We start from the raw sequence: 58,967 nt of genomic DNA on the forward strand, positions 1-58,967 counted from the left end.
TCCCCTCCAGCGGGGATACCGCATCTCCGGGGACGTGTCCCTGGGGGAACACGTGTCCCCGAAGACCAGTTCCCGAGGACATGTCCCTCGGGATATGGCATCCCCTCCAGCGGGGATACCGCATCCCCGAAGACATGTCCTCGAGGACTGGGTCCCCTGGGACCCGGGGGCGGTGGGAGGCCGCGCTGTCCCAGGGGACGGGTCAGTGGACTCCCCCTGATGAACAGGGGGAGTCCGGGCAATGACGTTGGAGGAACTGCAACCTGTAACATAAATAACAAATAAATAATTACTAAACGCAATACATGACGTAATGTATGACCTATCATGTAACCTATTGTATAACATATTTTATGCCTCAGTATATATAAGTATATAAGACGTTTGAATTATAATAAATTGTACCAAGTTATGTGATAATAAATTATTGTCTTGCCCTATTGGCGTGTCTGATGAATTATATTATCGGGGTGCTTGAATATAATAAGTACATTGGGTAATTCTGGGTGATTTGATTTTATGAAAAGGATTTTGAAAATCTTTTCTAAGGGGGTGCAATTCATATACTAAGACTCTAAATGTTGGATCATACTAGGGACCCTCGAAAGAGATGAATTAAATGAAACATACCTCTGCAGAAAAGGAGTTGTATGTCTCATGTGTTGCAGATCCATCTCGACTGGGTGAAGACGAAGGGATGTATCTCATCGAGAAGACTCGGTGATGCCCTGATTTGGTTCCATCGCGCAATGGTCATCTACCAGGAAAAAAAACATATAACATGTAAAATTGAAATCACGATGTAACAACCACTTATATTTATGTTATATGTGTATCCACGAATAAGATCAATAAATCTTTCCGTATCTCATTGAGAACACAAATCGAGTGAATCATTGTAACATCATCCCGCAAATCCCAAAAAATTTCGTATAGATAGTTGTTTGAGAATAATAGCTACATCAAATTTGTATGAGTTAGATAGATCAATTAATTATTTCATAATTCAAAAACAGAATGAAACGCGTAATCCAATTAAAAGTCATCTATCAAAATTATAAAGGATTGTTGAGAACCCGGGCGACTACATTTATGACTGTTTTTAGTATGAATAGTCGGAAGCACGTAATCTAAATACATATGAAAACGTTCGCACAACCAATTCAAGCAACATTCAACTAACAATAAGTTTTGTAAAAAAGCTAGCTCACCGTTTTCTCTCTCCATCGTCGCTGAAAGAACCCTGCATTGATACTGATGTCGCTCCTGATGTTGCCGCTCCTGCCGCTGAGGCTGTACTGAAGCTGAACTACCGTAGCATCCAAGACGGAAGACCTGCAACATATATGTACTCTGTTAGCCGTATACAAAGTGTATGAATTCCCAGTTCGATGAATCAATGAACAGATGAATAACTAAATGAATAAATGAATGAACACGTAATTCAGGAGGATCAAAATTATTTCGATTGATCAATTCTATTTTCATTTGACGCGACGATTGCTTAGCATTCAGAGTAGAAGTCTGGGCATCATGTACGAATTCCTGTTTCATTGCGTCAATGAATGGATCAATAACTGAATAAATAAATGAATGAACACGTAAATTCAGAACGACAAAATTATCCCGATTGATTAATATTATTATCAATAAACGCGAAGATTGCTTAGCATTCGCAGAAGAAGCATAGGCGTCATGGATGAATTCCCAATTCAATGAATCATTGGATGGATGATTAACTGAATGAATAAATGAATGAACACGTAGATTCAGGAAGATAAAATTATTTCAATTAATCAATATTATTATTAATAGACGCGACGATTACTCAACAGTCAGAGTAGGGGTATAGGCATCATGTATGAATTCTCGATTCAATGATTCATTAACTGGATGAATAACTGAATGAACAAACGAATGAACACGTCAATCTAGAAGGATCGAAATTATACCGATAAATCAATATTATTGGACGCGAAGATTGCTCAACATTCGGAATAGATGTAAAGGTATCATGTATGAATTCTTATCCCAATGAATCAATAACTCACTAAATAAATGAATGAACAAATGAACAGATGAATTGCGGAGCATTGGAACCAAACCAATCAATTATTAATAATCACTAAGTCTCCGGTGTTTTCTGGTTCTAAAACCCTCGAAATCGCTCGTTAAATCATTAAAGGCTATAGTCTTTCATGTTTTCTGACCCTGAAATTCTGAAGAATCGCCCGGAAAATTATTTAAGACCACAGTCTACGGTGGTTTTTCACCCCAAAATGCTCCGAAACAATTCGTTGGATTTTAGAGACAGAATTATTCGGCTCGGTGATCCGGATATCCGACATCCGAATTCGCAATAATAGCGTGGAAAACTCTCCAAAAAAAACTTAATGCTGATATAAGATTCCGAGAAATATCTAAGGACTGTCGGCTTGGCGTTTTTTTTAGGCAAAAGGTCAAGTCTTATAGAATGTCAATTCAAGTACGCTCATCGAATGCATCCCGACTTTAGGAATGCAAATCAGACAGACTGCTTCTAATCCCATTATAATTCAACGAATACACAATAACGGTAATTTCTTACCTGTTTACGATTTTTTGCAGCACGGCGTAGTCGTAGTAGTTAAAAGTTGAACCGTATCGCGAAGAACTAGGCAACTCCGTCGTCTGTCAGGTATAAATCCGAAATGCGAAAATATTAAGTCAGAAATCGAGTGAAATTGTAAAATCGTACTCTAAATATATCAATAAATCCGTCCTTGAAATGGCAACGAAGTATAATTTTAAACCAAAATCTAGATTACACCTCTCACTCCGCGGGCAGATCGGGAGCATCAAAACATGATGGTCACGGTAAAAACATTGTTCACCACTGCTTATGGAAAAATTTCCGAGTTACAGAATTCACGAAATTTTCAATGATATAGGTCTTTCAGTAGCTACTGATTGTTAAGCACTGTTTCAAAATTTTTAGATCAAACTGAGCACTACTTCCCGAGTTCTTGCTCAATCAAAACTGGAAACCGGACTAAACATGCGAGAGATTCGTACGATTCTTCTATTTGGTAAGTTTCAAACGCGACCGGAGAAACTTCAGCAGCGCGGAGAACTATGGCGCAGCTGTAACTGCGTACTAATCCTTATTTACCTCAATGTACCTCTATCTTTTTCTTTTTCCTCTTTCTTACTTTCAAAAAATTATATAAGTATTGTTACAATAACTCTAGCAAAAATTCTAAAAAAAATCATAATTTATTAGAATCGAAAGAATTAACCAGTTCCTTTTTTTGATAAATTTTCAAATGATTCCTCTGCAATCATCAGAGTCTTGAACAAAAACGAAAAAAATTGGGTAATAATTTCTGAAAGAATTCTAGCCATCCCCCCCCGAACCCGTGCAACTTTGCACCCATGTGATATTTTCTCCTAAACCCCGTAGTTCTTGGATTACGCCATACTTTCGAAAACTTCTTTTCGCAAAAAGTGCATCAAACGGCGCGAAAAAAAATCGCAGGAACCTTTTCAAAAATTGAAAATGACGCTCTTGACAACCTCTTTCAGTTTTTCATGAAAATAGTTCACGAAAATTTTCCCCACGGAATATGCGGCAATCTCTCGGAGTGTGAAAAATTCCTGAAAATGGCCACATTGGAAAATTTGTACTAAGACCGAAAAAATAGACTTTTCGAAAAAATACCGGAATGAAACTGAATTCATGCTCTTTACAACGCCGTTCGAGAAATCTGATAGATTAGCGTAGGTTGGATTGTACCTAAAAATTCACCCAGAAACGACTCAGGCGTTGACTGAATATGAGCACCGATTACCAATCGTTGGGCAATGTTCAGAAAATCTGCAGTCAACGTTTATAAAATCTTCTAGTTCAGAAGATCGCTGAAAAAGAATCACACCGTTTCGAAATAACCGCGGTTGCAGTTGCTCACCTGCTCACCGGTTACCATGGTTACTAGAATTCATGCGTACTGCAGCCAATGCTGATGCAGACAGACGGGCTTCTAGCCTGCTTCAAGCACATAGACCAAGTTCAAGCATTGAGAATAAATAGTTCAAGCATTGCACAAACTTGACAAACTTGGCACACAACAATCTCAGCTAGCATGGCGGATGACAAGGTTGGTTCGCTCGAAGAGGAAGCCTTCAAAAGGAAAGAACGGTTACAAGCGCTAAAAAGGAAGAACGAAGAACACAAAGAGCAAGAACCTGTTGAGCCTGCGAATCTACCGAAGTATGTAATTTTCCAGCTTTAAATCCTGTTCACTTCCTTTTTTCCTTACCTCCCTAATGCCCAAACGAAGAGTTTGCTAAATGTTCTCCACCTTTTTCAGGCCTAAATTTCGAAGTTACAAACCCCAAGATGAAAGTCTGAAAGAAAAGTTATTGGATGATGCCAAACCAGGAGATATTGAGAGTGAGGTTAAGGAGCAATTGAATGCTGCAAATGCCAAAGTCGTCATCGAGGAACTCGTGAGTAACATACTATTCTGCTGTCAACTCCAGCTTCTGATTCACATAACGACAAAATTGGTTTTTTCATTTCCAGGATATAAGTAGTTTGGCACCCCGTAAACCAGACTGGGATTTGAAGAGAGATGTAGCCAAGAAGTTAGAAAAATTAGAGAGGCGGACACAGAAAGCAATAGCTGAACTGATACGTGAAAGATTAAAACAAGGTCAAGAAGACCTTGCATCTATAGTAAATATGGCACCAATCAATTCTTCCAAACTGAAAAAACCGACCAGGTCTAATGAAGAAGAATAGTAACTTAGGATATGTTCAGTGAAACAAATAACTCTTGAAACTTGATTATCTTTTCTATCTGCTGGTCACGCTGGCAACTGCCAAGAGCTTCCACAGTAGGTGTTCTCAAATGAGGTTAACTCATAAATACATCGTTGGTTTTACTGTGGAGTGAGATTGAGACCGTTTTTTTCGGTTTTTTATTATATTAGTCCCATTGAACCATGACGTCCACAAAACCTGCAGGTGAAAGTTCTCACACCAGCACGAGAGAATTTTCACTCGTTAGTTAGTTAATCGACTATTTACGTTTATCCAGTAAAATTTTTTTCCATGTAGGTATTACAATCGATTTATTTGACACTTAAATTATAGAAAGTCGGACTACTATACTTTCTACCTATGTTTTTGCTAACTGATAATAATTTATAGTTCAATTTTACTCACTATAAATGAGTGATAAATTGATCGCGATGTCATCTAGTTGGTATCTATGAAGTAAAATGGTATGACGGAATATCGAGACCTATGGACAGAAGGATATATATAGTATAGGATTAGGTACATCAACCGGAATAAATTTATTTGTATAATACTTGTACGAGAAACCCGGAAATTTAACGCACTGCTGTACTCTATCTCTATCTCTTTTTATCTTTCTTTGTATCACTTTAGTTTGCGGTCAATAAAATATGCGCTTACGTATTATACCCGGAAATTCTCACTGCAAGAGCTGTTCGAACGCACGTGGAACGAACTCACATTCTAACAACAACGGAATCTCAGTTCCAGAGAATGATTTCTTTTTTATTTGTTTTTTTCTTTCTTTTTTTTTTTGGTTTCTGCTACGTGTATTAAAGTGTATACAAAGATACCTGTAATCGCATCTCATCTTTTTCTTTCCATATCGGTGCTTCGGGTGCATGTTGGTAATGTGCCTTATCTACTTAAACGTAATAAATGGCACGATATATAATATCCGCTTCCTATCAACGATAAAATTACGCGTTACCGGCACCATAGGTAAGTTGAAATTATTAATGAAACGATGAGTGGTGGTACAGAAGCTCTGCTAGCCAATTGTCCCGAATATATTTGTTCCGGATAATAACGCTGATTATGATATGATAATTCGGGAATATTTTCATATACAATTCTGTCTTCAAGAGGTTGAACTGGCCGGAAGTTGTGTGTCACTCTTTCCCCTTCCGCGCTACGGATACGGCGAAACGCCGCGATCTGTAAGATAGGTTTATGCAGAATTACGATTATGCATTATGTATTTATGTAGTTGCGATTATTGCAAGTGAGTCAGGGACTGACAATCAAGCATTAATTGCATTACGATGTCATATTTCTATCACTAACAATTCATCAAACGGACGAGATAGTTAAAAATTATGACAACTGAACTTAATCGACGTATGAAAGAATTGAAACAGTGAATCAGATACCCGTAAGCGCAATCATTTTCAGTCTACCGTCAAATGCGCGGCTATTTATTATATACAAATAAAAATTGAAGTATTCAACTTTCACGCGCATATTGTAAAACTCTACACTCTTGCAAAACTCATGACTTATGCTGAATCACCAATTTCAATCATCGTCCCGTCTCACAACAACCATATTATAATTCGCATCCTGTTCATTGATTAATTAAATTGCTATCGCGATTCTTATAGCTATATCTTTATACTATAAAAAGTACAGCGTGCAAAAAATCTGAGCCTGGAAGTTATCGTACGTATTATGGAGTTGTATTAATTGAAATATTGATGACTATCTGAACATACATTGAAACATCGCTGTGAATATAATGAAAGTTCTACTGACCTGTTCTCGTGAAAGTATATGGGGTTGTTTGAAGTCAATCCAAGTAACTACTTCGGAACAAGGTGGTGTCGTGAGTGACCCATTGTAGGTGAAATAGTTTTGACTCGAGGGCCTATTTGTCATGAGAATGGACTCGAGAATCAGATCTTCCAAGATTATGTTCTCTTTTCCGATCACCTCAATCTGCGGCAGAGTTTCCACCAACGGTTCATAACTAGGATCCATCTCTTCACCCGCCTGTGCAATGTATTTTGAAAATGAATTTTTACGAGTATTCGGTAATGGAGTGAATTAAATCATAATCAACCAAAGCATGTCGAAATTAATGAATATATATATATATATATATATATATATATATATATATATATATATATGTATGATGTAATTACCGCCATAAAATAAGCTAGTACGGTCAACCCATCGGGATATCGTTGTGCCTCAGCAGCCGATCTGTAAATGGATTTGTAGAATACTGCGTGCAATTCCATGGCGAATGATTGATTATTGATCATATCTTCTGAACCTTCCCAATCGTTTTCACCCCAATGAAAATGTAGCTGTTCGAACGTGTAAACATCGTCCCCAAGAGGACCCCCGGTTAAAAAAGCGTCCACATGGCCCACAGCTCTGAGGAGTACTAGAAATAAAATGATAAAATTGATAGATCCTTAGCCTTCGAAAAATAGGCCGGTGGGACATGAAAGAGCTCATTTTCATTTGTATTTTCTGTCTCAGAAGTTTTATTGTCATTTTTATCGTATCATTTCGAAAACTAACGTTGAGATTCTTTCTTAAATTATACAATGATTGTAAGTTATTTGTTTACGCAAATTTGTTGAGCATTTTAGTATTCTTACGAATCTCGCGACATATCATTGTCACACAAACGTCTGTAAATATATGAAAAAAATTATCACTATAATCTACAACTCTACCTCACCATCCTTTTATAGAGAGATTAAAAAAATATGCATTCGAAAATGAAAAAGAAATCATTCAAAAATTGATTTTAAAAATCAGGTGTAACGATCAAGATGAAAACGAAAATCAATGGATTTGAGAATTGATCAACAATATTCGATAAACATTCGCAAGTACGTTTGCGGTGGACCTCAGCGATGGACTCGCGGATATTTCACAGGGGGGGACTTCCTCTGTATCGACCGTGCATAATATATGTAGATTTCGAATCATATCTCATGTATCAAGGTCTATTTTGACGAGATAAATTACCACGTAAGTGGCTAGATACTAATACGCATAACTGAAATTACTCCAAGGTATTTTCCAAAGAATCACGCTATGATTATATCAATCGAAATACTTATTCATCTTCTTCTTCTCCCCTCTTTTTCGAGTCAACGGATGCTCTTGACGTTCGTTGCTTTGTAAGGATATATGGTATAATTATGTTTCGTTCCTAATTATTGCGATAACTTTTAATGCGATGCGCTGGAAAAATTCACTCTCATACCAAGTCATAGGAACCGGATCAAGTAATTCCTGACCAAATCGCAACTCAATTCCGGGGCAGATAATGGACTAGGTATAGTCGGTTTTACAATTGCAAAATGAATCACTTACGATTTTGGTTAACTAATTTGTGAATGTTACGATAAAATTATGCAGAAAAAATTCGAGCACAAGAGTTTTTCAGCTAAGCTCCTTTCCATGTCCTGAAATCTTGCCAATAGGATAAGTATAATAATTGTACCTGTATGACCGTTGTTAGTTAATGTGGCTATCCTGGGTACATCGAAACCGGAAAACAGAAGAGGTGGAAGTGTGACCGTCCGTACGTAGTGTTCCTCAATGTTGATCGGAGACTGGTGCTTCCCCACACAGGACTGATAATCCTTTCCCCAGTATTGAGGGCCTGCACAGTTTGGAGCAGAAAAAAAAAAGAGAAATTACATTTGGTGTGTCACATACGAACGAGTCAACGATCTTTTTGAATTAAACGTAGTATATCCCAATAATAATAATACTAATATAACGGATTATCCTTACCGTGAATTCCATCGTAAGAGAAATCTTGAGCTACGACAGCACCTGAAACTGAATAAACGTGGATTCTAAAACTGTTCATGATTAGGTATATTATTACGACAAGAGTATACTGAGATAGCTATAAACAGTCAAAGTAGTTGTATATTTCCAGCCATTGGCAGTAGACGGTGCCTCCACATTGAACGTTAATTGAATGTCCACGCAGCACACGTGTACCGAAATGAGAGTTGCATCCGCGTGAAAAAAATGTCTAAACATTCATCAAAGTGTTAGTTTTTTATATTTGAGTTGTATACTAATATTATTTGCCTAACGTGCTGGTTCAGTTTTTAAACCACGCGCTATGCGAGGCTTTCATTTCTTTCATGCATATCTCGGATATTTTTTCGTCTCCTTTTTCGAGTTTTCAATTCAATTTAATATACTTTTTGTAGCAATTAGTGGTTGGAAATGATTTATAGATAAATTATATTTCTCGTCATGTCGTTTAAATTACCTATTATACGGATAATGTATAATCTACAAGTTGGAAGGAATACCTGTATATAGATCTGCACAAAAAAATTCTTACCCAAATACACGAAATAACTCACTATGAGGTCTATCAAAATCTATGACTCTCACTCTTTTACACGAGATGCGATGAATAGGTATATTTGCACCACGGTTAACTGCATAGTATATTATACACACTGTGCGTTTCGCGGTTTAACGTGTGTTTTGACTAAGCAACGTGTGCATTCCAGACTAACAAGAAATAATTCTATACAGCGATGATGAAACGACTGAATTCGGCTTCTCATTAAAGAAAAAAAGAAAATAATCGAGTAATAAACAATACGCTTTAACAAAGTTGACACCAAGTATCCGAGTCTCATCAGGTTTCTTATAAGATCAATAATGAATCATGTTACGTTTTTTACTGAACCCCTATAAAAGCTTAGACACATCCCGTATTCCACGAAATATACATTATATCTATACATATGTATACATATAGTATATGACGCTGCAGCTAATCATTTTCAAGCTGCACTATACTGCAATGTGACAAACCGAATGCCTTTTATTAAAGGTTCGCTATCTCAAAAAAAAAAACCCACTCTTGGCGCGATCTCGCAATCAATTAAGGTAATCAAAAAAAAAGAATCAATGAATTATATGAATACCAAATTATAACTTACAATAAGTTGTCAAGTAATTATTGCCGAAATGATTGTCAAGATTGTTATTACTGTTATCAATTCGATTTTATCTAATGTACGATGTAGGTATACCTAATGTGTGTAAGAATAATATGCCATTTTTATCATCTATGTCTTTTACAAAGCATCACTACTTCTCAATACATTTTTATCGTACTCAAATTTGTCTCATTATATCCAAGAATGTGGCTATCGTAATTCGTAATAATTATGTAAGTACGCAGAGGTGTACTTAATTGTCTGGTCAACTGATACTGTAATTATTTGGAAAAAAAACACCGTGACAACTCTTTTATGCAATATTGAATGTAGTAGTTTTACCTATATTGCCTATGCGTAATAAATATTCTTTGTTTTTTCATTATGTAACGTGTCGAATTATTTGAAAATTTCCCAATGAATCGAAAAAAAAAAATAATTTGTATGTATACACGTATGTGTATTTATATCGTACTTGTCATCTTCAGAAGAAACACATTCACACTCAATAATCTGAAATAATTTATCAACAGTAAACTGAGTGCAAAATACACTTGAAAAAAATAGCCGGAAACAGTCGTTCAAATAAGGCGGCCAAGTTGAATAATTGCCCTCATAGGATACCTACCTATATACGCATGATATGCAGCGGCTTCAAAAACCCTTCCACGAATGGTACGAAATGCACATAATGCTCAATAAAAAATGTTCGTACTAAAATAGTTATTAATAACCGGTATATTGTTCATGAGAGCAGAGTGCACTCACGGTGATGACCCACTAAATAGTTTATGTAGTGAAAGGAGGAGCTCGCGAACGCGATATAATAAAATCATACATCAGGTACATAGATTTGTATGTATACATACATCTAATGTGCGTACAGAGAACGCATGTATAATGCATGCATATGTGCACCGCTTCGTCCGTCGATCATTATTCTGGTAATTATAAAATGTCGTTCAGCTCATAAGTTGATAGTTTATGACCGGATGAAGTGCGGGGGCTTATTGCTACACGCACAGGAATTCTAGGTATACTAAATCAGCGTTGAAAATGGATATACATCTATGTATCTATGTATAAATATATATAACAAAAAACCAATCTGGGCTACAAGTTTTTCTCCAACTCTAGGGTATTTTATCATTTTTTGCATTCCTCCAGTTCTACCGGTAGAATAAAAAATTCCACTGTAGCCGATAAAGACTGCAGTATTATAGATTCGTGCGTGTAGCAGGTAATTATTTCCGAGGTCGGTTGTATCAATATCAATACATACATATCTATGTAACATAATCTCTTTGTGTATTTTTACATATGAAGTATAGAAAAAGAACAGCAACATAGAATTGCAAATAAAATCCCGAAAACAATTCTTTCGTCGAGGGCCTTAAACCTTAAACCTGCAAAATAAACCTTTTCATCGATTAATTACCATAAAAACTGCATCAAACAAATGATAATTGTAATAATGGTCGTACAATTACAAACTGGATATGCGATACATACATATGTTGTATCTATAATTTCTGCAATAAATACGAATAATCCTCTGACGCACAGATTATGCATATACCTGTCTTCGCGAAATTATAAAGATAATACACCTTGCAGGCGAGGAAAAATGATAATTTCAACATGAATCCACGACATTTACGTATATCTTGCTCTGCACAAATTGCATCGAACAATGAAATCCCATCCCACAAAATCGATACGCATTTCTGGACCAACGGTAAAATGATAGCCACAGATATATTGGAATAGGTATATGGATATACTATACATATAACCCACTTGCATACACGTTGACAGAATATAAGTTTAACAGAAAATATAATAATTATACAGCCCTGATTACAATGATTAATTATTACAGATTACTGCATATATCTGCAGGGATCAGCAATATGTATGGAGGTGACGTAGGTTGTATAATGAGTAGCACATGCTCAATTGTAAACAATCAAGTTATACTTGTATTGTTATAGTGAAGTGAGTGAAGATTTTTATTGAAACAAAAATATGGAGATAGCGCGCAGAATAATGTCAAAAGGTCGTGGGCGAAATCGAACTTTTTTTTTAGCATTCTTAACGGAATAACTAGATATGTGAAAGAGAATGAACGTCGCTTTTTGGCATTAGTCGATTGGACGTGATACAGTTTTACCGATTCCAAAGTACATTCGAATACAATTTTCAGCGTAGAAACAACAATTTTGAAAATACACGCCCTTTCGACCTTTGAAAAACGTGTGAAAGTCAAATCATGGAACACTACGACCTTCTGTCGTTAGTCACGCCAAGTATAACGTCAGTCAACGCATCTGTAATGCAGGTGAAGCGATCACATTTAAATGTAGATACAAGTATTATGTGTATCTCTGTACACGATATGCAATGTATGTACGTAAAACTTACAAGCGAATTGTACGCCATGGCCGATAGCGACTCGCCAATTTCCGGGTTCAGATATACAACGAGGTGCAGATATGCATAACCCATGCCTACATAATCACGTACACATATATATATCCATGCATTTATGTTACATGATATTTGTTCGCCGGATCATTGTAACCCCGAATCATTACCTCACATAAGCAGATGCGCTATAAGCATTCATGCACACCGTCAACGACGCTTCGTACGTGACATATCACGAAGAATTTTACTGCACGGCGACATTTTTGATCTTTCATTGACAATAAATGTACGAATGTTACGGATTACCCTGTAAATTCGCTTGCATGTTCAAGTAAAACGTTCGCTATTTTATGGAGTAGCGGAAGAGGCGCGGGTCTGGAAAGCTCATCGCGGTCATCAATCGTCGCAGCGAACAAAGCAACGCTATCTTTTGATACAAAATTCAGCACACTGCACAATACATTTGCATATAGATTCAATAATATTGGCGCCTTGTCACAATAAAAGTTTTTCAAAATCATTCGAGAGTTTTTGATAAACGCAGATAGGCTATATCGCATGCATGGCCTTAAAGGTAAAATTTCTGAAAGGCTTTCCCTTATAGTATTCTTCTTATTATTATTTCTCGATTTATTGTGAGTAAAATCGCAACCGTAGATTGATAGCAAAAAATATGTAATAGCGAGAAATCTGAAAATCGTTATTTGTTGAAAATAATCGATGCTGATTGTGATTGTGTAAATGTGGACATAATAGATCTCAACAATTGTCTGTATTGTTTCAGTTACTTTGCATCTTCCTTGTCACAAAAAATAATTTTTCGTGTTTACGATACGTAAATATGTACAGATAATTGTACACATACACATTTATACGTACAATGTACACTGTATACATTTATGCATACAAAGTCTGGAGCATATAATTCTGCATAGTATATTGTACATTTCTGCACATGACCAAAGTATTGCGTAGTGTGAGAATTGTTAACAATCAGGACAAAATTCATATATTATGAATACATATACGGTACGGTGGTGCTCTATTGAAAAGGATATATTGGGAGATAATATAATCCTTTCCCAAGGTCTGTGTATAATTGCGGAAAATGAATGACGTTGCTCCATTTCGGCGTGAAAAATATTGATATTACATCGGTGTAGAACTGTAGACACACACGTGTGGGTTCAAAGAGTCTCGCGGCTCATTGAAATAGTTTCAAGTATATAACGACCTGTGTTACGACAATCATTTAGGGTATAAAAAAACGTAGATTGCTACAAAAATATGACACGCAAGTGATCTCGCATGCTTCGCTTATTGTTCCAAAAGAATGAAGAAATGACGGAATAGCCAAAACAGAAAAGATCGGTGAAGACGAATGAAAACTGAATGTCTGGACGATTCTTGACGAAGTATTATTTTACATAGATTCACAAGATTGAATTCTTTTCATTTCAAATATAATTGGAAGCTCGATTTTCCTCGTGCTCGTTAAACGCGGTCCCCATCTTTCATCGTAGCGAGTACAACCATGCGCATTCATGCAGTGTGAAACTTTTATTTGCCTACTGCACCATCTATTTACTAATCCACATGAACGGTTTCGTGTGGATTTTCAATTGACAAGAGCCTCTGGTTGACTTTGAATCCTGCAGGGAGCATCTACACCATGAAGGTCTTGACGTACGTTCTGTCAAATTGGTACGTGAAAGCATTGACGTTCTTCCACATGTATTTGTTTGTTCGTACGAAAGCTCCAAAATCAACACCTGCCATATGATAGTTACATTTATTTAAGGTGCAGTGTATTTCCTAAGAGTTGATGGCTAACAGAATGACTTAAAGATATACATGCTATAATAAGTAGGATATACACGTATCGCCATAGATTCATGATCCTCTATGCAAAGGTCATGTAAAACTAGTTTACACGCTACTCATTTCACTAAAGTTAATAAGCTAACGAATGTGTTCTTCACGTAACATAGAATGATGATGTTCATCGTTTTTTATTTTTTCTTCATTTAATTTTCTGTCTCTGTACATATTCATTTCGAAGTTTGCTGCACATCGTATGTGTAGAAAAAAACTAGGCCGGGTCTTCTGCCAAGTTTTGCTTCAAGTTTGTTACCAGCAACAATTCAATTTCTCGGTTGTGTATAAATATATCCGGTTGACCAATGTGAGTTGAACGAATTTATCTTATTTCTTCATTCCGAACAAAAGCTAGCTGTTTCTTGGGTCTCGCAAAGTTACCGGTGAAAGTGAAATTCCACATTCAATTCCTGCTGCAGCATCAGTAGTTTTCAAATGGAAATGAATGTGCGGAAAGAGACAGATAGAAAGAATGAATCAACTCAATATTAGCGGGACGGTGTTGCCTATAAATAGAGTATTGAAAACGTGAATAGGTAATGGTATATAGTTTGTTCAAAGTAACGTAAGTTATTTATATGTATATGTACGTCAGAATCCGTTTTCAAGTTTGCATTGACTTACATGGTTTAAAAATTAGCAAGTCTTTTCTTGTCTTAGAAATATGCGTTAAATAGAAACTCCATGCAGCTAGAATGTAAGAATATTGAATGGGGAAATGTGTTCAGTGAAAGCCTGAACATTCGGACGCATTGTAACAATTTATTGTAGTAACCGCAGAGTTTATTGTACGACAGGTTTGCAGAGATTTGCTGACCGTAGGTTCATTGACCGAAGTACCACTTGAAACGATGAAAATTCCACTCCTAAGGACTATCACCCGGAGTCATTGGATATTTTTTATTCTCATGATCGAATCTAGTTGCCAAACATGTTCCTCGTTTTAGTGACAACGAAATGTTATGGAGTTATTGTCAATATGTTTGTATTGCCGGCTAGCACATGAGCGTTGTATACCAGATTCGATCATTTGACTAATATCAACAAAGTGCTTAGGTTTTCGACCAAATTGGACTTCTTACGAAACGTTCAATAACTGACTGAAATCCGGCATTTGAGAATGAGAAAATATCCGAGATGTGTCATTACAAATTTACTCTTCGTTCATTATATTCTTTCAATTTTCGTTAGTATGGATGATTTCCAGAACAGGTATCACGGTGAAGACGTACTTACTATGTAATTGGCGATCTGATTCGGTAATATGGAGTATTTTTTGCTATAATAATTGAGAATTCGGACCTAAGTTGAACGTAATCTCGGACGTAATTTACAAAGACATCGGTAAAATTTGTTATAGTCAAAAGCTTTCAATAAATCATAATTCCTGACCGCGACCAGGAATGCGTCGGTGGTTGTGATAATGTAACATGAAATAATTAAAATCCACATCAATCATAGATCAGCTTTTCGTTCGAATAATTTCGTATACGCAGTATAGTTCACATCTATCGGCTGAAGAATATGACATATGAAGGCCTTAGATGCCAAGGGGCACAAGGGCACTTATCAAAAATTTTAAGTTAATTATGCTAAAGTGTTCATGAAACATACAGAAATCTTCCTTTGAACCTTAAATGCTTGATTCGCATTTCGCCAGCAACCTGATGACTTTAAAAAAAGTCTTAGACATGGAACATTACTGGACGATTTTAACTTTAATCGAGAATATCTCGAAAAACTACTATTTTGTATTTGTGCCCCTTGGCATCTAGAGCCCTCATCTGAGCACCATTTATTGAAATCAATTAATTTGTGAAATCTTGGCTGTCAATTATTATCCGAAATTATTTTGTACATCCAAACAAACAGATGAACGAAATACAAATTGACTGAAAAAAAATATATATATATATATACGTTTTCACAACTGAATGCTTTTGAAAGTTTCGCGGCTGGTCGATGCTTGATGAAGAGATATCATAAGCCGAAACTCAGGTTTTGAGGTCGATGCAGGATATTTGATAAAATGAAAATGAACACTTACAAATTAGGATCGTCAAAAAATTGGAAAGCGTGATGGTATTCATGACTCCGAATGTTCACTTTCCACTGATTGGCTTTCTGGCACTGTCTCGTCCACCTTGGTCCTCGAATGACTCGAGTATAAGTTCACTATTTCGCGGTAGACTCAAGAGTTGACTACTGTACGTATGTAGAGTACATAGCAATAAGTAAGGAATCGTGCAGCCTACGGGATCGGTTGTGGTCGAGAGACAACTGAACCTATTCGGGGCGGGCTGCCATATTAAATACAATACGACCGCAGCCTTTTGCCCGAAAGAACCTCCTGTCGTCGTATGTTTTATCGTCGTATGTCCATTGTAGGACAAGATCTGCAAGCGCGTACGTTGTTGACAGCCGCTACAATGAGTCGCCAATAGAATCGTATATTTTGAGGGACACAAGATTTGGTTTACTGTATTCTAAAGAATATTAAACAGCTGAAGGAGAAGGGGGGATTGCTGGTGTAGTTCGTTGGAAAGCTCGATATGCAAAGTTTTCTTTTCTCAATGAAATTTCCGCAATGACCGACAAATTGTGGCTCGCATATCCGGAAGTCAGGGAATGATATATATGCCACAGTTTCCATTGAATCTCCGGATCAGTATTCGGAAAAATATGCGTTATCGGAAATCGGGAGTCACTCATCGCGGGGAAAATATCATGCTACGTTTTTTACAATTTCATACAGAACAATTGAATCAATCACGCACTCGTCAGATGACAACGATGATGCCGGATATCTGATCGTGAGACCTACTATAGTCGCGGCAGACTGACACGACACATCGCGGATGACTAACGCTGAAGTGATGACACGCCGATACTGTAGTTGTGAAAGATTTTAAACATGGTTTTGTATACATGGTGTCAACGACAACATGAGGGTGAATATCTGCGAATAGAAGGGGAAATATCATATGTGTCGTGTCAACTTCTTCACTCTGCGCTCGACCTACGACAAAATAATCCGGATGCAAATTGTGATGCACTTCGAACAACTTGATCACAACGCGAAGGCGATGAAGACTTTTTTGACACGTGTGAATTCCAGATGAAATTTCACACGTTTCAAAAAAGAACATCCAGCTCTTATGATGATTCCCTTGACATCCTTCATATGCCGGTGTTGCATGCATGTATAGTTGACCTTTGCTAGAAAACAAATAAACTTTGCTTTGTGTGCACAAATAATTGAAACGTTGTTACTGCAAGAAATTTCTAGTTTTACGAACTAGGGAGCTAAGAAGAGCTACTCGAGTGTGATCTGTTTATGTTTTGAATTTTTCAAGCGGTCTCTACTGCCCAGGTCTGTTGACTTGATTAGGATCCACTTGATCTATAGATTTTTAAAATTCATGTTACCGAAGATCAATATCTTTTGTATTCACAGCTCGTTAAACAAATGTTTTCTGTTGTATTTTCTGCGACAGGCTATATACATAATGCATGTATGATTAGTCAATCGACGAAGAGAGTTTTCTATTGTGGCTTTCAGGCTTTCTGCTCTCTGTCTATATGCAGCAATCTGCATAAGCGCCCGCAGCTATTTTTTAACAACTTTTTTGCAAAAAAAAAAATCCATACGTTGTATAACAAATTAAAGGAAATCGATCTGTGTACATATCACCATAGGTATCACCTACACGCCCGTAGGTTGTTCGCTGCGGTTGAACCTAGTGACCAGCACGTATATTCTATATCCATTTACGTATATCTGCAGTACATTATTCAGAGAGTGGTATCTTCCGCTTTAAGAAAATCAAGTTAATCATCTTTTACAACGCACAACGCCTCTGATAAGAACTTTTTGAATTACCTAAAAGGCTTAAGAATGAAATAAATCTATCTCACAAACTAGAAAAGCTTATAGTCTTATCTCAGATTCCACCGGCTAATCGGGGCTGCGAAAAAAGCGGCTTTGTAAAAGAAAAATACACGTTGACTTCGAAAAATTACGATCTTATAAAAATCGATGCAAGACCAATGCGATATCTGCACACTTTCTTTTTCATAACACAAACATATTGTAAAATGTGATAAAATTCGTTCGCGGTTTAGGGGTATATTGCCGTTTACGGTTGATTTGACCCTCGTGATCAACTTTTCACGAACGGCCCAGTCCACGTGACTAAAATCTGACTCGTATCCATTTAATTTTTTACAATAGTTCCGTAGATACACTGACCTTTTACGGTCAATTTAACAATAAGTTCAACGCATGACCTATATAATAAATATATATGTATAAAGTTATATATTACCATGCACGTAAATGCAGCATACCAATATTGATTGTAAAATTTGTATTTCTCCAAAATATAATGGTACATTCCTTGTCGGATGTAAGGTCTCAAGGTATATGCTTCGTTAAAAATTACGTATATTATAACCTGCACATCTATAATACCCGCGGTGAATCGGCTGTTCTGATCCTTATACCTTATCTTTCATTGCAAGTAATCTATCATCCTAATATAAAGCAGAGAAAGAAAAAAAAACTAACAGCAAACTTGGAGCAAGGTGAAACGGGAAAGCGGACGATTATAAGAACGCTTCTATCTACAACTGGAAGGTCGGCACGTTCAATTTCTTATTTGTTCTTCAACGTACCGAGACCTTATTAATAACGAATGCACACGGAATCGCCAGATTTTGTATTTACATGTCTGTTAGAACTGGTGAAAAAATGCAAGAAATATGTATGTATACAATAGGTGTATGATTCGTAATCCCTTAACTATGGAAAAATTTATCGAAAAGATAGCTGAATTTTTTTACCACTTATCTGTGGAACTTATGGGTAAACTTATGTGCATGCTGAATAATTGATGTACATTTCTATTAGAATTAGGCATTTAACCGCCTCTGCACGTTCTGATGTATTGGCGTAGTTAAAGTAGGTATGCTCTATATGTAATAGTGAAGAAGTATATTTGCGAAATGATAAAAACAGTTTAATTGCGTACGTCAGACGAGTTTTTGAATACTCTCTCGTCTTGAATTCAAACATCTCACGACCGAAAGATATATGTATCATTGTTACACTTTAATAAGGACGGTTGGCATTTATCCAAATAATGCCAAGGCGTGTGTGACAATTCTAGAGGTTAAACTGTTTTATACATGGAACGGGTTTATTCGTTATCTTTTGTCCGGTATTATAATACACCAGTAAAAAATACATATTCTTATGATCATGTAGATATTTTGTCATCGTGATGGCCGTTTTGGATTTTGCTGTGATCTAGTCTGAGGAAAATTGCAGAACTACGCTTCCGTGGCACTCCGTATTTTTTTAGGGATGCGAAAAGATATATTTTCGGTATGCAAACTTCTCTCGTAATCGGAAAATTATGTTTCAGTTGAATTTCATCATCTGATAGTCTTTTAAAAAGTATGCTGTGGAGTGTTCCATGTATTTCGGGTCATGGGTTTGCTCTTGGGACAGCGTCTGATACCCTGAAAAATACTTCTTCGAAAATTGTTCCACATCGAAAATTGGCTGAAACATGATTCATTTTACAATAAGAAAAACGAATGAAATGGAAGAAATTAATTTTGTCATCGTTAGAAATCTGCACAATCATCTGTATCCTATGAAGTACGGAGTTCCTATGTATACATGGATTCGGTGCCTCATAATTTGCTTTTCCGGGGTGCATAGATTTGAACCCCAAAATAAAACTACAATAATATTCAAAAATACGGAAAAAGTTGCTTGAATAAGAGATATCGAGTACTACGTAAAAAGGGGCCCGCATGCAGTGTATCGCAATATCCTAAAATGTGCAAGCAATATCCTAAATATTGGTTGTTACGAAACCGGCATGACATTTGAATCATTCGAACGCAAGCGGTTGGTCATCGGATGCATTAAAGTCTCTAGAATATGCGCACGGATCTATTTTGTTCGGAATTTGGTAGCACTGCAGAGATCGTGTTCGTTAGGTAAAAAGAGCGATTCGGAGGGTGAGCTGCTAGAAATAAGCGCGTATCTGACTAATGAGTCTGCGCATTCCGCGTTTGCAGTTGCACGGTTGATTGTGATTTGCCCGACAGTTTGGGGCTCCGTGGAAAATTGGAAATTCATCATTGAGAGTCCGCACTATTCGCTATCTCATTAGTATAGCCCGTTCAAGTTACGAGATTAAGAATAATCGCGGGGTTAACAAATATCAAGGAAACTAACCAGGGAGTACGGTAAAGTAAGGGAGGCCGTCAAAATGTCGTTGGAAACAGCAACGCAGATGCAGTGATCAATTTCTGTTTGGGGTATGTAACGATACCTACGACCATTTTCGAACAAACTTCTCGAGTATCCTTTCGCCTAGATTATATCATTTTGCAATTCAATGTTCAATTAGTTCGTTCACTATTTCTAAACCAACTAACAAGCTCCGTCTAACGCCAAACTGCACTAAGTCTTTCATAACTAACGATTATATCGATTCAATGTTTGTGTTTATTTTGTCTAGTCTAATATAAAGATAAATATGTTGTATTATTTTTATGGCGGTAAAAGCCATAGAGTTAAAATTTTGCCAAGTCTTCTTACGTAGCAACTATCGTATTTTCGGTCATGCCGTATCATGTTTCAAGACATCTTCATCAACAATAATTACCCATATGCCCGTCGTAGCTTTCGCGTACAACGTACGAAAAGTTTCACATTTTCTAGGATACCCTTGTCACTCCGAAAAGAGAATATTTCTGGTTCATGTGTTCATTAATTTCCCTTCAATATCAGCCAATATTATACAATCGGTTTCGAATTAATTGCCTATTAATACTTTTTTATCTCAATTATACTTCAATCTTTTGATACAATCACTTATCCTTTGGTCTATATGAAAATATACCAGTGAAAAATGCATCTCAAACTTTGCATAATTTATTCGACCAAATCAATTATCAATTGTTCTTCATATGATGCTTTTCACTGAAATTCGTGTAACAAAGGCAGGGATGTTATGAACTTGAATAAAAAGGAATTAGTGGAGAATTTGAGCCTCTGATAAGACCTTCCATCAAGAATGTTGTGTTAATTTCATACATTGAGAAAAAATAACCGAGCCCATTGCTGCTTCATTTGCATAAAAAATATCATTTCTCATAAATCTTTTATTTTTGCTTGAGTACATTTTTTTTTTACTAAAACACTTGCTGTGGACATTTGTGTTTATTCTTTGACGGGTAAGGTCTAGGAACTGGAATTTATGTCTTATATTCAGGAGAAATAGTCAACTGATGTAAGAGCTTCTAACAACAATTTATACACCGAACAAAAGTAAGCTATTGTTTGCACGACTTTGTCTTAATGAAGTGGATGTTGTGTACAAGATGCTGGATCATTGCCATTGCGGAGGATATTATTAATATCAAGTTATATTTGTTTGGAATCCTAATGCGCAGTCCCTAGATTTGTAACTGTAATAAGCAAATTGCCCATTTGTTTTCTTTGTGTTACCCAAAAAATTACAGCCACGCTTCACTCAGATCTCAGGCGATGGTTGTGAATTACAACAGTACACTAAGCAAGCAGCTTTTTCAATCTTGCTCGTCGCAGGTCCTTCTAAACATTTATCTGAATTGTAATTGTATCTGAAATAACACTGTATTATCAGAATTGTACTTTCTATTGTAATAATTGGTTACTAATCCACATTATTTATTTAACAATGCATTGTGAAATATTCCTTATTGTTACTGAAATCATTTCTCTACACATTGGTATCCCTACAATAATCACGTGATATGGTTTTTCATGAAAGGAACTTGAAATGCTTTATAAGAATATTTCAAGTCTAAATAAACTAGGATTGATTATTCCGTTAACTGTGATATTACGCGTGATGTTCAGTTTTTCATATGTCATTGATGACACGAGAAACACAAATTATTTGTAGCAAAACAAGGGGTCGCTGACAGCAACAATTTGAACCAGAAGATTAAACAAGCTGCTGGCAGTATATTGAGGCCTGGAGATATTAGCCAAGCTGGCATAGATCTTCAGAAGCTATGGCTACTGCTGCTAAGGGGCGAATCGGCCAAGTCTTTGCCTGGCAGAAATCATCCAGATGGAACTTCTAGTAACACAGAACAATTTTTCAGTTTATGTATCCATATTTAAAATATGATGTTGGGCTCTTACATTACAAAACTATCTCTATATTTTGCCGGGCAAACTTGCACTTTTCCAAACTCTGAGGCAATATTACGCGTTCAACTTATCTTTAGTTTCAAATCTTAATTTGCCCGTAAGATTCTTTGGTACTAAATAGACAGTTGTTATGAATTCATAATCTCAGCAATCCTTCGTATGTAAAAATCAACTCTCAAGATTATTCGCTATAAAGTGTAATATTTTGCAACTTTCACTTTACTCATGGGCAGTTAACTATTTGTGTTAAACATACCTTGAATGGAGAAAAAACAATTTTACCTTTCATGCAGAATCTCATGAATACAAAACTTGAATTGGAGCACTTAAAAAGAACATGTGGAGATCTCAAACCATTTGACTGGAATTTGATGGATTGAAATACAATGAAATGATATGCTATCAATCACTGCTTTTTTCAAAGCACGCATCGACCTGGTATAATTACTGCTATTGGCAATGTGCATCCAGAAATATTATCTTGTTATAATAGTCGTCGCTCTTTTTCTCATGCTCATGCATTATCCTGCACAGCATCATCAAGCTCTCTTAAACACGCTATAGAAAGGAGTAGTTACATTGATATTCACAAAAATATCATGAATTTTGGGGTCTCAATTCAGGGCAGCAAAATTCTATGAGAAAAAATTGTGTGCAATTCACAATAAACTGTATACGTCTGAAATTTGTTCTTCTCTTAGCATGGGGTAGATTTTCAACTACCCCCTGCTTGGAAGATACATAACTTTACAAATGAGTGTGGCATCAGGAAAAGTGAGCCTAATTGATTTGGATCTTCAATGAAGCTAAATAGATCTAGTATCACTTGCTCAAAATGCAGAAATTGCATTATAGATAATTTTAAACTAAATAGGCGTCTCGATAAATCGGTGCTATTTCACTTTGAAGTTGAATTTATTTACAAAATCACTTTTAGGTACCTGACGAAGTGCGTGGTTCTACGCTGGGAAAAATGGTGTCTACTCGTCAGATGAGCATTGTGGGCAGCAGTAGCAATGTGGGCACTGTGGGTGATAGTATCGGCGATGCTGGAACAGCTCGTAGACATCAGGTGCAGCCACAACCAGGATCATCAACCGTGGTCCCAGTTGCAGAAACCACTACTATGAGACATACTAATCTTTTAGATCTACCTGTGGAAATTATGGAGAAAATTTTTAGCTACTTAGATTTCAACACCATTGCCCGCTTACGTCCCGTACGTGTTTTATTCCAAACATGTATTTCATGACATCAGTGTTGCAGATAATTTAAAGTATCAATACAATAATCATGCAATAATTAATCTACTTATTAGGTTTGCCATCAAATGGATCGAGTATGCGGGTCTATTCTCAGCTCAACTTTTCAACGGCTCCAAACGCAAATGCTTAGTCGTTTTCAAGCTATTAAAGCACAAATGCCGCGACGTGAATCTGCTCGACGCAATCACCCATTGGCCTGCGAGTCCGATATCATAGAAACGCTACACATGCGTCTTACTCTGCTGCAAATGACTTTTGGAAAGCACATAGAACGTAAACATTGCTGTTTCTTCCCAGGAGAGGTATTCTGGAGTCCAAATTAGCATACATTTTCATGTATCAAACGAACAAACAAGAAGATGGAGAATTCTAGTGAACTATTTTTGTTCCAGATTTTGGATGAAGTCTATCGGATCTTGTTATACGTACAAGTAACGCCAAAATTGGCCAGACCCTATAAAGTGACCGACGAATTGTTTGACCTCAGTACAATGGCCATGGAATACTTCAAGGAGCGCTTGGAGCCAACGCTTCCAGAAATCCCATACTTTGGCACTGATTTCTTGGATCTTGCTGGCACATTTTCCTGTGAGTTATTAATGATGAATTAAAACTACTCAAACTCTTGTTTTCTAGATGCCTGCTTTGCTGCTAGATTTCCATTGTTGCAAGCTTTGTGTGTACGAGTTTGGTAAGTTTCTGTAATGATAATTGGATTCCAGCGCCTAGTAATGTGAGCAAACCATTCATGTGCCTGGACTCAGCACCCATGAGTGTTGGAGGAGGTAAAGGTGGCAGAAGTAGCGGAGGGGTTGGCTCACCCCCGCACTCTTCTGATGATCCGGGCTTGTTGGAATCTAATGTCGTACCTCCACAGTCTAATATGGTTCTGCGGAAACGTATACGAAAAATAAAACAAGGAATGAAACGATACAACAGCCAACTCACACTAATGCGTAGAGATTTGCGCGGCTGCAAGGCGAAAATAGCTGAGCAACAAAAACAAATAGTAGAATATGCAAGCAGGCTTGATGATAATGATAAGAAGAATGAAGAGACGTCTCGGAAGTTTAGCACTCTTTTACAGGTATGGTCATAACTATTAGCTTGCCAATAGGCTTGATAAAAATATATATTTTATACTAATATAATCAAAAATCAGCAGATATGTGTAATGTTTGACGGTGCGACTTGTGAATGTCAAATCGTAACAATGAATTAATTACACAAATGTGCTGATTTCTAATTGTGTTCTAATTAACTGAAACTTTTGGAGTTTGTAAATATATATCTACTTAAATTGAAGTTCTAGTATTGTATCGATACAAGCCTGCAAAGCAATTATACGAGAAAGTGGTTGGTCTCTTGCTCAAATATTCCACATGTTATTGATGTGATAAAGTCATTTTCATGTAATACAAATTGTGATCAAACTTAACAAATAGCTAACACAAATTGAAAATTAAATCAAATTACCGAGGGTACAATAATTTCATGATTACTGAAAATCCATAGCCAGCAATTGTATTTATTGATCATCTGAATGTTGTGACACATACTTACCAAAATTATTTAGTTGTATGAGCGTACAATTTCTCAGGATCATCAACTCTGTCACGTGAATATTCTACAGGAACTGAACAAGTGCAAGACAGAGTTACAATATTGGCGTTCCAAATCACCGGCGATCCCGGCATGTCTTGGCTGCGGACAATCGATGCCTTTACCGAGTGAGGATTTGCAAGCTCTGGCTAATCAAGGTGTATTACCTGAGGCATTAGGAGAATCTCTGGATTTTGTGCCAATAGCAGAGGCTCACAGTCCGACAGAGATGGTGTCACCAGTGATTTTGACTCATCCGGTTCTTACTGAAATGGCCCCGCCTAAAGCGCCGGCACCATCCGGAATATCGAAGCGGAAATCTTCTGCTGAAGAGATGCCCAGCGATTCATCTAAGAAGCCACGACGTTCGTCTAAAACTCGTCAGGCTAAGCGCTCAAAAATCTAAACCAATCCTGATCATGGTACAAATACCTAACCAACATCTTGTTTATAGTTGACCTGTGGTAATGAAGGTTCTGTATATTGTTATGATGATGAGTTTTGACAGATTGTACCAATTACTCCATTTCGATCATAGCATCACAATCAAGAGCTCCTTAGCAGTAGTTCGATTGGGTGTAGCATCATGAGAGTAATAGTTAAAAATGTCATGTGATTTTAGAACGTATCCATTCATTTGGATGTTACAACAGTATACTGTAGACCTCACTATCCAAGTGTGGCTAGTATGCTTATCTCGTCTCAAATCAAATGTTATCGTAACATAATATATACAGACTTTGTTCAGGTCCTCCTTAAAGAAAACAATATTATTATCAAGGCACCCGATGAAATTAGAGAGATATCAATAGACGAATAATTTGAATTTTCATGAATTGCTTTCAAGCAATATTGAATGTCCATGAAATTATGTTTGCAAATTACACATGTAATATTTACATTACACTTATTGTCTAACGCCTTTCAAAAAAGTTCATCGATAAAAGCGTTCAACATGAAAGCATTACAGGAATTTCCAATTTAGCCGTGAGTTTTTTGTTTTATCTGGCAATAACCGTGCACCGGATTTCAGTTGATTTTCAGTGTGGTATATACATTTTTTTTTTTTATTTAGGATGTAGTGTGAGCCTTTATCTCTAAGAAGTTTAATCGAACACTTAGGACAATATGGGAATGGCCACATCTATAAAATTATAATGCGAGCCTTGTTAAACTATAAATGTACGGAAATTACGATAAAGGTCGAATGTCCATTAAATCCACGACACCACGCCTTTCTGTTTCTTTTATCGTTAATTTTTTACACACAGTTGCCATTATAACTGCGGGTGTCCAACAACGTGATTTACTTGCGTAGCTTTGTTCTGCCTTTCTGAATATAGAAAATTTTCAGTTAAATTTATTACGAAAGATCTATTTTACTTGAAGGTTGACAAAATCTGGATACCTTACACGCTAAAGTCAGACAATTCAAATAATGGTTTATTGAATTAGGTACTTATGACAAGAGCAAAACTTGATCATGATTTTGTAGGAATTTTCCTGCAAACTGTTGTATTGGTTACCGGCATTGATCGAAGTATTTTCTCAAAGTAATGATTAGTACCGGAGGCTTGAGTGAGAAAGATATTTCAGTAAATTTAGTGACATAAATCCACAGTTTACTCAGTTTCATTGACTTGAAATGTTTATTTTATTGAGTTGAAAGCAGATCACAAGCCGAATCTATTTACCCGCAATACGGCGCTTCATTATTGCAAATGAAGTATTACAGTCGCAATTTTTTTATTTCATTCAGCAAATGATTTTGAATACAAATCGATAAAAATCTTCAGCAACGCAATTTCTCTGGTACTATTAATGTCAAAGATAGGGGCTGTACTTAATACTAGGGTACATGCAATTCATGAGGTATAATTTACTTCCAAATTTAATTTTATTACAAATTTAAATAACATTTTAGCTTGATATCAATCTGTGACTGATTTTCGTTGCTCTCAATTTATATATGAATTCATTGGTTCAAACAGAATTGTGAATGTTATAGAAGACAATGCAATCAAAATATTTGAGAGTATTAATTTTTGTTACTAGTCTCGACGATGCAATCTGAGCATATTTTTCAGACAGAGTGCCCTGGATACCCCTGCTGAAGGTTAGAGTATTCCGATGTTGGGAGGTATATTGGTGACTGGTCTAATCAACTACTTTTGCCTGTCGAGAATACAGACTTTCTGTAAACGCAGAACTTTGCACTCACTCAAGTATGTCTCAAATGTTCTGCGGTAGTTAGAAGTCGTTTTTGCAATTACTCTGAATGTATGATAATATAGAACAGTTAATTATTTGTCTATTTTGCACTGATCACCCACGATAATTAATCTCAAAAAGTAATAGAGTTAGTATTTGTGAGTTATTATGATTGATCATTACAATAAGATAAATTGAATATTGATAATAAATAACAATAAATCTACTTTATATTTATAGGTATATAGATGGTGCCTGCTACAAAAGGCCATGGAGCATTTTAGTTTAAAATCTAATGGAACAATAAGATATAATAATTAATAATAAAATAATTATCGAAATATATAATTTTTTATCGATGTCAAACGAGAAATAAAACAAAAGGTGAAAACTAAATTTTGAAGTGATTAAATTTTATTACTATTTGTAATGTTTATCGATTCAATCGCGGATAAGTGACCTTTATTCATATGAATTTACGTCCAGTGTTTTTCAGTACCGAAACATGAATTTTACCTAGTGTTTCGCAACAAGATTTCAGAGACCAGGGAGGAATAAACACCAGATAAAGTTGAACTTATTATAATTGCATACACATACCTATGTTCTGATCACAACTTCAGAATTGATTCATTTAAATGGCTGATTTCATTTAAACACCACAGAAAAAGCAATTAGCAATAGATCGATACATGCAGTTCGCATTTTTGCTTCACTTTGTGAGAAGTCTATTTAATGCCTATTTATGATTTATTCTTTGTTCATTACGATCAATCAATATTTTCAATGACGTGTTAGCAACAGAATAATAACTCTCCCTGATTAACATGAGTTGTTTCCACGCATGCCTTATGACATCCTTTATCATATTACATAATTTTAGACATGCAATGTGATGAAAATCAGGTTTCTATTACATTTGCTTGCCACAAACCATGCACGAATATTTGAGTCTCACATTCCAATTTGTACTAGCCAAATGTAATCATTTGTTGCGTAATTTAATATTGATAAAAACTTTTGGGTCTACCCAATACTGGCGTCTTGAACTACTATTAGAGCAGTAGCATTGACTTCACAATACATATGTGCATAAATTAGGGTTCCCCTATTAAGGGGTTGGAAATTTTTTTTCTTATCACCCGCCAAACCTGTTTCTAGTCACAAGGAGTTCGTTTTTTTTTTCTTTTTAATGTCAAGATACTAATTGTAAAGCTAATGGGAACACATGCTTCATCAGCCTGTATTCGCAAAAATGGGACCCTGTGCGAAAATATTAGCGATAGCGATAATGTTCATTTTTGACTTCATTTACTATCCAAAAATAAAATTTCACCATTTTTTCAATGTGAAACTAATTCAAATGTGACTAATTATCATTAAGGTGATAATTTATGGAATCACGAAGGATAATATCAATCACACCTGATGCCATAAGTTTCTGAGCAATTTTTTATCGATTAAAAAAAAATATTATAAGAATAAATAAAATGTTTGATTGCTGTCTCATTCTCGTTCTAATAAAAATATAAGCTAAGTGGACTGTGTTTCCATTGGCCTAGGGTCTGACAGTGAAAAAACAATTTATCTATTAAACTGGGTTTGGCAGCAAAGGACCATCCTAATGATCAGGTTTTACCTGCAACTAGTACATGATAAATGTGTTTGAAATAGGACTAAATAGTAATTACATGATCACAAGTAGAAATTAGCAATAACTTAGAATGTGTGTCACTGGGGGATATGATGGTATCCCAAAATGTTTGATATGCACTGAGGCAGTGTCTCCAATAATCAAATCGCACTATACCATCTGACATATTGAGACATAGGAAGAACAGCATTGGCATATTGCTGTGTTGTATGGTGGTCAAATTATTATATTAAAAGCTGAAATTCAAAATTAATGGCTAATGTGAACTGATTGAGCAATTATGACTATCAAAGACAAATATTCAGATTCCTGTGTAAAAATAAACAAGAGACAAAGTAGAAATAAATAATCATATCTGTTTCATGTGTATAATGAAGCAGGAATATAAATGTATATATCAGATACACCATATGTCAGACATTAATTCAATGTAATATTGCCTCAATTTATACTAATGAGTATGACACAAGTCAGTGACACTATTTATTGCAGTTATTCATCTTCTGTATGGCGCGATCAAGTGACCAAAGAAGGATGAAGGATTTCTTCAAAAATTGTCACTGATTAGTGATTGGTAGAAATAAAAACACATGATATCGGATAAATTTTTCTTATAGAGATTTGATAAAGATGAGATAGTTGTCATACATAACTGGGTAACTCCTGAACGATTTCAGTCACTTTCAGCTTTCAGTTTAAAGCTCAATGAGCTACATCTTCTGTCATAAGTGATCATAATCGTCTGCTAGTCGAGCACGTGGTTTTGTTTGACAGTTCATGGAGTGAATAGTCGACATCGTGGATACTCGTGGTCTCACTCGGTGATCGCGATCCACGCGTTTATTACCGACGAAAGCTTTTTCTTTAAAATGGCGTATGACGTGTGAGATTTCTTGACGACTCCGTTTCTCTAAAAACGCAAGGTTAACCAATTTTTTTAACGCATATCATCGTATTTTTATTACTAAATTCTTGAATATCTAACTAGCTTAACACTTTTGGTACGTGTTTTTATCTTCAAGCGAAATTGCTAATTCTGAGGTTATCAATATTCAATATCGATAGGTAAACCTACCCCCGTAAGTGCGTATGCCAAAATCATTTCAACACTATGGCTGATTCACCATCTAAAGAAGGATACGATAACCGTGAGTAATACTGATTATTTTTGAAACTGGTTATTTGGAAAAACTAACCATTACACCAAAGTTACTGAGTTCAATTTGCATCATAGATGTGAGAAATATTTGCATTTATCCTTGCATTTGTCGAGGAGGGTACAATGTATGCTCTTACTGGACCACCTTATTTCAATCATTCATTTAACTTTTGGTGCCAGAAATTGTATGACCACTATCTCTCAAGGCTGTACTTCAAAAATGTTGTTTTGCTTCTAGAAGGAATGGCGATGCGCAGTGGAGGAGGATCTGACGGAGATTTGAAACTGGAACCATCTAGTCCTACTGAAAGATATACGTTTTCTCGATGTAGTAGCACTGGATCCATTAATACGCCATCTTCATCAGCGCATAACACTGGTAACACAATGCAAAAGAATTTCTATAGTAACTGCAACTCTGCAGAGGCATGTCCCAGTGGTGACAAATAAAGTTCTTAGTTTTCCTCGGTTTGTAAAATTTCACAGAAGATGAAGACAGCGACAATAAGAACTGTACAATTAGCTATAAAGAGCGTCGCAGAGAAGCTCACACACAGGCGGAGCAAAAGCGGAGGGATGCCATAAAGAAAGGATACGATTCTCTCCAGGATTTGGTTCCAACTTGCCAGCATACAGATTCATCAGGATACAAACTCTCCAAAGCCACAGTTCTTCAGAAGTCAATCGATTACATTCAGTTCCTGTTACAACAGAAGAAAAAGCAAGAGGAAGAACGTAATGCTCTTCGTAAAGAAGTCGTTGCGCTCAGAATAATGCAAGCCAATTATGAACAGATTGTTAAAGCGCATCAAACACAACCTGGTCATGCTGAGGCACGCATATCTGATGAAGCTAAATTCCAAGTGGTAATTAGATTTATACCTATACTTAGTCATATCTCACACTTTTGATATATGTTGAAAGTATCTGCCACTCTCCAATGTCTCCAAGCCTATGTTTTAAAATAATCCTCAGTTTCGGGCAATTATGGACCGGCTATTTCAAACCTTCAGCAATGTATCTGTAGCCAACTTTGCCGAGCTATCAGCCTGTGTATTTAGCTGGCTAGAAGAATATTGTAAGCCACAGGTAAGATTTAAATACAGTACTCGCAAGTTTTTAGCATGCTGATCTGGGTCTCAGAGACCTGAAAATCTGATGAAAAACAGCAGTTAAATTGAAGCATATACAACTATTCCGCTTCCATAGTTTTTTAATCAAATGATTTCAACTTACAGACTCTTCGGGAAGTTGTAATATCCGTTCTACAGCAGTTCAACAATCCTATCAGCTAGTCAATGGTGGAATATAACTCGAAATTACATTTATGCTTCCGGTTGTTAATTATTGATCTTGAAGTATAATTCAAATTCGAATACAAGCCATTCCAATGCACTTCTGTGATCCATGATGGAAGCTACATAAAAATAACCTTAGTTACCAGATTGTACCGTTACATATGTATATACGTTATACCGTCACTCTTGTTTTTTTTCAAGTAATGGAGAATAAACCTTTCATCGTTTTAAATGTTGCGACGATAAGTTTTTACTCTTACATGGCAGAATATGGAATTCATCATAGATAACATTCAATATTTTTTTATTGACATGAGAATATTCGATGGTGTCGAAGCAAAGAAAGATGACAGCAGAGTGCAGAAGCCATCAGAATTAAAAATCCCGTCGTTGTAGGGAATATAGATTCAAGACAGATTTCCATTTCTTGAGAGTGACAATAATAAATGTTACTATGTTTATAGAATAGGGATTACATTAAGTACACGAAAAACAAATAAAGCGGGTTCAAATCTGTTTCACTGAACTATGAAAAAGGGGATCACCATGTTCAAATATAGATACCAAGTAAAAACCAACTAAATAGTTTATTCAATTGGGATTTGCAAGGTGTAGCGAACAATATAAAAGAAGAGGAACAGAAATGCACACGGTTATCCAAAGATCGCGATTATTTCGCCTTTATTTGTAAAATAATTTCAAAGAACTTCAGTTGCCAATAAACTGTAGAAATTTACAGACTTTTTCAGATAACGAATTCTGTATCACCTTCTTATAACTACACAGATGATTTCAGATATTTTCAGAAGTTTTTCTTCTACTCATATTACATAGATCTATTTTATTTAAGTAACTGCGTTTTATGTGCGCGCATATACTTATATACATATATATATATACACAAGGAATAGCTGCGCTATTCTTTGTTTCAGTCAAAAATAAAAATGTTACAATAAAACACAATAATCCTGATAATTTTTATTGTTCGCATCATGTCCAAGCTTTGACGAATGATTTTATCATTTGGGAAACATTTATATGAACACTTTTCAGATTATAGGTGTTCCTGAAGTACCAGTGCCATAAAGACCGAGTGAACAAATGCAGATATGCCTACCGAAATAGGCTCGGAGATAGGATTCTATGGGGAAATGGAGAAATCAGGAACTAGGGCGATTAATCAACGAATAGGCTTGTAATGACGATAATTTACCGTGAAAGTTTTGTAATTTAATTTCTCTCTGGAGAGGATAGTATCCGTCGAGTGTCGTGGAGCAGAATTCACAATTAAGGAGGAGCAAGAACTCGATGTAAATGGATAGCACACGTGCCGTCAAGACAATTATTTCCCAGAGAGAACAGTTTATTTCTAGTTGGATGAATGCAATGTTGGATATGACGAATGGATCATTCTCTCGTGTCCAATAAATTTTGATTAACTGAATAATAAACCTTTCAGAGCATTTTTATGAGTCGATTAAATCCGCTAATAACAGCCGTAAAAGCTTTGTCCGACATATACAAATATTCGATCCGCCATGTCTCTACGCTTAACCGGATAACAGTGAATGAATCATAACATTCTCTTTGTTTGTTGAAAAGTTTCATTGAAATTTATCGCGATAGAAGACGCATAATTTTGACGAAAACCATTCAACTTACCAAACGATGTAGCTCCGTGGGTCGACTATGGCTGACGAAACATGGCCCCTACTACTGCCGAAATGTACATCATTTACTTTCCTATGAAGTCCTGGATAACTGCGTGCTTCCGGAATTTTATTTGTTTTCAGAATTTAAAAAAATGAATTTTGATACGAAGACATTTATATGCGCATATGTATAGCTTTGCACAAATTGAATAATGATAAAGTGAATTCGCAGTAGTACAGATATTGTTTGGTCAGCCACAGATACCAGATACAGGAGTAACCAATTGCGTCTAATTTATAGTTCCACAACTCACCATATATTTACGAGTCTAATGAGCTTTTACTATTCCCAACCCTGACATTTCTTTAACTCCCTACAGTACATAAATTATCACATTTACGTTTGGCACTGGTAAGAGATACTTATATGATGGGACATTCGTAAGTTATGCGTATACTGTTGAAATTTTGTTAGTCATTCGGCACTTCGTACGACGGAATGCTCGATGAGTCGTATTTCCTTCGAATGAGAATTCAGAAAGAGAACCAGTTGAGTCTCAGATGGTTTTTTTCTTTTAAATTTGATACGTCGATAACCCACAGAGGAGTATTTTATTTTGAAAATTTTACACGCAACGCATAGGAATTTTTTGATTTTTATTTTTGATGTTTTTTATCTAACAGAAATTTTCATCGTATGAATGTATGTAAATAAACGCTTATACCTATAGCTGCGTAACTTCCATCATGCCATTTGTAAAATAATTAACGAGCTTTCGGAAAATTGTCGATACGCCGTTATCTAGGCTATTATAAGTACCTATATGATATCGACGCAAAAAAGTAAAGGGATGTTGGTTATTTCACAATTATATGCAATCGATTATATCGATCGACTCTCCCGGACTATGTACTCATATAATGACCATGATACTCAGCGCTGTATCTCGTTATTTTTATGGGATACGATTATTAATTTTTTCTTTCTAGTGACCAAACGAAATACCATAGATATATTGAACGCGCGTAACATTGCGAACTATACTGAAATTTTCTTCAACCGAACAAGAATAATTCTCCTAACAGAAAATATTGTATTTCAGATTTTTGTATTCAAATGTGAACAAATTATCATAATATCCATTTGTACTGAAATCATCCTAGTGATGAGAGAAGCTCATCTGCTGCACCGTAATACCGATCGTCCGGACGAGCGTGTTATATTTGTCGCGCGTCACAGTCTATAAGGATGAATTTGAAGATTGGATCTACAGATCGCTCGTGCGGTTGACCGACAATTTCTCAGAGGTCGATGAAGGGTCTGTTTTACCATCAAACGCAGAGGGCGCTTTGGGCTGGTACTCTTATTTTGCGACTTAATACCCTATGACTCTGACTTTTCGCAACTTGTCCGATCTGGTTCAATATATCTATGGAAATACTGTAATACTTTTCAATGTTCACTTCCACTGTCCATTGACTTTCAATGGCGAATTTCATCGCGAATATCATTTAATTACATGACGTATGTAGACCGTACATCAAAATAAAAATATTCAATATTAATGGTTTTCCTATGATTTCAATGAATGAAAATATGCAGCTCACGTTATTTTTCATTTTATATTCAGCTCTTAAATATTGAGATGAAATGTTAGTCAATTACCATTCATCGTTTCATTAATTGAAGACTTATCACATGCTGTACCTCATCAGGCAACCTACTCATACATAAGTACTACACGAACGATGACTTGTTTTTAATTGTCTGTAGAAATAGTATTCCAATTCTCATTTTATGATTATTTCTATTCATCGCTCAAAAATAACTGGTATAACGTGTAATTAGTAAATTCAAGGTTTTTCCATAGAAATATATGAGATTTCTAATGAAAAAACGGATCTAACTACAAGGTCGTCTGAAATTTCCATCGATGAAGGTACATAGATACACGGTATATCGAGTATACGGCAATTGAAAACGATAATAATCTGAACCGTGTAACATACCTGGAACTTCTCGAAGTTCGTAATGAAGTTTCTAACGATTCCTGCGTATATACGTCTAATTCCTAATCATTCATCGCTGATAAAACCTCGAGGGAATTTTCATCTAAACTTTTTCAGACTCTGTCGGCATGCTCTCTCCCTGGGTGATATCATTTAACGGTATCGTATCCAGACGAGGCCTGCAGGTTCCACCGGAACTTTGCATCGGACTTCGAGGACTTCCTCTTCGCCTTTTTGAACGATCACTTCGTCCACAACACAAGTCCCTGAAGACACACGCGTAACACGCCAGTAACGCCGTCATTAGAACTCCTCCAACCGCCAATGTGGCGAACAGCAGAATCGATGCCTCGTCGTCCATATTTTTTGGGTTGCGCGAATTGTTTTTGAATACTCTCAAATCTGGAACAGTTAATTCGAAAGGATATACATATGATTGAAAAATGGAATCGCTTCGCTCTCCTTTGTCATGCTGGACATGAATTTCATATTAATCAGTTTCATGTATGGGGAATTACCATTTGTAAAAATGCATATATGTTTGTTTAATAAGATGGAAAATTCAATTATTATTGGGTTGTGCATTTATTATACCGATCGAACATGAGAAATCTGTATACATTTTCGATGTCTCGATAGAAATTAGTTGTGATAAATGGAGTCGATGTGACTAACATATACCTTGAAATTATTGAATAATTACAAGGTACGACCATTTCAGTTCATAAGAAATGGAATACGTTTGTATCTATGTGGGAGAGGAACGTCATCACCGACGAATCTTTGAAAGAGAAAAACACGAGCGTATATCAGGTATAATTAGCGATTGAAAAAAATTGTTACAAACTTTGTGTTACGGCAATTATCCGGAAACCTAATTGCTCGCTGCGCGACCCGTATAAATGGTGTTACGTGTTTAATTATTCCAACTCAACTGTGCAGCATATACTTTATAATTTGATCCGAAGAGACGCCGTTTTTACCGTGTGCTCGTTTATGATGATTATGTAACAACTCTTTCAAACATCTTTTTTCTAAGTTCGCACAGGACAGACATGAAGTGAAAAAAGGACCAAAAACGAAAACGCTATGTTACGGTGAAAAGCGAAAACGTGCACTTAGCTGATATAATAAGCACCGCTTTATTACTCTTTGAACAGATTATGTGAGATTACAATGATTGTCGATTGTGACGAGGTCTCTTCTGCAATACCGAATTATATGTTGACTACGTATGGGCTCTGGTTCCAATGTTGACCTCTGATAAACGATATTTCAAAATTCTTTCAAGTCATGGAGTGAGATTCTTTCCTTTCTCGAAGCAATCGTACGTGTGTGATACCTTTCGATTCAATGGCATAATCTTTTTCGCGAAATGTATTTTGCACGAGTTGTCGTTATCCCTGAAAGTCAATCCCCCGGAAACACGTTCAATTAATTTGTTTGAACGTCAATGTAGTGCGGTGTACATCAACATGACATATACCTAAGGGAAATCATGGGTTTGGTCCTTTTATGATGTACTAATTTCTAGGAGACTGCTTCCATTTATGTATATATATATATGTAGCAACGAAGATCCTTGATGGCGCCTTTCACCAGCCCAAAGACCGCCAATGTCATTCCCGTTTAACCCCACAAAACGATAATAGCGAAATAGAAGCCCGACAAATTATTACCGCGGAAACAATTGAAGGAGAAGATTGCGAAACTGATGGGGAGTCCAATAATCCTTTATGTAACAACGGTCAGGTCTACTATCTATTGTAAGACTGTAAATTACAGTAGATATAACAACTAAATTTTGCAGTCTTAGAAATAGCGGTCATTCAGTTGGATTAAACCAGATGTCAGAGAAGATTATCAAGATTAGAATCGAAGAAGCACCAAATTTCTTCTATCACTTTTTTTCTCATTGTATTCAGTATTCTGCACTCACTTCTGACCATAAATACCAATCTCTCCTGGTTTTACGATTTACTAGATTTATTTCAGTCGTATTACGTACACAAAGAGAAACGTAGCAATTGTTTTTTTTTTTTCACTTCCAACTGTGAGAAACCATTTTCGCGAGTTCGAATCGCAGGTTTTAAATTTTTTATACAATTCACATTGCATAGTCATTATGCTGGTGAATCGGGGATGTGGAATTTTTGTTTGATTGTGTAGGTTTTGAGATTTAAACTTCCCTTTCACTAATCTAAAGCGCGTCGCGTTGTTCGAATGCACAGTTTAATAGGCAGTATGAAGGGATCGAAAACTCAATTATAGGTAGGTATATACCGTCATGTCTGCAGATACGATATAGATCTACAGATTTTTAAATTTCGGAATAATAATTTAGGTTAACAATTGAACTGTAGAATAAAAAAAAAAAAATGCTGAATAATAATAGTAACTAGTAATTACTCCGAGATTATTTTCGTGAAAAATATATGAAGTAGTAGAGTTATAGGGTTCTTCTTTTATTTTTTTTTGTGCCCCGGAGCTACAGAATATTTCTATTCAATGGGTCTCGTAAAAGCAAACTTGTGTTCTCGCACGGTTGGCAGCTAAAGTCTTTTCTGACGAAAGCTTTCATCGGTAACACATCAAATCTTTCAGGATTCGCTTATTCATTTTTTTAGTGGACAAAGAATTGATTCATTTATTCTTCTCATCTATATCCATAACTCGCGGAAATATCGGGACATGTCGGCACCTATGCGCGGATAACGTGGCATCCTTTCTCGTTTTGTTACAGCAAAACGATGAATTCTTCGAATTTCAAAGGAACGTTAAAATTCGTTCGGGGCGCGGAAGCTTTAAAGGTCTTTAAAGCTCTTCCCGAAGAGACTCATGACGGTGGATGTGTGGGAGAAAGAAAGTGTATCTAAAAAACGCTTTTGGGAGGTCATTGTCGTTTCGGGGTTTTGTGGGGTACAAGCTTGGAGCTGCCAGGATGAAAAAAAGGACCGGAGATGGCCTGCCTATTGGGGATTTCTTGGGTCACTCTACATGGGCAGATAGATATAGCGTTTTATCTTCAAGTCCTTCGCACGTGGAATGGGCGGGGTCGTGCAGCGATTCCGAGATAAGTCAGAGGCTATATGATGGCTTTGCTTTCTCGCACATAAACTGTCTCGAGAATTCCTAACGCAGTTTATCGAAGGCTTCACTTTTGTCCGAACCATTTAACTCAGGAAAGTCACGAGTTTGATCACCGCCGCGTATCGCATTAATTAATATTAGGAGTGAAAAAAGTTATCGGCATTGTTTTATGCTTGAAATCGATTTACGAATAATTAGCATCGATAATTATATACTTTGGAGACATTGATATCGAGGGCAATTCATTCCGAGTGCGATTATGATAAGGAAAATTAAATAAATAATTAAGCAATCGGGTTCCTTGGCAATGAACTGAAGCAAGAATTTACGAACGTAAAATGCAAACCCATTGTGATATTAAATTTTCGCATTTTTATACATATATATTATGTGTCACTCTACGCGAATAACACACATATTTTCCAAGCCACGGATGATGTGTTACAAAATATCCTATTTCGTCATATTTTACGGAACAAAATTTTTCGCTATCCAACATTTTCATCTTAAGGGTGAAATATTTATATCATAAATCTTTACCGAATGCTCTACGGTGGTGAGTTCGCTCTTTGCATAACAATATTCTATTTTATGGTTATATGCCTACATACCTAATGGGGCTCCAAGATTTTTCTTCTTGCCGCTTCCTCAAATGATTCTTTAGAAGTTTTATCTATTTATTCATTTATGTTTTCCTGATTTGTTGGTTTATTTTTTTATTTTGACAGAGTTTTCAACAAAACTCACCTCATCTCAAGCTATTTATTCATAACAGCATGCGAAAAACCTGCGTGGTATGTATAATACTCGAGATTACTATCCGGCCAGAGGTTTATGTTTATTGTTCCAAGATTCATAGCTCTGGAAAAAAACCATTTTTTATAAATAAAACACGTCATGGTTTTCAGACGTGTGCCATGTCCGTGGCACGGACAAGGCATGGTTGTCCGTGGTTGTCGATTTCGTCGTTTCTTTTTCCATATCTCTTTCAAGGAGGTTGCAAATAAATTCCATTGGCGGCCTTTTTCTTGACAGTTAGAAAAATCTTAATACAATCAGAATTTTATTAACAATATTCCGAGCTTTATAATTTCAATTTCAAGTTTCACTCAAGGAATCAAGACTCGACCGACAAATTATTTGAAGTTGGTCAAAAGTTTCGAAAATTTTCCGTTTCATTCAAACCTGTGTAATCCATTTTATCGTCATCTTACCTTTTTCACAGACTTTCCTGGATTTCCATAGATCGTGAGGCTGGGTTGAATTTCTAGTAAAATATTGTGCTTCAAAAGAATAATGAATTAAAACATTTGTTTATCGTCACAAAAATCCTCAAATTGAGTCACATTTCGGTCTTCCCGCTCTATTTTAGCATACATTCGACTCGTGTACAACCAAGCATCAAATTCCGAAATGAAATTTGAAATTGACAAATAAAGCTAAAAATTCTGACGTCCAAAAAAATATGATATACAGCAATTCCCGTGATTACAAGTTAATCTTTTTCGTAATATCAGATGGAAATTGTATGGCGATTATATGAAAAAGGAAATCTGCTTCTTATATGTCGTCGGCTAATGTATTCGTTATTGCGCTGGTGAATGCATAAAAGATACGACAAAACCTACCGGGATGTATCTCGGGGTAAAGTGTTTCATATGCATATAAGATGTGATGTAAGATTATTATATGTATTTAGATTCACAGGTTTCAGGGGCTCGTAAAACGAGATGAAATTTAAATCTTATTGTTAGTTCTCCACCTGTGCATCCCAACCGTGTATACTTACATACTGTATGATAATAATATTGTTGACGCGTTCAGAATAACATCCAAGTTGAAGTGAGAACGAATCAATCTCAGTACCCGATCGCATCCTGCTTTTCTAAAAACAAGGAAAAAACATTTCACATCAGAAAGTACATACACACCCATCGGTTATTCTATGTTCAATGGTTCCACTGGGACACAAACGTACCCGAGGCTACACTCCTGACCAAATACTAAATCACCGCATCATCCTGCTTGTCATGAATGTTTAATCAGAATTAGAATTAGAATGCTTATATGAGAACAATTACAATGACGTACAATACTTTTGTTTTATTATTACCATCGTTTTATCTGTGCGGGTTGTTTCACAAAGAAACGGCTTCGATCCGCATGCGTTAGAATTTCAGGAAAAGGACAATAAAATAAAGAAAAAACGACGGTAGCTTTTATAAAATATATCGCAGTTCAGTTTGTCTCCAAGTCTCAAAGTCGCATTGAAAGGAGGGGAAAGGGGGACGAATCGCGTAGTAAATCTATCAGGATTAAATGAAAAAGGGAAGAGAAGAAAGGTACCTAAAGAAACCGTTTCTTCATAAACTTTTTCCTTCGCTGTATAAATGTAGTCGACCAAAATAAAAACCGTATTTATACTTAGAAAATAGACAAGCTCGTATACGGTGAGCATCTCGTGAAAGTGGTTGCGATGCACGCATGCGCTCAAGGTATACAGGGTGAGTCACCAGAAAGGTCCGATTGGGGAGGAGCTTCAATCGGCTTAGGCTCCGCCTTCACTGAGGCACTAATATGTTGCTAATTCAACGTGCCGTGATTAAAAGATCTTTCTTCAATAACTAGTTCTTCTTGACTGACCTCTTCCGCCTCTCGCCCAGAACGTATTTGTGTGGATTTTTTTATATCACTGATCAGCAGCACCATAGCAATACATTGTATGACTAGACTCTATACTGACTTCCAGTTCGGGCACAATAATTAGAAATCCGAAGGTAGTGCTATCTGCTCGCTGATTAGCACCTGGAATTTTGAGAATATCAAGTAAGAATGGATGGAGGCGGAGCTTCAGCCGATCGAAGCTCCTCCCTAATCGGAACTTTGTCGTGACTCACCCTGTACATACCTCATACCTACAATCCTATATTCTTCCCAGGAATCTTATGGTTGGAGGGAAAAATTTTTCGAGCTTATTCAAGCGAGGTGAAAGAGAATGAAGCGTTCGATCGAGGAAAAAGAAGATGGAAGGCATCCGAGTAATTTCAGATCTTGTCGCGCTGCGAGAACACCCCATGGAATATAGCTCAATTTTCGACTTTACTTTTAAAACGATTCTTCTTCAGCAAAAAATGGCGTAATAATTGTATACGGCTGAAGAGGGATTGGTTATTCGTCAAAGAGATTCGGGAAAATGTGTGATAATGAATGGGCGGTGCACGTGACTCATACTGTCCATTTTCAGCACGGTACGCACCACTCGTAGCGTCACGGGATTGCTCTATCTGCTGTAGCTACGCGCTGTTGAAATTGAATTTTCCTTGTTCATTTATTTTTTCCTCCGCTTTTGCTTGTATACACTTCACAGGAAATAAAGTTTCGCGGATATGTTACAGTAAAAACTTTACGACAGACTAGATTTAAAGCTACAAAATTCTCTGACTAATTCTTTTTACCCAATAATCTTTGCATCAGAAAATTGAGATATAAAAAAATAGCAAAAAGCATTTGAATCACAATAACTAAACTAACATGTCTGTCGACATTTTCTTTTTGTAAATTATCTAAAGGTTGTACTTCAATTTGATTTTCGAAAACGTTTACACGAATCTTAACGATTCGTTAGAATCGAATGTTTTTTACGTATTTTAACTTAGTTCGTGATTTAGTATCACTCAATCGAATAAATCATGCCGATTTAACGATGTATTTATGCATAAGATGTCATCGAGAAGTCTTAGAATATTATCACTCATCTATGTAGTCTATCGTTGAAAACATTTTTACTATCAGACTCATAAAGATCAAATGGAGGGAATAAGTAATAAAACGTCAGTCAAGAAGTGGAACACAACAGATATGTACATACAGTCATGCAGATACATAACGTGTAAAAACAATATCGATCATAATTTTGTTCTTCGAAAAGCATGTTGCACGTTAACGGGTGACAGGCGTACAGGGAATATACATATTATATACATTACCTACAGATACAATTTTGCGTGGTGTTGCGAAAGGTGCGGACTCAAATTCCTAATTAAAAATCATGCAAAATCGGAACGAGTCGTTCAACGGTAATGTAAATGCTATTGGAAAACGATTACCGGCTCTGATTTATGCTCGTTAAAGTTAACCGCACGTCAACCACCGTAAATCACTATCTGCTGTATAATATCTGCACGCACAGCTGCTGCTGCTTCTGCCGTTGCTGCAGGGTGTCTGAAATTTTTTTTACCCTAAATTTTTCTCTCCCTTCTTTTTGGTTTGTTCTATAACAAGTACATGACGAAGCAAATGAGCGAACTGACTTCTTTTCTTTTCATCATTGCGTACCACGGTATAATAAACGCTCGCTTTGCGCTGTTATCGGTATAATAAGGACGTATATAAGTAGGTTATATAGGAAACGAACTATAAAAGATTCTCCCTGAGGCAGTGACGCACGGTCAAAGTCGTAAATATTTTTGTGCCCCTCTTATACGAGGGCTTAATTGGATGGTGAATGAAAAACGGGACATCTACGATAAACAGATCCCCATACATACATACCTATATTATATACATGTACACCGAGGTCAGCGAATATAGTTTTGAAATAAAAAAAACATACAGCAATAGTCCGGCCTTCCAACGACTGCAGAGCAGCTTCCGAGAGGTAGCGCCCAGCATCCCTGTATTGTGAAAATACAGGAAAAGCTGCGAGAGTGAAACGAAGATGTAGAAGCGGTGCTCGTATAACACGCTCGGTTAGCCGGTAGTAGCTACACTATACATGGGGTGTACAGCTCGAGCTTGAAGATCCCAATGCGCCGCACGTTTCGACGGTAACCATGAACCACCGTGTTAAGCTCATTCGGACGACACGGTGCTGGGATCTCTGTCCAATTGGCTGAAAATAGCCTTCCAACTTTCCACAAATATATATATATATATCCATGTATACCTCGTATCCATTCATCAATTGAAGGCCAAATTTATGCCTCACATGGAGCAGCAAACGCGAAGTACATCATCACTTGGATGCCACGCTTTTAACTCTCCTTTCGAGACGTATCTTTTGATCTTGCGGGATCCGATTCAAGACGCTTTTTGAAATGAATATCGAATACCGCCGATCGATTTATGACTGTTACAGGTATACCATATTCCAATCTAAGGCTGGGCACGATAAAATGTTCTCCTTAGTGCCGTTTGCGAACCGAATAAAAAAAAAGAACCGAATAAGCTCAAGATTCGGTCCGGTACTTCAAATATACTCAAGGGGCGACAGTACAGCCGATTAGGCATTTTTATAATAATGATTTGTATCCAAAGAACCAATTCGAGTTTTCTAAGCGTCAGTTTGCAGAATGAATAAATAGTACGATGATGTATCGCAGGGATGTGTATGGTATTCGTTTGTTTTGTGGCTTCTCACCCGCGTACCCCTGCGCAGGATATGCGTCGAGGGCTCCCCCATGTTATGTGACGTCGTGGCCATACATATCAATTAATATGTATGTACGCAAATAGATACGACTATATGACATTCCAATTGAAGCATCTCGATTACACTGGTTGTCTGCGTTATCTTGCGTTTTGTTCGAACCTTTTATGCGCACTACTCTCCTTCGTTTTTTCCTATCGATTTGAATCGGTAAAAATTGCGTAACCATCCAGACGCGTATCTATACGACGCACAGTTATGACGCACTTACGTGTGCAGACGCGTTGACATTTTTTTCCTCTGTTTTTAAAATCAATCGCACTGTACACACGCATGAACGGATGAATTTAGTCTAAATTAAAGAAAAGCTTTTAGATGGAGCGGAACGTGATATTTGTATCCTTACGGTTCGATGATTTTTCGTTTGCGCAATCGGGCGAAAAAGAGAGCTTCCCCTTAATAAATGGGATACTAGGATTATTAAGTTTTCGAAATGGATTTAAATTGCGTGGTTTTAAAGTTGCACAAGCTAAGCACAGGCCAAACTGTCGCAAGTCGCTGGCCATGAGGCTGCACTTGTAAGGCAGCTCAAAGATCGAATTGTCACAACTCCCGAGTCTTCGAAGCTTGACTCGTTCTTTTTTTCTCTGGAACTAATCTTGATCGTTGGTGTCCTCCTCGTGACATCTGGTTCGAACTATTTTGCGATATACTTTAACGAACAGACTCCGAAATAATTAGAAGTCAAAACGCGACACCCTCTAGATATACCTACAATCGTTGGAAACGCGTTAGGGAGAACGAGGAGCTTCCGGCTTTCTCTCGTAAGTTGTGACCTTGAACTTTACCCCGGTTTACCTTAGACTCGCGATAGGATCGGAGGCTCCATCTTCATTGTTCTTAAGTCGAGTTGCGAGTCTAAAGTCTGATTAGATCAACGCCGGATAAACTTCGAAACCATACTGCGCGGCCAATTTTTACGCTAACTTGGAAAGTACGAGAATTTAAATTACAAACTTCCGGTTTGTTTGAACATATCTGCTTGAAAAATTCCACGTGTACGGAGTCGGCCGATGCTACGTTAGAATTTGATTTTTTTCGCAGTTGTTTTCGCGAATTTTTCCTCAACTACCCGGTGAATGAATTCGTTCGCCGGCCTTACTCGGATTCATCAACACTCCCTTCCGCTGGGCTGACGGACGCTTTTCTAATCGAGAACAATATACAAAGATAATTCTTCGACAAAATCCAAATTGCCTCCTTCGGATCTGATTCGAATCCGTACATCAGCAGTCGGCATAATTTCCTTTCCTCTTCCCAAGCAAGTGACTCCGCTGAATGGCGTTAAAACGTTATGAGTGATTCGTTACCTTTTATTTGGTGGGATCCACGTTTCATTGCGACAATTATCACCCTTCTCAGTGTCGGTGTCTGTAATTTTTTCACCATACCTGCGCCTGAAGTATCCGGATATTTCGCAGACAATTCGCCGCAGAGAGGCGGAATTATTTTGACAATGCGTTGTTTTTCTTACGCTCTACAACTGGAGAATCTCGCGTCCGAATTACCTTCACATGTACACATGTATACAAAAATCCATTCCATGAATATTCTAAAAAAAAAAAAAAAAAAGTTCAGTTAGAAAACCATCCGACCTCCGCCATGGTGGATTGTATGTAAATTCGATCACACTTGATCCATATATTTCCCTGCTCATATTTGATTCATACGTATGACCCACAACTGGGATTTAGGTACAAACGTGGTTCCTCGAGGGTAGCGAAATTTTTCGAACGTAATTAATAATCATGACGTTGGCCGAGTAGTTTTTATTTCAAACAACCAAGTTGGCCGCAGTTACTTACCCGTCATATAATCGATAATATGAGAGACGAAGGAGTTGCGTCATTTTTTTGATTCAGTGAATATTTATAACGATCACTGAGCAACAATTATCTCATGCAGACTACACGGCGATGTATTGTAAAATTTGATTCATCTACTCGCGATTCTTCGGGCTAATGAACTGCAATTATTGCAAATCGGAGCCTAATTGGGAATGATTTTCCTCCACCAACGCTTGTACCGTGTGAATTATTCAGAGGACATTTTCGGGACGGTTTTCTTCAGCTTTAACGACGAGGTCGTTGATCAAGAGGCAACGAAAAATTGAACGAGTAGTGAAGTAGGATTTTTTTTTGCTAAAAAATTTTCCGAATCCTTGCGCTCGCGAGTTCTTACAATGTAGAATATTTGCATAGTTCTGGTATCTTCGCACAACCCTTCTCGCCGCTCGCCAGTTCGCGTCCAATGAAATTTATTGCACGCTGTATATACTTATATCGGGGCTGATAGCGGCGACGTCTGGATACTTGGGAGAAAAATATCCAGATAATACATCCCGAGAATGGCGGAGTCGAGGAGTGACGTATTTTTCTGGAATGCAGCACTCTCCTTTTCTTTATGACGTAAATGAAATCCGGCAGAATATTCTCCTCTTGGATGAGATTGTCTGCGGATTCAAGGCTGCCTGTGCAGCTCGAAGGAAAACTTATTCTCCTCGCCTCGGCTCCGCGTCGAGGATTTATATGTGAATCATCTGATTAGTATTTCGAAATATACAACCGCGCGATATGAATAATGTTAGATAACAAAACGTGGCTGATGCAGTTCGGGAAAAAGAAAATCCATAAACCAGATTGAGTCGCTTTTTCAATTCCGGAAACGGACGATTCAACGTCTAATTACATGCAGAGCGCATCTGGATTACGAAGTTTTTTCAATTTTATTCAACTGCAACTGTAACGATTATTCCAAGTTCTTAAACACACGTCATTTTCAATAAGTACCATTGATAATTAGCACACGTTCTTCTTATCAACAACAATAATGTTTTAATTGATTTCTGAAATAGTTTGATTCAATTTTCTGCGCAATATTCGATTGCTCGGAATTTTTTTCATCGAACGTCTGTTTAAAAGATTCGTTCAAAATCGTATAACTTTCATCGAAATCCTAAAAAAAATTCACTTCCTGAATTCCAATTGAATTAGAAGCGTACGTTATACAAGCGGATTAATTATCTCTTCGAAGTTCGATATACCGAGTGTGGACGTTATCGTATAAAACGAACGAATTGATTAGTTTCCGCGTAGTGCCTTCGTTCGGGATGTAGTACGTGTACGTAGTCACCGCAGAAGCGAGACTTTTTACTCCTGAGGGAACGACGCCGCGCCCAATTCTCGCGACAACCTTTTGAATCTGGTACGGAGTATGAGACGAGCAATCTCTTGGCAATCGCGTGAACTGAAACGAGGGGCGAAAAACGAACGCCGGGAATTTTCATCCCTCGGAGTTCGTGTATCGCTAGACAGTTGATACATGTATAACGTGCACACATCTACTGCAGCAGCGGTACGGTAGGACAGAGTTATACATATAACGTCGCACGGAGGTTGAGACAGCTGGACAATCTTCTGGACTGATTTGATTTTAATATCCCACAGGAAGGCTACGACGTTGACAGTATCTTTGAAGCTGTTGACATTTCATTATTCGAAAGGGAAGTTGTATTGCTTTACCTCACCCTCCTCGACGGACATTTAAGAGCATGAGCGGGAGGTTGACTTAAAATTAGAAAATTATTATACGGTATATAGCTGCGGGTATCATAACATCAAGGGTGCTCGGAAACTGCCCTGATAAAAAAAAAAATGAAAAAAAAAAATACAGAAGAAAAAAAAAGTGGTAGAGCGAGGAAAATTACCACCGGTTAAATTTCGGAGACTTTATTATAATTAGAAAATGTTGGAGAAAAAAGAATTATTTTGTCGTCCATGATACATTAGAAATTACTCGTACATTTACGAGAGGGGGAAAAGGTTGAACATTCTTCATCCCCTGATGTGCATCCCGTATACCGAGCATCTCAGAATTTTTCTAATTAAGAGTCCATATTTTTGCTATCTCTAATTCCAAGCGGCGTACAGAAATAGCTGGTATGGGGAATAAATTAAGCCGCTGCCGAGTACGGTGAGTTTTGCATTAATTAACATGTTTTCAGGGAGTTCCACTCCAGAGTTTCAAGGTATACATATACTTTAGCTATACTAATTGAAAACCACCGAGAGGTAGGTAAGTAAAATGCCTAAACCGCTACCAGATAAAGGGTTCCAAATTTCCGACGTACCACTACAAAATCGATAAATAAAAAAACAAAATCAACGAATAATGAATGGCGAAAGAGAAAAGAATCAAGCTTAAGGATCGTCGCAGTCGTTCGCGACGCAACTGCCGTAGGTCGTTGAAATATCGAACGGAAGCCCAGTTTTTAATAATTAAATAACTTGTCGGACGAATAATTGATCGCTATAATCGTTAACCTATGCCGTTTAGCCGCGGTCACGTCCCGAAGATCGTATAGGTATACGGTAATGGAGGTTTGAAATTTGCCTGCAGATACTCCGCGTTATGTAATCCGGAGATGACAATCACCGAGTATTTAAGATATTCGCTAATCCATACGAGATGTGCGCGTACCGGATCTCCTCGATTCGATTACGTGAAACTGAATGATTCTTTATAATCGTTTTTCTCATCTAATTCTCACGTTATCGACGGCTATTCGCAGCTCTCATGGATGCAGGTACGTATCTTGTCTTTAATTGAAATGAAAACATGATTATCGAAACCATTTTTTAAGGACCGAAATGCTTCACCGTAGGTATGACAATAAAATTTTCTAAAACGATATTCGTACGGTTGAAGAACTTTTTTTCACAAGATTTTTACGAATATCTGATTGTATAATATGTATGGATGAGTATGTTCGGTATACAGGGTGATTCACACGAAATGTCGAGAATGGGAGGGGCTTGACAGGCTCGAGGCTCCGCCCCTTCAGCCAATCAACAACTAGAAGAGTTCGGTATGTGATACAATTACTTGGGATAGGTGAGAAGTATCAACGACTACTCAACCAGGCTGTTAGGTATTCATTTATTTTGAGTAATTATTGGTTTTTCTCACCTATCCGAAGTAATTGTATCACATACCGAACTCTTCTAGTTGTTGATTGGCTGAAGGGGCGGAGCCTCGTGCCTGTCAAGTCCCTCCCATTCTCGACATTTTGTGTGACTCACCCTGTACATGTTCTGGATGACGTGTGTACGAGTTTCAGGTACCTATATAAGGTATGCACCAGGCGAAAATCCGGAGTCAAAGATCGAAGTAACACACTGCTGGGTTAGCAGGTTATTGTCAAAAATGACAAGATGTTTGTGTTCTGGGTGTGCCAGTGATGGATTATACTGCGATATTATAAACTTACATGTGTAGTAATATATTATAGTGTTACTGAAAATTCGTTATTCAGTTCGAACGTAAAAACAACCCCGATTCGTCTACCTCCGAAACTAAAATTTACCTGTGACAAAAAGTGTTCAATTAGTACCGTAAATCTGCGATTACTCAAAGGTTATATCTCCAGTATTCAAAAATCGTGAAAAAGGCTTTATTTCTTATATTCAACCGCCCACCACAGGTTCGAATAAAGCAGATTTTTCAACCCTCTGCTTGTTGAAAGATTATCTTTTCTATTACCCACTGCCTAAATCTTGGAGAGCAAACATAGATTGAAACTTCGACAATTTTCATGAACCGGTCGGACGATATAACGTGTGTACACACGTGTACATACAGGGTGTTAATAAATAATTGTGCAAAACTCAAGGGAAAGATAAAGTGCATTGAAACAAGTAATCTGAGATGAGCAACCCATGCTGGGAAACGTCGCGTTCAGGCGTTACAGGGCATCGAAGGTCGTAGAGCACAGACGAAACTTGGTCATTGACAACGCAACGCGCGTCCCCAACTCGAAAGCTCACAATTTAGAAAACTGAAACTTTGGGTGTGGGTCCATTCGTTGTGTATGTTGTTCGTTAGGTTTTAAGTTTTCAATGAATACAAATAATCACCATAATTGTCGGTCATCAGGCGATTAACCTGCGACGCCTGAACGCGACGTCGCAGTACGTGGGTTACTTATCTAAGATTACTTGTTTCAGTGCACTTTATCTCTCCCTTGAGTTTTGCACGATTATTTATTAACACCCTGTATGTGTATAGTACACGGGGTAGGTCGAAGCGTACGCTTGCGCGGTTCGCACCGTGATGTCTTTGATACCTAGTGGTAAACCTACTTTCAGTTTTTACGACCCGAACTTCTGCAGACCTTTTAATATTCATTTCGGGTGAAAAGCGAACGAGAAATGCAATCAAATAAGCGATATATAAACCTGCCCGGGTCTGAGCTTATACGCTAGGGGTAAACCCAATTCTGTTTTTATTAGTCGAGTAATTCGGTAACGGAGTTGCTATACATACATACCTCCATATATTGAATATACACGTACAGATATACCACGAAGGAACTTCATAGGAGGCAATTAGTTTTTGGCCTTGCATCGTTATAAGGTAATAACTCTTTATTTGCTATTAATGTCTTATACTAATTCTTCTCGCCCGCGATTAACTGGATTTAATACGAGTTGTTGTTGTACATCAGGCGTCGGGATACCGGATTATAACACTATACATATTATGCTACGCAGCCAGCGGAGCGTTCAAGTTTCTTGATACACACAACACTATATTTTTGTTTACAAGAAAATGATTCGTAAAATAATTTACCACCTGCTATGCGGTATACTGTAGGTACGCACACGCATAAATATGCTGTAAATGTGACGCGTATAATGAGAATTTAGGGAATCTCAAAAAAAGAACAAGCAAAAAAGGGAAGAATAATGCGATCTTTCTTCTTATCAGTTTTATATCGCACGTCGCTCCATCGGGAAAAATGTTCGCTACCACCACGCTGTCTTGAGCTACGCGTGTTAAATGATTTTTATCTGAAATTGGCCCTTGTATATAATAGGTACACGATACATATATACTGCGTAAGCATATAATATAGCGCGATGTAGGCGCGACGCCAGCAAACGTTAACTAACCATTGGTTTCTTCGATAATCGGTTCAGTTTTGTTCGGCGCGTTTTTCCTCATTTTATCGCAAATAATAATTAATCGTTCGGAGTATCCCAGGTAACCCGCGTCCCGTTGGCTATTGAACTTTGTACGTACACACGGCTGCGCCCGGTACTCGTGTTATACCCTATTTCAACCATAGCTTTGGGAAGCTCGTTTTATAGTAACAAAAAAAAAAGACAACGTTCTGAAATTTTATAATTTGGAAGGCAAAACATGCTGAAAGATTAGTAGATCCATGCCATTTATATTATGGGATTTCAAATTTATATCCCAAAATCAAAATAGCGTTATATCATATATATTCTGACAATATAACACGAAGCGAACTTCATTATCATTCGCAACTGAATAATTTGCAGCAATATTCTCCTCAAGCATGCATAAGACGAAGCGATGATAATATTGATAATAATAATAATTATTAATATTATTATAATAAGTCAGTCGTGCTGACGTCACGCTGTGGCGTTCAAAAGCTTGTGCACTGTACGCCGTTTGGTGTGCGGTACATACAGTATGTGCTATAGATCGTCGATAATGCGATTTTAAGGGAAACAGATCTCTATTAATAGTTGGCGACCATTTTGGATGGATTCCGACCACTGGTGAACGCGTGGGATATGTGTTATAGGTTGATAATTTCGAATGGAAAGAGATTGGGAAGTCGAAGCCAAAGAAAAAATGAAAAATGAAAAGAGAAAGAACGAAATTTGATTTAACGGGGCAAAGAGAATTTAAAGCTTTTAACGGTAGATTTTAGTCAGGGTGAAAAATTTGCGATGGAAATAGTATGGTGCGAACGAAGCAGGGGGTGAAAACTCCTGAATTTCATGTATCGTGATAAAGTACGTTACATAAAACATGTAACTGATATACATACCTGCCAATGTACAAGTGTATACAGTATAATATCAGGTAAAGGAGATAAAAGCGCTTTCATAGGAATGTGCGTGTACAAAATTGAATAGTAAAAATTCTTACGCTGTAGAACATTTTCGTTAAATCCTCGGCTCACCAAGACTTCCCTTTTGAATTATGGTAAGAGACTTGAAAGGGACACATGTTCGATGGAAGGTTGAAACGACCAGTTGCAGTTGACTCGGATGACGATTTCTGCAATCACTTGTATTAATTTCGGATTTAAGTATGATTTTTAATTTGATTTTTACTCTTAGCATTATTTTATTCACTCGCGTAGTTGAGGTTCTTATTATCGATCAAACGGTCTTATTCAATTCAAAAAATTGATGAGCGAAGTAATTTGAGCTTTTTTCATTCTCTCAGGTCATGCCGGTACCGCAGAGTTCAAATTTTTGATGATTCGGGATTATGAAAATTGTTTCACGAGGTTGACAATTCCACGTATGAATAAATTAATTTCACGTAGCCCAGCGGGAAGCTTTCAACACCGGGTTAATGCAATCGATGGCTCAAGTGCTTCCCATGCACGCTATATCCAAGCGCGAAAAGCGCTCGAAGAATTCATCGTATCCCGGTTACGATTGTCATCCAAACCGAGCCCGCGACGAAAATCCTGATTTCTTAGGATTCACGTGTACCGTAATTGATTGCGATTAAACCATCGGACACGTCGCACAATTGATTATTGCAAATATGTTTATCAGTTTCAAACAATATGAATTCACTGTACGAATCGATTAAACAAATTTCAATTGGTGATAACACAAGTTTTTCGCAGTCATTCCACCGCGTTTTACTCCAGATCTATAGAAAGTAAACCGACGTTTGTAACCGAGAACCGAACTTTGCACTAAAAAAAAAAAAGGAACAAAACTGAACTTGCAAGTGCAGTTTTCACTCGACTTTATACGCACGTGGCTTGCTAGGTGGATGGCCGCATGTGGACTGCCAGACACGCGCCGAAAGCTACGCCGACGCCGAGCGTCTCAGCGTCCTGCGCCATCAGCTAATTCGTAACGCGTCGTAGCGTCGCGACGCCTGCTTGGTACAATTCTCTAGCGGAGAACCAGCATTTCCGACGCTCGACTAAGTTTAGTGGAGCAGTTCATTAGGACCAACTTGTTTACTTTCATCTATCACCTTCTACCCAATTGATCTGGATTTGTCCTTTCCCTTTTCATTTCTTTTTACTTCGGGCGCGCACTGTGTTTATCACTCTGTAATGTGAATTACTATTTTCGTCACTGTGCGGACAGAAATTGACTGTCGAGAAAAATGAAATGTTTTCGTCCCTCCGTGACCTTTGCGTATTCCAGAGGTCACCATTAGACTCACAGGCGAATCCGAGAGACGCAGGAATCCGTTTGTGAATTATTATAATGCCGTGGCTTCGGTGAGCATGAACTGGAAACTGTTGTGCATGCATGAAATTTGCTGCTTTTCAGCGGGCGAGAGGTTTTGTCATATGTGTGCACGAGAATCCGGAAGTTGTGATTCTAATCATACGATGTTTGCTGACGACTGATCATCGGAAATATTTGTTCTAGGTGGCATAAAAAATTTGGACACTAGTTAGCTGGGATAAGATTAATTATAAAAGATGGTCACTGCCTAAAGTTTGATGGAAAAAAAGCAGAGAAATCAAACCGTTTTCGGAATGGGACGATGAAATGTCCGAAAAAACTGCTCTTGCAAGTTTGGAACGTTTATTTATGGATGTGTCTCCGGTTCTTTGAAAGTATAGAAATGAAACAGCGCCTGTTGAGCGAATCTTGATCTTTTTCGGAGGATTTAATTTCATATCCGCAGGTCCTTTCAAGTATACCCTTACAAATTTCTCTATCCCTCGCCGTATTTATGAGATAAAAGACTGTAAATGAGCTGTAGATACGTTATATGCCATATCCGCGGTCAAAGGAGTTTGGAAGTTGAGACTGCTGATGCACAAAGCTACCGCTGACTGGTTCAAGTCGGAAAAGGTAAAAATAAACAAGACAAGCGAAGCTCAATTTCAGCCAATTGCCCTCAAGGCGTTTCGCAGGTTCGCCCAGAACAAGATGGATGGGGTGGTAAGGCTGCTTTCACCTTATAACGGGAAACTTTTTCCAAAAATTTGTCTCCGGAGTCACGCTCTGCACGTCTCGTTATACGTTCACGTGACAAACGATACATCGTTAGACGCCTCCTCGTCCTCGTCGACGTCCTCGTCGTCGTCGACGTCGCCACGTCGTCATCTTCGGTTTGTAACTCCTTCTGCTATGAGAGGAGACTAAAATCACGTTCAAATTTGCACACTGGCTTGTACACAATAAATGTACTTTTTACCAAAAAATTTGATCCCATGGGTTCAATCGAGCCCGCGAGACGATCGTCCTTTCGTTTGCAGTGTCAAGTGTTCGAATAATAACCCTTTACGAAATGTTCGTTCACAGGAAGAGTCTAGATCATATGTATCATCCGATCCCCTCGAAGTTACGAATTGAGGACCGTTTCGTTTCCTTTTTTTTTTTAAATTATTACTATCGTTATTATTTTTAAAGGGGAACGAAAACGGCCAAATTTCCGTCACGCGGGCTGGAACTTCCGGATGGCGGCTTCCACCTATCGCAGGGAAATACGAACTTCCAGACGAAATAAGATATTTTTCAGTCTATCCGTAAGGGATCTCTTCGTATCTCCCGTGGGACGTGGGGGTCACTGATGCCAGATGCCGTTTCTATACTATATATACTCAATCTCGGTTATATCCGGCCTACACTCGGATCGAGTCTTCGTTTCTGAGATCACACTTGAAATCCTTTTCGAAAAGCGTGTGGGACCTTTTTACGGCTTTTCGGCGAACGCAAGGAGCAAGTTTGTATCTACATTTCTGGGCGTAATCCTAATCCATACGAACGAGCTTTTTTCCGGTTTTTTTTTCTTTCAACTGTATCCGAACCGTATCTGAAGTTATATGTAAAAGTTTGAATGATGATAAAATGAAATTAAAAAATATTGCCGTTTTTGTGTGCTCGGAGAGTTTTCATCCCTCAATTTCGTACCCCCCATTTTTTCAACTTCTAGCTCACCCCGATGCCATAGAAAAATTCTTTCATTCATCCTTTCGCCGAACTGACGTAATATTCGCTGTCAAGTTTATTATATTTATTTTGGTTCCACTTCTTTTTTCTTTCATTTCTAGAAAGTGCAGACAGCCCCGCACCCCGTTCGGGTTGAAAGAATACATTATTTATAGAACGTTAACGAAGTCGCGCATTGGTGATAGAAAAGTGAAAAGAAAGAAAACTGTTACATTCGGTTGAATGAGGTTGCGAAATTATTGTTTCTGAAAATGCTTGACGTGAATCGAACAATTACGACGAGACCAAGATCGAAAGTGGTCGAAATATGGAATGAAACATTTTCTCCGTCGTGAATGGTGCGAACATCTGGAAATTGAGAAAATATACACCGCGCGTAAAGATTAGCGGGTCACCCTGTTTCTGATCCGAAAAATGTCGGATTTCGAGCCTTCGCATAACTCAGCGAACGATGAGCGTAGGAAGTAGCGCGAGAGATTGAATTACCTGGTATTTTCCAAGAGTTATCCTCTCTTAAATCATCTCGCGTGCAATTGTCGGATAAAGTGAACTCTCGACTTCGCAAACATATGCATCGACGAGGGAATCAAATAGTCGCGACGATGATTTTCAAGCCTGAAATCTCTCGTTCGAGACGCGTTTCCGCGAGTCGATCGCCGATTTTTTTTTTTGACTCGGTGAGCCGAACGCTTAGTATAAACTGTAGATGATGAGGTAATTTCTATTGTTCGCCATAGTTGATTGTTCGGAAGTTTGAGCTATCATGGTTTCTCCGGATATCATTGTCACTCAATTTTGATCCTTTTAAACCTGCCATTGTATTTACCCATATGCACTGCTGAGGAACGGATCCTTTTGTGCTTATATTGAGTTGAAATGAGTAGGGATACGGACTATTGTTATTATCGCGTATACCAACCCTCTCAAAAGATTGCATTCAGTTGAACGCGACAAATAATATGAAAAAATTTTCAAAGGGGATAAACCTGATTACTTTATTATGCGGAAATCTCTCGTTGAGAAACATTGATAAAATGGAACTCGGATATTTTTGTGACAGTTCGTATGGCGTATTAAATCACCAAAACTTAGTTCAGCGAGTTTATCTGCCGAGTTTATCGACGGGCACCGATAATTTCATACTATATCTATTATGCACGCATTCTAAAAACCGTTGACATACGATAATAATAATAATAATAATAATATCGTGTGCAGATAATTTTTATTTCATACCGTCGCCATTGATTATCGTTTACTTTTACCGAAAAGAAAAGAAAAATTTCTGCTCTATAATTCGAAGATGAATTTATCGCAATTTTATACCACAGAAAATTCCGATAAGTTTCAATGTATACATATATATATATATATATATATATTTGTACACGCGTTAATATTGCCAGGGGAGACTTTGAATTTCCATATTGAAATTTCTGTACTCAGCAACCAGGTCGCTACCATGCATTTTAATCATCTCTGGGATTATGTCGTAGGTAATTAGCGTCCCACTGACGACGCTCGAAGTAGATTGTGCTCGTGCAGGTTACTGTCACAATCGCTTCACAGATCTCGCCGTACTTGTTTCAGGTTGTTCGTCGGGTTGTTGGAAAAAAACATAAAATAATATGAACATCACGACGGAGATTATGACGTGAATAACGACTAAACTTTACTGCAGATGTTGGCTATGCCTGTTCCAGGTAAAATTAACACGTCCGTTGACGTCTGCGAGATATAACTGGTAATTCTTAGGTGTTCGGCGTACGGGAAGAGACTTCCTGTTGGCGCGCTGAAACGGATCATTTGTCTCTCGAAACGTAAACACGATAGCTAAATGTTAAGGCAACAGAAGTTGGTTGAAAAGCATAAAAATGCAAATAGGATCTTTGGCGCGTGTGAAACAGCTTTGACAGCGAACCTGTTAAAGTTCAGCTTACAGTGAGCTTTGTACCTCGCGCCGAATCGACTCGAGTTCAATTTTTCATTCAAAGTAGGAAGCCCGCAAAACTGGCAGGACGAGACGAAAAAGCGATGAGCATATGTTCTATCACATACCCCCCGCTAAAACTTTCTCGAAATGAAAGCTCTGTCGATATTCTCGGTAAAGCTATTATTTTTACCATTCTTATTTGCTTACCAGCCCTTTTTTTTTTTTTGTTCTTATCTTTTCGAATGCGAAAACTATTGGGGTCGTTTTCTCACCATATGGTCAGTTTACCGTTTGATGAGTTCTGCAAACAACCATGTTGATACATCTCGTCACTGCGTGCGGCAGCGATATCTCGTTCCCTTTTTTTTTTTTTTTTTTTTGTCCAATATCGAACAGCTTATAGTATCTGTTATACCTATACACCTGTAAGTACACGATACATTACGTCAGGTGAATACAAAAGTAAGTTTCGTTTCTCATTTTCATTACGGGTCAATTTAGATCAAACCTCATGAGTCATCGAATGGCGAACGAGTATTCGATTTGGTATATCGTAGTTTCGCAGAAATTTCGTGGAAAGAAATCGACTGCAGTAAAATGTACGTACCAACACAGGAGCCACGATCGAATTTTGTTCGGGCGAAGAGAGCCACGCGTAGGGTTCGAAACTCTCCTACGTCAACCTCGCATCACCAAAATTTGTCTGATAATTGACGTGCGTCAAACGCACGACGGAGAAAGAGTATCGCGTACGCGTAGGTATTATCTCCCCATAAAGTATATATTTTACCCTCGATTTTACCTAAAAGAAAATTGGATGTAGGTAAAGCACCTACCGCGGGGTATATTTTTGCCGTTTCCAACCGGTATTGCTATTTATATCTCGTTCTAACGTATAGGGCGTTTGATACTTTACTCCCGTCGTTTGTTTACCGAAAATGTCAGCGACGTAGTTCACCTCTAGTTGATCGAGGTTTCACGCGAAATGGGTAACGAACGGGTCGGTGTGTGTGTGGCATTGAATACCCTGCAGCTTCGCCACATTTATGTGGACGACTGAACTTTGCTCACAATTCATATGTACCTGGTCATTGCTTCACGGATTTCGGAAAGTAGAGAAATGCTCATATTTCCTCGTTTGCTCTGTTCCTGAGGCGCTTCTGTCAACTGCACATGTCGCGGATGGTTGACAACTAGCGAGGGTCGGATGAGCTGGTATAAAATCAAATGACCCACCCAGCGAATTGGAACTTTCAGATGTAGATCGCAACCTTGTTGCCCTCAACGATTTCTCCATTGAAGCTCGTAGTTCGTAGCGAAAGTATCTTCTTGTTTTTTGCAGGCCACAGGTTTGAGGCGCGTTTTAATTAGCTCTACCGAGAGCTCGACTATGTTTTATTCGCCCGGTGGATATTTAGAAAAAGCGGCTATAGGATCTGGAATGCGTCGGTCCGCACGAGTGCGCAAATTTTTTATACTACCCTGTACAATCGCAATCAATTTATTTCGTGGGAAACGGGTGGGATGAATCAATTCAAAAATTGGAAAAAACGCAGCTACCACGGACAGAAAATCCGTTTCTGACATATCTGACTATATTACACGTAATTTGCGATGCAAATTTTCACGCATTCTAATAAATATAATTTCAACTTCCTAACTTTGAATGGAGCATACTGAATGCTACCTAAATACGTGCTATTTTGAATCAAAATATTAGCCAAGCGCACAACCTGGTCTTTTCATTGAAAGTTCAGCGTCCTCTTTACCCCAACCGAATTATCTTTTCCTTTTTTTTTTTTTTTTTTTTTTTTTAAGCGAGTGCGAATACTCCAAGCATTCTCTACGACAACGTCGATCGTATTTCTACGAAATTTGAGTCGTTGAGTTTCAACACGGTAGTTAAATTGATAGTAATTGAAATGAAAAATAAAATTAGTCCAGTTCTAAATACGAAATCAAGCGGAAAACCTCCCCTAAATATAGTATATTTGTACCGTCGAACAGAGATGAAGATAAACGGGAACGAACCAGCCTTCTTCTGATTCGGAGTAGAAAAAGTTTTTCCAACTTATGAAAGCTCCGCGTACTATATAATCACGAATTTCACACCGCGTGTATCCTGCGGGACTAATGGGGATAACTCAGGATTTAATGGGAGTGTTTACTCGAAATGAAAAGCAAGCTGGATTATTGAAGTTTTCACGATTCGGAAAAATATCGGTATTTCGAACGACTGCGTGCGATGTACTGGATAATATTAGCTATGCCCTGTTCGAGCTTT

General features: G+C 37.5%; 4 protein-coding genes and 2 long non-coding RNA genes across 12 annotated transcripts; 3 read left to right on the plus strand and 3 right to left on the minus strand.

Annotated features, from left to right (window-relative positions):
* Positions 1-4,008: 4,008 nt before the first annotated feature.
* LOC105684928 (coiled-coil domain-containing protein 12) lies at positions 4,009-5,470 on the plus strand. Its single transcript, XM_012398674.3, has 3 exons — positions 4,009-4,249; positions 4,350-4,488; positions 4,565-5,470. The coding sequence occupies exons 1-3, from the start codon at positions 4,122-4,124 to the stop codon at positions 4,781-4,783; spliced, it is 486 nt and encodes a 161-aa protein (XP_012254097.1). The 5' UTR covers positions 4,009-4,121; the 3' UTR covers positions 4,784-5,470.
* On the minus strand, positions 5,099-17,136 carry LOC105684921 (carbonic anhydrase 2-like). Its single transcript, XM_012398662.3, has 6 exons — positions 16,151-17,136; positions 8,612-8,659; positions 8,316-8,477; positions 6,991-7,238; positions 6,599-6,835; positions 5,099-6,001 (listed from the first exon to the last, which is right to left on the minus strand). Exons 1-6 carry the CDS (start codon positions 16,191-16,193, stop codon positions 5,771-5,773), a joined length of 969 nt encoding a protein of 322 aa, XP_012254085.2. The 5' UTR covers positions 16,194-17,136; the 3' UTR covers positions 5,099-5,770.
* Positions 17,137-20,164: 3,028 nt separating this feature from the next.
* LOC105684791 (F-box only protein 28) lies at positions 20,165-27,804 on the plus strand. Of its 3 annotated transcripts, none has more exons than XM_048651032.1 (7): positions 20,165-20,442; positions 22,077-22,259; positions 23,268-23,549; positions 23,649-23,897; positions 23,988-24,183; positions 24,318-24,682; positions 25,196-27,804. In XM_048651032.1, exons 2-7 carry the CDS (start codon positions 22,248-22,250, stop codon positions 25,601-25,603), a joined length of 1,512 nt encoding a protein of 503 aa, XP_048506989.1. In that variant the 5' UTR covers positions 20,165-20,442; positions 22,077-22,247; the 3' UTR covers positions 25,604-27,804. The 3 variants fall into 3 exon arrangements, with proteins under 3 accessions (XP_048506989.1, XP_048506991.1, XP_012253848.2); XM_012398425.3 differs by having other exon boundaries at positions 20,169-20,442; positions 25,229-27,804; XM_048651034.1 differs by lacking the exon at positions 22,077-22,259 and having other exon boundaries at positions 20,166-20,442.
* Positions 27,236-30,466, minus strand: LOC125500019. The gene is made up of 3 exons (XR_007277193.1): positions 30,259-30,466; positions 30,138-30,189; positions 27,236-29,972 (listed from the first exon to the last, which is right to left on the minus strand). It is a non-coding gene; the product is annotated as an uncharacterized LOC125500019 (long non-coding RNA).
* Positions 29,848-32,494, plus strand: LOC105685222 (max-like protein X). Of its 5 annotated transcripts, none has more exons than XM_012399140.3 (6): positions 29,848-29,985; positions 30,128-30,210; positions 30,460-30,600; positions 30,708-31,087; positions 31,197-31,310; positions 31,460-32,494. In XM_012399140.3, the coding sequence occupies exons 2-6, from the start codon at positions 30,174-30,176 to the stop codon at positions 31,514-31,516; spliced, it is 729 nt and encodes a 242-aa protein (XP_012254563.1). In that variant the 5' UTR covers positions 29,848-29,985; positions 30,128-30,173; the 3' UTR covers positions 31,517-32,494. The 5 variants fall into 5 exon arrangements, with proteins under 5 accessions (XP_012254563.1, XP_020706427.1, XP_020706429.1 ...); XM_020850768.2 differs by having other exon boundaries at positions 30,463-30,600; XM_048651035.1 differs by lacking the exon at positions 29,848-29,985 and adding an exon at positions 30,045-30,063.
* Positions 32,495-35,533: 3,039 nt separating this feature from the next.
* LOC125500020 lies at positions 35,534-52,622 on the minus strand. Its single transcript, XR_007277194.1, has 3 exons — positions 51,731-52,622; positions 40,061-40,156; positions 35,534-35,583 (listed from the first exon to the last, which is right to left on the minus strand). It is a non-coding gene; the product is annotated as an uncharacterized LOC125500020 (long non-coding RNA).
* Positions 52,623-58,967: the final 6,345 nt, after the last annotated feature.

This window comes from Athalia rosae, chromosome 2, assembly GCF_917208135.1.
Source record: "Athalia rosae chromosome 2, iyAthRosa1.1, whole genome shotgun sequence".
Classification (NCBI taxonomy): Eukaryota; Metazoa; Arthropoda; class Insecta; order Hymenoptera; family Athaliidae; genus Athalia; species Athalia rosae.

Excerpts from the sequence above, each read along its gene's own strand:
- LOC105684928 (XM_012398674.3), top strand. The coding sequence starts at position 4,122 with ATGGCGGATGACAAGGTTGGTTCGCTCGAAGAGGAAGCCTTCAAAAGG. Across the intron at positions 4,250-4,349 it reads GAGCCTGCGAATCTACCGAA|GCCTAAATTTCGAAGTTACA; the intron begins GTATGTAATTTT and ends CACCTTTTTCAG. Across the intron at positions 4,489-4,564 it reads AAGTCGTCATCGAGGAACTC|GATATAAGTAGTTTGGCACC; the intron begins GTGAGTAACATA and ends TTTCATTTCCAG.
- LOC105684921 (XM_012398662.3), bottom strand. The coding sequence starts at position 16,193 with ATGAATACCATCACGCTTTCCAATTTTTTGACGATCCTAATTT. Across the intron at positions 8,478-8,611 it reads CTCTTACGATGGAATTCACG|GCCCTCAATACTGGGGAAAG; the intron begins GTAAGGATAATC and ends CAAACTGTGCAG. Across the intron at positions 6,002-6,598 it reads ATATACTTTCACGAGAACAG|ATCGCGGCGTTTCGCCGTAT; the intron begins GTCAGTAGAACT and ends CCTATCTTACAG.
- LOC105684791 (XM_048651032.1), top strand. Across the intron at positions 23,898-23,987 it reads GCTGTTTCTTCCCAGGAGAG|ATTTTGGATGAAGTCTATCG; the intron begins GTATTCTGGAGT and ends TTTTTGTTCCAG. Across the intron at positions 24,683-25,195 it reads AGTTTAGCACTCTTTTACAG|GATCATCAACTCTGTCACGT; the intron begins GTATGGTCATAA and ends ACAATTTCTCAG.
- LOC105685222 (XM_012399140.3), top strand. The coding sequence starts at position 30,174 with ATGGCTGATTCACCATCTAAAGAAGGATACGATAACC. Across the intron at positions 30,211-30,459 it reads TAAAGAAGGATACGATAACC|AAGGAATGGCGATGCGCAGT; the intron begins GTGAGTAATACT and ends TTTTGCTTCTAG. Across the intron at positions 31,311-31,459 it reads AAGAATATTGTAAGCCACAG|ACTCTTCGGGAAGTTGTAAT; the intron begins GTAAGATTTAAA and ends TTCAACTTACAG.